Source organism: Cinclus cinclus, chromosome 1, assembly GCF_963662255.1.
Source record: "Cinclus cinclus chromosome 1, bCinCin1.1, whole genome shotgun sequence".
Lineage (NCBI taxonomy): Eukaryota > Metazoa > Chordata > Aves > Passeriformes > Cinclidae > Cinclus > Cinclus cinclus.
In genome coordinates, this window is record NC_085046.1 from 60,156,115 (window position 1) to 60,219,535 (window position 63,421).

The 63,421-nt window shown below is 40.1% G+C and overlaps 1 protein-coding gene across 1 annotated transcript; it reads left to right on the forward strand.

Annotated features, from left to right (window-relative positions):
* Nucleotides 1-19,964: 19,964 nt before the first annotated feature.
* Nucleotides 19,965-57,553, forward strand: KIAA0319 (KIAA0319 ortholog). Its single transcript, XM_062498636.1, has 21 exons — nucleotides 19,965-20,013; nucleotides 28,239-29,008; nucleotides 36,286-36,469; nucleotides 37,973-37,978; nucleotides 38,712-38,810; nucleotides 39,470-39,567; nucleotides 39,950-40,037; nucleotides 40,560-40,652; nucleotides 41,261-41,393; nucleotides 43,141-43,369; nucleotides 45,708-45,831; nucleotides 47,208-47,340; nucleotides 48,245-48,393; nucleotides 48,663-48,814; nucleotides 49,866-50,004; nucleotides 51,168-51,327; nucleotides 52,634-52,776; nucleotides 53,721-53,843; nucleotides 54,799-54,889; nucleotides 56,430-56,521; nucleotides 57,375-57,553. The coding sequence occupies exons 1-21, from the start codon at nucleotides 19,965-19,967 to the stop codon at nucleotides 57,551-57,553; spliced, it is 3,234 nt and encodes a 1,077-aa protein (XP_062354620.1).
* Nucleotides 57,554-63,421: the final 5,868 nt, after the last annotated feature.

The following is a 63,421-nucleotide window of genomic DNA, read 5'->3' on the forward strand; positions in this document are numbered from 1 at the left end:
TCCCCCCATGAAAGAGAAAGGTTTAATTTTGTAATGGATGTTAACTACCTCCTGTAAGTTCTAGAAATCCTGAGAATTAAGTGTTGAAATAAAAGCTTGAATTATTTTTCTTGTCTTGATATTTTTGGGGATCTGTTCTTCTAAGTGGACATCTCTTTATTTCCTTGTCTAAGACACTATATTTAAATTATAAATACTTTTTTTTAATCCATACAGGAAATTTGTAGAACTTTCTTTCTAGTGTTAACTATTTTTCACAGTAACTTTTCAAATGTACAAAATGTGGGCAAAAAGTAGAAACGGCTTTCATTTCTGAAACATACACTATCCTTCTAAAGTTGGATAAAGTAATGGACAGTCTTATCATCTGCTTAGTAACATAAGAATAAATTTTAGACACCCAGAATCTGCTGTTTAAAATATTATATTGCAATTTTAGATGATTGACCATTCTTATACTAAGATATTACAGAATTTGTGTCAGGAGTCTGATTAGCCGCAGAAGAAGAAAGGCTGGGAGTTTTTTTAATATCATTAGTAATTCTTTTTGTTCTGGCAAGTTGCCTCCTATCCTCTCTTTTAAACAGATTTTAGCAACTTACATCAAATTTTGAGTTTTGAGTTTGCTAGCTGATTAAGAACACTAGTAGTTAGCTGAGTAAACACCTCCATGAAGAGATGTGCAAATTCAAAATTGTGCCTAATTTAGGACCAAATTAAATAACATTAACTGTACTTGAGGAATGACTTCTTAAGTTACCAGTGTTACAAACCAAAGGCATTAAAATTACATGCAGAATTCACTAGGATGCTGAAAGCTTTATGGGAAACCTGCTCCTCAAAACACTGCTAATCAAGCAGAAAACATTCTAGTAACACTGTCAAAAGTGTTGATGCAAAGTATGGAGCTAAATCTTTAGGCTTGACCTGAACACCAAAATGAAATTGGGATGTTTAGCTCAAACATTAGCAAGCTTTTGAGTCCATTATCTTCATGTGACTTTTGAGAACTGGCCAAAACCACCTTTCTAGGGGAGTTGCACTCTTATCCATGGAACATGTTTCTGTGCGCTGGAAAATAGATGCATGGAAACAGAAAAAAAAAAAATGTGCAAAGCAGTCATGTGATGCACAGTGCCTCTCTAGGGCAGGTTCAGGATATCAGACTTTTCTGATGCCTGTTCTAAGTCATTTGTTTGAGAATTCAACCTCCCTATGCTTTGAGTTTATTTGAGGATACCAAGCTGTAGGTATTTGAAGCCTTAGAGCTCCGTAACCTCTTACCACCAGATGGTATGTCAACTAAGAGCTAACAACACAGGGTCAGAGGGAACTTGGATGCTCATGGACTAGAAATACACAGGAATACCACGAGCACCGAAACAAAAACCAGCTGGATTCTGGACAAATATAAAAGCTACCAGGTATATTTTTCCCTAGCTGCCCGATTTTGGTGAAAAGATAGGATGGGGTACTGTGCCAAATGAAAATTTGGCTTGACTGTGCTTATGTAAGAAATCCTTGACATGTAATTTTAACAATCAGCTCTCCAACATAAAAGAGAGTAAGTATGTGTGTTACATGAAATTCTGCTCAAGAAAAAACTGCACTGTGAGATACAAAAATGCTTGAAGCTCGGCGTGGATAATTGGAAGTAGCCTGGATTTTCTGTTCTGAGCCCTACACATCTCCCTGTAACTATAAACAGTACAGTGATGTGGTTATAAAAATGGACCATGATGACACCATTTCTTTTTTTCAAAAGCCTTTATCTGCTTTTATTTCCCTGTTCCAGTCAGCTATTTCTTTTAGGAAGCCTGGTATTGCAGTACAATTTCCAGTTGAGTACCTTTGTCGCTGTGGGCCAAAAAGGCAGCAGGGCCAGTAATTTTATTCTAATTTGATGTGTGTAAACAATGCCAGTGTGTTTAGTTCCTCTGTTTTCTACACCTGACTTGTTTATAAGGACTGATTAATGCTATTGCAAGCAACAGTAATAAACTTTCAAAACACGAGGGGAAGACAGCTGCAGAGATCAGAGGGGTAAGAGCCCCTGTCACACCTCCTGTTTCCCCACACACCCTTTCCTCTCCTCTCACCACCCTGGGACCTGAAGGCCCTCCCTGGGGGCTGCTCTCTTGCCTTGCTGGGCATTGCACGGTGCCTTATGCTGGGGCAGGGGGCTCATCCTGCTCATGCAAGAGGGTGCTCATGGCCTACAGCCATGGTCATGGGCATGCCTCTCTGCTGCAGGAGGTCCTGGCATGACATGAAATCACTAAGGGCATTCAAATTGAGGAGAGAAATAGACAGTGAGAACTAGCCCTTCCTCTACGATCAGGAGTCACCCCTGAGCTGCCCAGGTGTAAAGAAACGTCACATATAAACACAGCCTTTCATTATTTTTGGCTAAATGAAGGGAAACCGTGATATGACAACTGAAATAAAATTTTAAAGGACCTATTCTTAACATACCCAGAAAGATTCTCAGGAGTAACTTGGCTTAGAAACATCACTGCAAAGTCTTATGACAGCTAAGTCAGAAAACTCAGTATTTGATTTATTCATTTATGTTCCCAAATAACTAAAAGCTTATCAAATCCTCAGGTACAAACTATTTTTTTATGGAACAGCTCTCAAAAAATATCAGCAACAGAGAGTATTTGTGGTTGAGGTTTTTTATGTTTTTGTTTTTGGTCTGTTTCCTTTTAATTTTGAAAAGCTTTGTGTTTGCTTAGACTTTCAAGGAAAATATGATGATAGAGAACGTTGTTTTTGGTTTTCACACATTGCCAAACTGGGTCTTTTATATTTGCCTTTTATACACCTTTAACCTATGTGGGGTTTTTTACAAGCAATGAATCTGATGTTAAATTAAATTACTCCCTCCATCTTAAGTGACTAGGAGCATTTCAGTACTAAGAACCGGGACTGTGATTTAATGATACCAGTGGTATGAAATTTGGAAATCTAATTTTTAGGGTCATATGATGCAGAAAAAGACAGTCTTGTTAAGACTCACAACCTCAGTTCATATTTGTTGGCATTTTTAATGCATTGCTTCTGCACCAGCTGTCCCTCTACATCTGTAACTTGGACAAAGCAAGTGTTCCCTGTTCTCCTACATCTGGTTGTGAGTGACAATGCCAGCACAAGCAAACAGCACTCAAAACTTTTTATTTGCTTTATGTTCTTTTCTTCCTCACTAAGAGGAAAGAAAAACCATGAGATTTGTTTTCATTGCTTGTTTCTCCTATCGCTCCCTGGGAGTTGCAGCCAAAGGATTCATGGGGAAGGTGAAGACAAGAGGTGGGAATTTAAGCTTCCTAAGGATCCCTGAGAAAAGGAAAGCACAATAAATTCATGCTTTGTCCAAGAAGCACCAGTTTACATGCCCTTCTACATGATGGCTACTTTTGCTTCTCTGTGTATCTTCTGGACTATTTTGAAAGAAAGGAAGATGCTATTAATGGCTGACATTGTAGGACAGGTTTTTAATTTGGAGAAAAAATAAAAGAAAAAAGAGGTTTCAGAACTTTGAGTGACTTAGCATCACGCTTATGCTACAGATCCATCTTTAGTGCTGACTAACTGCTCTCTCCTTTGATAAGTAGTGATCACCTTTGAAAGAGTGAGTGAGTGAGCGGGAATGTCATATTTTTATTAGATACAAGCAAAGTCATAACACTTTGCAAGAGACAATTCATTTTTCTAGTAGCAAAGACAGGCAAGAAGAAGACTATATTTGGTGCAATTAAGTGGTTAGTCATTCTTCCAGAATGAGAAAATCTTGCATACAGCCTTTAAAAATCTTTTTGAACTACAATAAAGCAATCATATTTTCTAAAAAAGGCACAAATACTAAATGTTTTACTGACTATTAAATACTAAGCAAGCACTACATCTTTAATTAAATACATTTTAAACCACTTAATAAGCACCAAAATCACTGACAGTCAAGTGACAGAACCTTTATATCAATTTACTTCCTACATTGATGTAAAAGGCAAAATAACTGCTGAGTATGAGTATTTATTAGGCTACAACTTGAAATTTGAATTATTTTCCTGAATCACTGATACAACATTATGGAAACTATCCGTCCCAAAGTATATACACAAACATGGAATATACGAAAATGCAGTGATAATCTCCTATTGATAATCAGTAATAACAATGGACCTTGATAAAATTCCATATGATCAGAAGTATTATTTTATTAATACTTTAATTTAAGTATCAAAAAAGCAACTTCTTCTGAGAATCCAGGCAAAGCTTTAAACATTTCTATGTGAAAATATCTTGAAATTATTAAACCAGAATGGATAAAACAAAATAAGGAAAAGTTAAACAACTGTGAGGTAAATAATAATTAGATGGATTTTTTTTTAAAGGGGGAGAAGCAAAACCACAGTCATAACAGGAAATCATTTTATCATAACATAAAAGTATACATCTAAAGAACATTTATGCTCTTAGCTATTTAAAATAATCTGATCTTAACTATAGAAGATAATCTGAAACCATAAGCAACAAAAATTTGTTTACAAAGAGGCTCTCAGTAAGGCTGAGAAAATGAGAGGCTTAAATGGAAAATGCAGTTGGCAGGAATGTTGTTACATTGCAATTGAAATGAAAGTAATGTTGCGTCTGCAACAACTCATGGTAAGATCATTACTCTGTCATTATTTATGGGTTCAAGCAAACTTGACAAGAAATGGACTTAATAATATACAGTAATGTTGTAAAACTACAGTTTTGATTAAGGAAAAGGGGAAAAGTATAGACTTGCCTCAATGAAATATAACATATTTCAACCACTGAAAGAAGGAAAGGATTACACCACGTCACTTTAATCTTTTGCACTCTTACTAGATTTCCTGATATTGTCACTGCTCGGCCAGAGAAGCCAAAAAAATCCTACTCAGGCACAATTTCTCAAGGCAGGAGCTTTACCTGGGCTGGCAGTAGAAATGACATGTAAGAACAACAGATACAGTAGATAAATGTGGCCAAGGGGAACTCATCTCATTCCAGTTTTCAAAAACTTTTACAATTATTGATTAATCAAAAAAAAAAAAAAGTCTGTCTCAGATGCCTCAAAGGTCGATACTACCCTCTTTTTCTGTGTTGATAGACTCTTCCTTGAACTGAAACAGATGAAGTTATTTTACCTGTTAAAATGGGAGGTGAGAAAAGGTTATTTTCAGAAAAATGCAACGCAATCTAATAAGGGTAAAGTAACGTGACATAAGTGGCATATGTCTCAAACCTCTTTCTTTTGAAACAGATGTCACAGGGATAACTTCAGAGCAGCTGGTTTAGCAAACCAGTTGAAAAGGGGGAAGAGAATAGGGTGCAGAGTGACTGGAAGGGTGGTGGGAGGAACCTTCAGTATGTTACATAATGTTGTGTTATGCCTCAGGTCAGGGCTTCCCTGAGACAGCAAGAAGCTGTTCATAAGGTCCACTTGGCAGTGATGCGTGTCAGAGGCAGACTCCAAAATGAACCTGGCTATCTGGTACTGAGTTAATTGTCCTGGGTAATGACAGCTTCATGAGACTTTTGTTTGATCAAATGAAAGCACTTACTGTGGGAAGGCAGCTGGAGGTAACCAGATCAACATTTACCTAGAAGACTACATTTTGAAGTTTTAATGATTTTCAGATAGCATTATAGCATGCTAAGACTATTATTTCAGGAGGATTAAGCCTATTAATTTATTGATTATATGAAACACAAGAACTGTCTCAGCAAGAAAATACCTTCTTAGCCTCAACCATCTGCAGCAGACCTGCCCTCATGATCTGTTTTGCCATTTCACAGCATTTTTGGAGTTTGCAGACTGGCAGCAGAACAAGCACCAGGTGCTGCTGCTGGCTTTCTCAAATGGGAGCTCTTTGCTCCAATTCCTTTGCGTTTGTATAGGAGTAGCTGCATCTTGATCATTCAGTGGAGACGACAATCTGGAAAGTCAAGGGCACTGGACCAGCTACCCCTGTGCAGGGAAAGCAAACAGGGACAGTTACTGCTTTCATCCTTTTCACCCTGTTTTAATTAAGATAATTGGAAGAACCTCAAGACAGGACATGCAGAAGACTTGTGTCCCTAAGCTTGTGCTGTGCTAAGGAGCCTTTTGCATACCTGCACAGATCCTTCAAAAAGCGCTAACATTGAATGAATAATCCTATCTTCAGAGAAAATAATAATAAAAAAAATTGTGCCACAGTAGCTGGTAGTAGTCAATAAAATTAGGATCACACAACCATATGAAGTATTGGAGGACAATTTTCTTCTCCCAGTGGGTAAATGTCCCAGTGCTGCCAGGAAGGCATCAAGGCATGAGGAACGGGGCTGCCACAAAGGAAAGATACCCAGGCTTCCTGTCTCTGCACACACATCCTCTTCCAAGTCAAGTAGACTTGGTCAATTAGTCTTTTCTTCCTTTTGTGTTGTTGTTAGAACATTTTTCAGGAATTCACATGATACCTTTTTACTTCAAATAAGTAGACTCGGTCTCCCTAAGATGGCCAAAACAGCCAACATGCAAAAATCATAGAAATCGTGGAATTGAAAAAAAAACCAAAAAAACGCAGCAGATAGCTCCTTTAGGCTCCTTCATATATATTCAAAACCAATCCATTATTATAGTTCCAAGGAATCATTCCTTACTTTAGAGAGCAAGCACATGAGTCACGACCTTCCCATACTGAGGAAGATGCAAGTAGCTTCAGGAAATATCATAACAGACCATTGCTGAAAACAATTGGTAGGGTGGGAATCAGATGAGGAGGTAAAAGCTGTTGTTCACTCAAGAGATGACATTTTTACATCTTTAAAACACTTTATTTTTTTCACTATCCCATAGTACCTGCAAAACACTATTTACTCCAAGTCAAGAACTGGCAATTCATTAAAGACTAAGAACTTGGCAATACAGTAGTGTTAGTACAGTAGTACTAACAGGTGGAACAGAGGATCTGGGACCTTGATAGGCTGGTGCAAAACAGCATGAAACCTTTGCAATTTTGAAATTCAGCGCTCATTTCGTTTTATTTCACTTAAAAGTGAAATTGCTTGTTCTACAATGTTGCTGAGGTGGATATACTTAAATCGCTTCTCTAGGCCACAGGGACTTTGGTGTTGAGTAGAAAAATGCCTCTTTTCAAATCAAATTGGTCTATTATTTTGGAGTGGAGCTGTAAAAATCAAAGAAGCAATCAAACCATTTCTGCACATTCTGACTGCAAACAGAAAATGGGAATGCAGCAAGAATAGAGCAAAATCAAAGACAGAGTAATGCTGAATATTTTGTTGAAAAGCTATGGGTTCTCTCGCAGAGGCTTCCGGCAGAAATACTTGTCATTGGGATGTGGGACTTAGCCAGATGAGCAGCATTGGCTTCCCAGTTTATCAGAGAACTGGAAAGGTAAGGATCGGAGGGAAGGTAGAATGAGGATGTGCGAGCTGGGGAGCATGGCTCAGCACAGCAGCTCATGCCCGACAGGTGCTGGCCTCTTGCTGCAGGCAGTCACCGTGGGACACCCCTACCAGCAGTCAGTGTCCCCAAAACACCGCACGTGGAAACAGCGGCGAAAAGCTGTGCAGGGGGCAAAAGTAGGGAGAACTGTACGCAGGGATCGGGTGCGGGATGGCACCTTCGAGGCCCCCTGGCAGACAAAGAGCAATGCCGTGCTCGCCTTTCGGACGCTGGTACCCACAAAGCGCCGTGAGGCAGAGGGCTCGGCTGCCCTCCCGCCACAGCGCCTTGGCTCAACACCTTCAGATCTTTGCTGAAGGTCCTCGGAGATTGGAGTCCTCTCGCTGCTCTATCTCCATGGAACAGTAAAAGCCCCGTCGGTGCAATCCCGTGGAAGGTGCCACGGCTCCATCACGGTCCCGCCGGGAGGGGAGTACAGCACCGGGAGGGGAGTACAGCACCGGGAGCGGGACGCTGCGCCTCACTCTCGCACCCTCCTCAAGATGGAGACATGGCACCTCCTGGGATGGAGCCGGACCGACCCCACCTCCCCGCCCGGGGGCGGCCCCCCACCCCTGCCCTGCCCTGCCCTGCCTTCCCCTCCCCTCCGCTTCCCCTCCCCTGCCGAGCCCAGGGCGGCCGTGGCTGCCCACAGGTGCGGCCCTTTCCCGCGGCGGGGGGTGCGTGCCCGGCGGGGTCTGTGGGCAGCGATCCTGCGCGGAACGCGGCTGCCGCCCCTCGGGAGCGGCGTGGAGGGACGGCGCCTGCTCCTGAGTCAGCAGCTGCGAGGAGGAGGAGGAGGAGGAGGCGGTGGCACCTCCCGCCCTGCCCAGCCCGGCTCGGCCCCGGCCCCACGCCCGTTCCGGGCGCCCGCGGCAGGGAGCGAGGGAGCGGCGGCGGGGCCGCGCCGGCTCCTGCTCTCCGCTAGGTAGGATGGCCCGGCGGTGGGATCGCCGCCGCGGCCTGGGCGAGGGTGGGGAAGGGGCAAGGGGTGAGGCGCTCCCCGGGCTGAGCGCTGGGCAGCTCGGGCTCCGCAGCTCCGGCGCGGCTGGGAACGCCGGGCTGGAAGGCTGCGGGACAGCGGCAGTGATGAGCCAGCCGGTCTTCCAGGGAGTTCTTCACTCCTTGACTCCCCCGTCTGCCTGTAGCAAAGTGTGTGTTCCGTGCGACCAGTTAGGCCGGGAGCGTGGGGAGAGATAACAGTGGGCTGCTGTGGGAAAACGTGTGTGTGTGTTGGTGTTTAGTTGGCAGATAGATGTATTTATTCATGTATGTGTAGAAAGACAAGTATTTATGTATGTAGGATCAGTTTTGATAGGATATTTCCTAGTTGTTCATGTGCATTTAGCTATGTCTGAGTCGAGATCAGAAATCACAGCTTCATGTTTTTCTCTGTGTGTGTATATTGATATTTATATATCCAAGGAAGGTAGGAATATTACTCTTGCCAAGCTGCCCTCCAGTCTTCTGTCAAAGTGTGTTTTGTTACAGCCCAGACATGTATTTATGTGTCTGCTTAGAATGATGCCAATGTGAAATGCTTTGTTAGATTGCATTTTGAACAGTAGAACAGAGCTTAAATGAGAGAAAGTGCTATATGTGATTTTTATATCACTGCAGCTTTGGGTGTTATCTGCATCAACATTGCTATACAGAAATATTTCCATCCTTCTGACTCCCTTCTTGTGCCTACTGCAGAATAGTCAGATAGTTGAGGGAACAAAATGAAATGCAAACTGCTTTGCCCTCTCTTCCTCCCTTATCTGTTTATGCTCTAGGAACACTTCATGTTCCTCACGCTGCATGACAAGATAGTGGAGATGATATATTAAACTCTTTGGGGTAGGTTCTCTATCTCTTTTTAGCTTTGCGATATCTTCTAGTTGGAGATTCATCCTCAGCGACACAATTTTGAGAGATGTTTGTTTCATGTAAGTATCCTTGTGTTTGACAAGATTTGACTGTTGTGGTTGATGTCACAGTTGCGCATTGCATTGAGCCGGATTTGAATCTCTAAAAACCTGGCATAATACAGAGTTAATAGGTGATATTGTCTGTACTCAATTTGGTAGCTTAGATGATGGGAGGTGAGCTGCTCAGCATGTTCTGGGTCTGAGTGGTGCAGGTAAAGGTGAGAGTGGTGTGTACAAGCTTCTTGGGCTGATGCTTTTCCCCTAAGCACAAGGCAGTGGAGAATGCAATATAGCCTGGATTTGACATTATTTAAGGTAAGGGGTATCATGGTCATGGTGGTCTGTGGAGGATGCTGTGCTCAGGGGTTGCTTGCCCAGTTTAGTCTTTTCCCCACCACTTCCTTTGGAGAATATTGTCACGGAGGGCTAGAGGAGTGCTTCTGTAACACCTCTGAAAACTTCAGGTTCCACAGAGAACATGCAGAACTATTAATCTGCTTCATCTTCACTAGCTGTGCATCAGTGAGCTGTAATTCTGCTGAGTTTAATGAACTGCATGGAGTGATGAAGTTGTGGTGACCTGGAGATGCTGTACTTTGGTTCAGCTTTGCACAGAGTTGACCTCTCACCACTCTGGTTTTGCATGCTCTTCTGAGCAGGCTGCTAATTCCAGTGGCATGGAGAGGTTACCTTGGATAGTTTTCTGAACCTGCTAGTGAAATCTCCATTAGGAATGCTTTAAAAACAGTTTTTCTCTCTCCTAACCATATGCAAAGACATGAGATCTGTTTCAGGTGGGGTATTTTTGACCCTTTTGAGCTGTACCTTCTGTAAAATTGGAGCAGGCTTTCTATGGGTTTCCACACATACCAGTGGTACAGACTTTGCTTATAGATCTTTCCTTTAAGAAAGTGTGTGGGAAAGGTTATGTTTGCTAGCTTTCATATGTTAGTATGCTGGGTACTATATGTATATCCTTAATGGAAAACTGGTGATTAAAGGTAGAGCTGTGAACAAGTGCTACATATCCAGCAGTCTCAAATTTCAAGATTGTGGAGAAAGCAAAAACCATTGTAATGGGTATTGTACCCATGGGGAGAAATCCTTCCTACTGTCAGGCAGTTAGTTTTCAATTTCTGTCACAAGGTGTCTTTCTGTACAAATTTATAATCTAATTTAACAGCAGATGTAGTTGCTTTTCCATTTAAGCATCTAATCTCTTCCTGAATGATGACAGGGTATTACCACTGTGTATTTTTCAGGATGATGTGACTTTGTACTGAGCAGATCGAAACTGAGTCAGTCCAGTTGGAGATGATACAAATTTTGCTAGTCTAATGCCAGTTTTCAGCTAGTTAATCTCGATGAAGAGGCAGTTCAAAGGCTGTTTCCTGTCCTGATGCATTTTCTTTGATAAATCCATCCTCTGTACAGTTTGTTAACTGTTTTGCATCTTGCAAGGATTTCCCCTAGTAAAATACAGATGGATTTTAGAGAAATAAAATGTGCTCAGTTATCTGTGATTGGGCTCCAGAAGTTTGCATTTTAGAGGAGTGTGTGTGCACACATGTGCTTTAGCTGTTTATTACAAGCAAGTGATTTTCTGTACAGCAGAGTTAATGAAAATTTCTGTAAAGGTGTATCTTGAAGTGAAAAACAGATTTTTTCATTGTCTTTCCCTGTACTTCTGCATTTTTTGCCATGTAGCTTCCTCTTTCCAGAGATTGGACTGATTTCATGACACCTGGGCTAGCATTTTCAATTAGGAAACTGGGTGGCATATTTTATGAGGTTTGAGCCTAAAGATGTTCAAATTGCAATTTTGCCTTCTCTGGCCTGGCTTATTTTACAAAAGTTATGAGAACTTAATTACTTTCTAGTAGTCCGTTCTTCTCTGGTTTAAATCTATGAATGTCTTAAAGAGTACATAAATGAAAAAAATCAGGCAAGATCAGGAGCACAGACTAACAATGGACATAAAAACTTGACATGGTCATGTGGGTCAAAAAACTTCTGCATGTCTAGAAATGGATTTGCAGCATCCAACTGACTAAAGCTCGTTTCTTGATGATGATAAAATAGCAATAAAAACTGAGGGAGTGTTTATGTACTTCATCTGGGAGATTTGGTCTTTTATCTGCTGTTGTACCTATGGCCCTTATGCAGGCTTTTTTTTCCTGCAGTTTGTCTTACTGTATCTCAGGCAGTCCCTGGGTGTTCAATACTCTAATCTCAGAAATGGTCAATTAACTTTGTTGACATTAATACTTACATTGCTTGATCCAGTCTTTGCCAGTCAATCTGTGAACAGCTTTGAAAGCTTTCATAAATTAGATGCACTTCTAAGTGTGATTTTATCAGACTGTAGCATGATACAAAAAACATTACCTGAAATCCTTGTGCATCCATTGGGCTTCAAGTGTCAGACTGTTATTTCTTCTACTGTATAGAAGATATACCATATACTGTATATACTTTGTTCATTAATGATGGTAGCAGTTATAACCTGAAGGCCATAAATTTGCATCTCATGTAAGGGGAGTGGGTTCAGAGAACTTCTACAGTAAAATTTTAATGTAGTAGTTTTGCATTGTCTTCCTCCACAGTATTTGCATTGTGAGTGCTGTTAGAGCTAGAGTGTCAAGTAGAACATAGTCATTAATTTAAGTGCAGCAAATTGCACTGGACAATAACATAGAAGTTTTTGCAATTCTTTCTGTAGCTAATGTTGCTTTTTCTGAGGTTATGAAGTTGGTTTGTTTGAGACAACCTCATGTTTTATGTGACAGCTATCTTCTACATTTCAAAGATAGAAAATGTCTGCAATTTCCTTTAAAGTGTGATCATCCCTGTGTTCAGCACTTCTGAGATCAGTGTCCATGGCTCCTGCATAGTATGTTTGCAAACTTGGCCTCCAGCCTGCAAGTACTAGCTTTGATGCTTAGGTAGAGATTGTATTACAAGAAGAGTCATCTTTAATTTATTTTTTTAAGTATTAGGTACTAAATAGCACTAATAACAATTGCAACAGTTCAAGTTATCATAAAAGAGATCTTCTAAATCCTAGCACTGACTTAAATGTGGTCATGACTTTGTCCCATTAAGTTGTGGGGTTTAAAAAAAAAAAAATAATGGGCAGTATTTAAAGTCTTGACCAGTCTATGAAAACTATGAATCTTGTGGGTTTAAATTGTGCATTTTTCTCTTCAGTAGAGAGAGATTTATTTCCTACTGAAGATTGATACTTTTTCAATCATTTCTGTAATTCAGGAAATGGCACTTTAAGAAAATTCGTCAAAATCCTAAGAACTGCAATTCAACAATGGTGTTTTGAATCAATTTTTTTTCCTTTGAATTGGAGGATGTAGAATATAAGTGGAAAAACATTGCTCTTAGTTTTAGCTCAATGCTATAGCAAAGCTTTTTGTAGCTTTAGTATAGTCATTTTTGACCTTGGGCAAGTACAAAATAAATATATTCTTGTGTTCTGTGCAATTACGTGATCCAGATTAAACTATCCATGTGAGAATCTTTCTTCAACCTCTCTTTGTAATTTCCTCAAGTTTCTCCAGAAGCATCAATCTGCACTTGCAGATTGTCCCTCTGCTGCACAGGGATGCCTCAGTACCAAGCTGTAGCATGCTGTGCAGTGCGGCTTGCTGTGTGTATTTGCTTTCTGCCAGAATGGCACTTGAAGGAACTAGGCAGTCGACTGACATCACATAACTTTGTCACACAGGCCTTCAGTGAGCAGTTGGGCAGTAGCAAATTTGGATTCTGCAAACTGAAGAAGGTTTCTACCACCTCTGTGGTGCAGTTTGCTAAATCTCTTTTTGCTTTTTCCATCCAAAGCTCAAAACTGATGTTATGTACACCCATTGGTTAGTTTTCTTCTGTGACCTGTTTTCCTGTTGGAAGAAATGTAGTTAAATACTAGAACATAGATAGATTGATTGATTTTTGGACTACCTTTTATGGCAATGTAATGACAGGCTAGATGAAAATCCAGAGGATGATGCAAGGTTGCTTTGTCTTGCCTCTGTGCTGTGGAAGGCACAAGATACCATCTTGTTCCTTCAAGCTCTCCCTTTGTGGGTCTCACTAATTTTCATTGTGGAGTATGTATTTGAAGTATGCCTCGCTTATCAGTTCTCTCTCTCCTCTATATCCTTGTGAAGATGGAAAACAAATGGAGACTGAGTCTAATGGTTTAGAGGAGTTGTCTAACAGTTTGACTGCCCTCTGAAGGTAGATACTTTGATGTGTCTGTCCTGTTGTGGAGAGAGAAAGTCTCTCAGGTGTCTAGTGATCTCACTCTCTGCTGCTAAATTTCCTAAGGGTTAGTTTTTGATTATCCTTCCCTCCTTGCTGGGCTGTCTGACCTCAGGGCTGTGCAAATGTCTTTATTAAAAATTAAGTAGCAACAGTCCTGGAACATGTCACTCCTGACGCTAATTATAGTGTTTTTATATCTCAGCAGAGCAGTTCCACCATTCATTGGTGGTTTTGAAATATTTCCTTCCTTGTCAATAGCTCTTGACCCCATATACCCCTGCTAACTTGCTCACCTCTAAGATTTCCACTATTGTTTGTGTACTGCACAGCAGTTGTAATGAAGGCTGCTGAAGTCTTGTAGAATAAAATAGCTTTTTCTATGTAGTGCTGCTCTTTTCTCTTTATCTGGCTGTTTGGTGTCACTTAGCAGTTCACAGAGGTGTGGTTACCAATGGAGCTAGTGGAGCACATATCCAATCCAACTTAACATGTCAGATTATTTTCAGCTATTCAGTTTGTTGTTTTATCACCATTAACTTGCTGTTTGTGCCCTGGACCTGACTGAGGAAATTGGTACAGAGCTGGGATGTAATACCAGTCTAATGTCAGCCTTCACTAAGACCTGCGGGAGACCCTCTTAATAAAGCAGAGAGACATTTGCAATTATAGCTATGTCCTGCAGCTGCAATAACATTCCATCAGAAGTCGTGGTTTTGTTTTCAAGCATAGATACCTATTGTTAGAAATTGTGTGAGAGGAAGGTGACTTTGACAGGTAATAAGCATTGATGACTCTGCAATATCTTCCACATCTGCTAAAAGGCTTGAAAATTATCCCCTTTATTTAGATGCCAAACTTATGACTGTTTTGATGATGTGTGTTGGTGTAGCATGTGTTATTGTTATAAGTCCTAGTGTCTGCACATGCCCTGAGTTTTTCTCTCCCTTACTAGAGAGAAAATGGCACAAGGTTTAATTTTCTTTCCTTCTGCAGTATTTATACAATGTTAATGCTGAGCTATTAAGTAACTGTTTCATGTATTAATGCAGGTACCATAACTGATAAAATAACTAATTTGAATTCTTCATGAGATGTGGATTTCGTGAAGGATTGTCTTGTATTACATTTAATAGAAATGCTGACAAATGCGTGTGTGTGTGTGTGTTCATTTACTCAGCCAGCCTGCTTTGTATTTTTTTAATATAAAAAAAGCCTTTTATTTTCCTTTTTTTCCTGTAATGTTCCCTAGCTGTGCTAATAACCAAAAGGGCAAAGGAGGCAAGTAGCTCCTACCTGCTTTTGCCACAAATGCCAGTGTGGCTGGGCCCAGGGCCCTCATTCTCCTGGAGGTTTCTGCTGTCTGGCAATGCTCTCAGACTGCCTTCATGACACCATTTGTCCCCTTCTCTGATTTTGTTGGCATGCAGGGATTCTGCTACAGCTTTTGTGGAGCACCATACTCCCTTATGCTCTGTTTGCGGTTTTGCAGCTGAAGGATTTGAACATATTCCCAGACACAGGTAATTCAGTCTGTACACGTTCTTACTGCTAATGAACCTGGCCTAATTATGTGTAGGAAGTGGCAATATAGTTCTGCTTGGCTGACCCCTTCTCTCTCTATGGGAGAAAATTACTTGAGTCTGCATTAAAATTAAGATGAACCAAAATCCAGAGTGAGAGTTGGGATGGAGGAGAGGAGGAATATAAATGTAATTCCTTTCCTTGGAAATCTATTGTACTTCATGTGTTATCTATGAAGAGATTTAGTGGTCCTGATCAGCAACTGCATATGTTTAAAAGGTCGTGAAGTCAAAGTGTTTGTTTAGAGGGATCAGTTCAGAATTCCTCCTTATCCTGTTGGTTAGGGCACTAACAAAAGCTGCCAGCTGGAACAGAAAAATATAGTTTTCAGAGTAAGGCAATATATGTATAATACATCCCTGTTTTCACCATACCTGCTGCTCAAGGCAGCACCCTCTTCTAGCTAAGAGTGCAAGTCAGACTTGAACTCTTAAGAGCGAAGAAATACCAAAGTAATTACCGGCAATGGTGTCTGCTTGTGTTGTTATAAGAATAAAAAACTTTGTGTTATATGTGAAGGATAGAGATTCAGCTAGCAAATTAATCTCATGGCCTTAGTTGTTTTTAACTGCTGGGATCTCAGGGCTGACCACCTTAAATTTTAATGTGTCTGGTGTTTGTGTGGTGAAACTTGCACTTGTGTGGAACAGAAGAGTATCATGAGGAAGATAGAGGAGTATTACATGCACACACTGCAGCACAGTTTACTATTTTAACAGTTTAAGAAGGCGTGCAGTGTCTGGTAGCTTTGTTTTCCTCTGTGGGTCAGAAGCTGTGCACTGAATTGTGACTGGGTGTGCTTTGTGTCTGAGTTTGATTCTAGCATCAGGAAGCACAAGCTAGTGTTGCAGTGAATGTGAGCTCTTTTATTATGTGGAAATTAAACATCAATAGATGTGGAGCCACAAAGGAGCATGGAGGAACACAGGGCTGCTTTTGTGCATTCACTGTATCCTCACATGGTGTGTCCCATCAGGATTCAATTGAAGAAGATTGCACATGTGGTCCAAAGTCTGGCATTTTGCAGCTCTGTTAAGTCATGTTTTCTTAATATAAGTTTATAAAACAAACAAAACAAAAACAACAAAGAAAAACCAAGAAAGAGCAAACAAACAAAAACCAAGAAACAGCAAACAAACAAAAACCAAACAAAAGACAAATCCATGACTGTCTGCTTCAAGAGCTTTTGTTTCTGAACCCAGGACAAGTAATGTTGAAAAACCTGGATCATTTGCACCATCTCTCAGTGGTTTTCTTAGTGTTGCTAAAAGTAATCATTTGGACTCCTCAGGGAGCTGTTCTGTAGGAAAGAGAAGCTGCTACTTGTCTCCTTTTAGTGACAGTGAGATTGTAAAGTTGGCCTTGAAGAGGAAAGGGCCTATAAAATAAATTATTTTTCTGCCTGTGGTTGTGGTTAATTTTGACCTCGTGATGTTCTGATACCAAGCCTGATGCATTTTTCCTTAGGCTAAAGAACTAAAAGTCTCTCTTAGGTGAATGGTCCATTTGACTGTTTCTGGGAATGGGTGCAAGTGCAACAATATCTCAGAAACCTGTAGTAAGTTCTTCTACAAATCATGGGGTTTTTTTGTGGCTAACAACTTTTCCAAGTCTAGAAGGATTTCCATAGAAACAAGAAAAAGGCAGTATGTGAAACTGTGGTCTTGCCATAATTATATCTCTTCTATCCCTCAAGGATGATGTATTTGGGGGTTTGTGCTAATAAGTTGGAAATATTTAGTAGGAACATATGGTCCTTCTGCTCCTCTGTTTTTTTCACAAAAGCCACAGGAACATTTCAAAAACCATTGAAAGGTGAAGTCTATAAAAACTGTATTCTCTATACATCTCTCTGGTTTAGTTTGAATGTTCTGAAATAAAACACCAGATAAAAATAATCATTTTGAGTATTGTGTTAGAATAAATATGCATGGGCAAGTGCATGCTGCTGAATTCAGCTTAGATCCCTGTCTGCATAACTGAGATCTGGATTAATAGACTTTCTCATGGTGAGGGTGACCATATACTGGCAGATTATCCAGGAAGGTTGTGGAGTTTCCATCCTTGGGTCTGTCTGGACATGGTCCTTGGTAGGCAGCTCCAGGCTGCCCCACTTGAGCTGCAGGGTAGACAAGCTGACTTCCAGAAGTCCCTTCTAACCTCAACCATTCTGTGTGTTAATCTCCATAGTTCAATTCAGTGTAAAATTAAACAATTCAGCTTGTTTCACCTTTACAGTGAAATCAGAAGACAAGGTCCTGTTGGACCTTCAGGACTGAATCTTTCCCTCTTGCACAAAAGTGCTAATTTCTCTTCAGTTGCCAATGGTCCTTTACCCTGAAACTGCTCAGTGGCTCTTTCAGTGGCTGCATAAGTAGAACATTTAGAATTACTTGGCTTTTGGTCTTTTTTGATCTGCTACAAAACTGATTGAGTTTATAGGTGATGGAAGGACAGAAGCGCAATTAGGTAATGCAAGACAACAAAAAATGGCCCTGTTGCTGAAAATTTTGTATCATAGAAGTAGTATCTGGAAGCATCCAGAAAACCTTTTGCTCTCTCTCTCAGGTCAAGCCTTACTAAATTTGCTACAGAGGAGCACAGCTATGTGTATAATGTCAGGAATTGCTTCCTGAGAGAACATTTAATTACAGATATTAAAATAGCATACTCTTAGAAGCAGTATAGTAAAATAGCATAATCTTAGACACAGTATAATGTTGTGTGTTTGATTTTTTTAATTTGTTTTTTGTGACCAGAGATAATTTTTCTAATTGTGCAGCATAGGAATAAATTGGGAGACCAGCTTACTCTTCACTAAGGCAGCTGTCTTAGGAAGGGGATTTTGTTTTATGTTGGACAGAACAAAGGTCACAGAAGTCAAGTATCAGGCTTTTGGAAAGTTAGTAATAGTCTCTCTGAGTTTTATGGGGACCTTGACCAAAGCCTTATCTTTTTGTACTTGGGACAGTCCTTGCTCTAGTCACATTCTGTTGTCATTTTATTTGTGTTTTGAGCAAAGTTAATACTTGTACTGGAGGAGAAATTGTCAGTATTCTTTGACCAGGCTCATTTATATATTCCATGTGTAGAGCATGCAATGTCTAATACCAGATTTAATCATTTGGAGATACTTACTGTGACATGGAATTTCTCATTTAGTGAAGCAGTACAAAATATACTAAAATCACTGTGCATATATCCATTCTACTTGGCAAATTGTAGCAGTGGCAATATACAATTGTCTCAATACCAATATGATTCCCATCACTGGTTTCTATAATCCCACCATCACAACACAGGGCATCTTCTGTCACTGGGGTGGAACATGAGGATTGAAGCTAGCTCAGGCCCATTGCTATCTTTGAAATTTGTTAGTTGTTTCATTTTTTGTACTCTGTATCTGCTTAAGCCACCTGTTCACTCGGCTCATTCTGGTCTGGCTTCTTCAGGGAGGCAGCCACACACTTTAATGAGCTAACTGAGAGAAATATTTACTCCATCAGTTGATCTACTCAGCTGTTGATAGAACTGCAAACATCTAAAAACAAACATCTGGTCCCCTTTGTCTTAAGATAAACATGTCTTGCTTTGGAAAAGCTGTGGTCAGTCACAGAAGTGCAAGCTGCAGATCAGGGTCCAGTTGTTCATGTGTTTTAGAGACATGCCACCAATAAAGGATCCCTTCTTGGAGAGCAAAAGTCCAACTGCTCAGCTGCTAGGTTTTCTACTCTAGCTCAGTCAGCCCTAGCTTGTGTAAGTAACTTACTTTTCCTTTTGCAAAGGAAAAGTCTTAGACAGTCTTTCAACATATAAAATTATGTGTGGCAAGGAACCTGCCAAGAGTAGCCAGTTAGCAGCATTTCTATCATATGTAGATATAGGCAGCTGAAATATGAAACTCATGTAATGAATGTTTGATACTCAGCCTTGAGAAGGGCTATCCATTGAAAAAAACACTGCCTGTGTTTTCATTTACAGAAGTGTTTCTTAGTCAAGCATCCATTTAGGATCCTTTGTGTGGGGGGAGTTTGGCTAAACTAGTTTTTTCCTTGCATGAGTCTTGCATGAGTAATGTTGCTTTGAACTATTCATTCCTTACATCTATTTGTTGCTTAGGATACCTTACTTGGAGAATTTAGTGTCCTGACAAAGAATATCTCCCTAAAAGTTTGGGAGTAGCATGTGCATGCATTGCCTTGATAGCTGGGAAAGAATAGCTTGAGCACTGCCTCAAAAGCTGGCTTAACACTACATGAATTTTAGCATGGCAAATGCTGTCTGTCAGTCCTCAGTTAAAAGTACCTGCTGGTTCAAAATAACAGCTAAACCAGGATCTGAATAACTGCAGACAGAGTATTTGTAGGGTTTGAGGTCCTGGAGCCCAAGACTGCAAATATTTCTGGGGTGTTTCTGTATCTCTAGAGAAAGAGATTTCCAGGTGGGTAGTTGGTTGTGTATCTTCAGTGTGCCTGATCTACTATGTCATCTATCAAGAAGTCTAGAAGTAATGATAAAGCCTGCATGTCACCTGTCTATTGTCTTTTACTATGACATTCTAATTAATGCTCACATCTGACCTATTTTTTCCTGTGCTGTCTGTTTCAGTGCTTGATGGCCACAGCAGGGCACTAAACAATATTAGAAAAAAAACCAGCATTAAGATCTATGACAACTGGCCGGAAAAGCAGCTGTCACTGCCTTCCTGGTGCAGCATGGCATTTAGACCTGGTGTTCTCTGCTTGTTCCTATGGACAATAACAGGTAGGAGTTTACTTCTACTGTGTCTGAGTCATCCAGACAGAACAAGTGAATTAAATGCTCCCGGAGTCTGTATACAGCTGTGAAATAAATATGAATGAGGCAAAAGCTAGGAAGTCTTGTGACTCCTCAGTGCAAAGTGCTTTGGTAAGTTGCAGCTTTGTAAGTTGCAATGGAGGAAGGCATTTGAGAGTATATGTTTGAAGGCATTTTCAGCAGGCTGTTTTAGGGGAGATGCATGGGGCAAGAGTGGGTGGTGGGAAGGTTCAGTTTTCCCTTTTTTTCTCTTGCAGAAGAGCAATTGAATAATGTGTTGCTGGCATTCTGAGCTACATTTTTGTTCTGAATTACCATGAGGTGTGGTTAATATATGAGTAGCATAAGTGCACTGTTCACATCTCTCACCTCATCATACTCTCTACTTATCTATCTTATCTATCCTTTCAAAACACACAGGAAAGTCCTGTAAGTTCTGCTTCAGCCACAGGAATAGGTAATTTATTTCCATAACCAGACAGATGAGGAATGATAGTTAATACTGCCTCTGTCAGAGAGAGACTTAATATGGAGCAGGTAGTTTTGATATGGTAACTGAAGAAAAATATATGAAGAAGTGAGTTTTATTTCCTTAATATGGTTGAATTCTCTCTGTGGTGAAATTGAGAAAATAATGCACCATTATCTGACTTTAATCTCTTTTAGTATAAACAGAATGGGCTGTTTCATGAGGGAGAGACTTGCTTAATGTGCTAAGGCTTAAACTGACTGCTGAATTTGGAAAAGTTTGATGAAAGGGGATGCATATTAGCCTACAGCTGAGAGTGATAGACATAAACTAGGTCTGAACTCAGAGATGGTCTGAGGTAGTCATCAAGATCACCATGAGGATCTCATAGCACCAAGCTTTTTGAAGAGAGCTTAGAGTCAAGTTTTTTGTTGGTGTGGTGAACAAGTATGCCTTTTGTCAATAAAATACTCTCCTGTGAAATACTGAGTACCTGCTGTAGGGTCTATGCTACTATCTTTAGAAAAATAAAACACAGCAACCTAAACAGAAGACAATAATGTGCAGTAAATACTGAAATTTGCCTGTAGAGAATGTCACAGTTTCATGCTTTTGATAGTACTGTTAATTGTTAGCAGATTAGAACATCTTCCACATGTATACAGATACCTGCTTTTAGTTGCAAATTTGCTATGCTCTCTTGGCTTGTCTGAGAACAAGACCTTTGCTCTCAAAATTCTGGATGTATTTCAAGCCTCTACCTGTATCTCAACTACCAGCTCACAGTGTTTAGAGGATAATATAATCGGATAGCTCATATTATTTTAGTAAAAATGTTAGTATTTATTTCCATCTCAATATTTTGCAATATTTTAATACAATTAATGTTTAATTAAACTGGGGGGTTCCTGCTAATTTCCAGGATATGTTTGCTACCAAGGTATCAGCAAATGCTCATCTTCTCTAAGTCAAAAGGACTTCTTTTTAGTACAAGCTTTAAGGTGAATTGGCTGAGAGTCAAGAATTTGCTAGATGATCATTCTGAAGTTTTTTTTCAGCACAAGAGCTTGTACTTTTAAAGGCTACCTTTTCTTAAAAAAAAAAAAAGTTATCTCAATACATGTTTTAATTTAAGATAATGAGAAGACTGATTTAATATAGGCAAGAAAGGCTTGACATTCCATCATTAAGAGAAGAGAGAAACAGCCTCATGGATTAATAATGTTGGAAGGATATTGAAGAATATGCTCTGGTTCATGAAAAGAGAATGAGGTGGGCTACTTTGTCCTGTCTAGGTGATGTTTATTTAGTTTTATTTTGTGCATGATGGTTTTTGACTAATAGTGTTTTACTGCTTTTAATTAATGTGTGGGTTGACCTTTGCTGGCTGCCAGGCACACAACAAGTCACTCTATCACTTCCCTTTCTCAACAATATGGGAGAGAAAAATAAGATTAAAAGCTCCATAGACCGAGATCGAGACAGGGAGGTCATGTCAGTTACCAGTTTCATACCCGTTACAGTCAAGAGCAGAGGAGACTTGACTTAGTGAAATTTATTTAATTTATTGCTGATTAAGGAGAGCAGGTTAATGAGAAGTAAGAACTACTATAAAAACACCTGCCTTCACTTCTCCCATCTTTCTATATCCAACTTTACTCCCGGTTCTTCTTTCTTCTTCCCCTGAGCAGCTCAGAGAGTCAGGGAATGAAGGTTGCAATTAGTTCATAATGCTTCCTCTCTGTTGCTTCTTTCTTCTCACACTCTTTCTCTACTACAGCATGGCTACTCCCTACTTCCCTACTCCCATGGGCTCAAATTCTTCAAGCACTACACCACTATGTGTCCTTTTCACATAAAAGTCCTTCAGGAACAGGCTGTTCCAATGTGGATCCCTTGTGGGGTCACAGGTCCTGCTAAGAGATGTGTTTCCATGTGGACTCCTCTTCATGGGGTTGCAGTTCAGATTAGGAGCCTGCTGCAGTCTGGGTTTTTCAAGTGTTCTCAACTTCTTCAGAGCTTACCCACCTGCTTTGAGGTGGAATCCTCCATGGGCTGCAGGGCTAGGTATGTGCTTCACTGTGGATCTCCATGGATGGCAGCAGGACAATGTGCTTTCACCATGATTTTCACCACAACTGCAGGGGAGTCCCTGCACTGGCACTGGAGCACTTCCTACCCCTTCTTCACTGACCTTGCTGTATACAGGATGGCTTTTCTCATATTTTCTTACTCCATTCTCCTGCCTGCTGTTGTTGTGTCAGACTCTTTGCCACCATCCCTGGCTGGCTTTGTTGTGAGTCAGTCTTGTAACAGGTTCTGTCCTGACATGGGGCATTTTCTGGTGTCTTCTCACAAAGACATTCCAGCAGTCTGTTTTCCTCAGCCCCAACTACCTAGATTTGCCACATCAACCTTATTGATACAGATATCCATCACTGACTAATGTTCATGCCTCTCAGGAGGTTTGAGAGGAGTGTACCGATAGCTATGAGTGTGTACCATGCCTCCATCACTCAACATCTCATGCATTTTGGGTGATTGATTTCCAAAATGTGGATGCAGCTCCTAATTTATCCATATAGATATTCCTTAGCATGCTTGTAATCTCATTTCACTTTTTTAAATCCATTCATTGATGAAAGCAGGCTATATTGAAATGCATTTCAATTATTCTGGCCATTAATTAGTGTTTTTCTGCTAATCTATCAATTTTTCTTTCCCTGTGAGAGAGAGGACATACTGTTTTCCAGCACAGAAAGATGAGTTTACTTTGCAACTGGGAGTCCAGTATCTTGGCAGCAATTAAGTCTAGCTCTCATCTTGAGCCCGCTTATTCTAATTTGGCATTCAAAGCAGACTTTGCAAATACTGCTGTTAAAATGCATTTCTGCAAATATTATGAATAGTGTTCTCATGGCTGACTCTCAGTTTTGTCATATTGTGTGTGTGTGTTGTGTGCTTTCATTTGAGATTAGCCACCCCAACAAAAATATAAACAGCGATTACCAGGTAATTGCAGTCATAGGTGTTGTGCTATCTAGTGTCCTGTTTTCAAGTCCACATAGCCTAGATGTAGATTATATGACCTCCCAGATTCTGTGACAGCCTTCACAAATGTCCTTTTCCTTACTCTAGCAGAAGGTGTTTCTAAATGCATTGCAAGCCCCCCATTTTCAACACATTTTACTACTACTGATCTTGGGCTTTGAAAAAGATTTTTTTTCCCACATGTCTAACATGAAGCCAAGGCCAGGAATGTCAAGGGACATTTTAAGATGTAGGAGTGCCTTTGAAATTACAGTGGAACCACTGCCCTGGGGTTGTGGTGCATTCTTTGTTACTTATACTACCATGCCTAGATGTTCTAGTGTCCTGGTTCACACAGGTCTTTCCAGGGATACAAGATGGTGTAGTGCTTGATTACAATCTCTGAGATTATAGTGAGTTATGCTGTGTGCCAGGTTAGTTCACATTGCCCATACCTCTGTCGGAATGGTCACAATTTCCTTGTAGAGGGACACAATAGTTGCAGCCGTGCATCTACCCTTCTTAGTTCTTTTTCTGTTGTTTTTTTTCCCCTTCTTTTTAAATAGCACTTAGTTGATTTATCAGCGACAAGTGGGGATGATGACAATTCAGGGAGTGAAAACAGTACTTGGAAAGGATCATCAGACCCACTGAAGTAATTATGATGTCTTGACAGATCCTGGACAAAAGAAGTGTAAAGACTGTTGTAATGGCCGTAAAGGCTTTGCAGATCGTTGTTTGCAAATGTAACTGAATTACGGTTGATAGCTTGTGTTGTGGATTTGCTTTTATGTAACTGAGAATTTGTTAAATCTGTTTGTTCTTCAGTGGCAACTTTACCAACACTAAAAAGGGTACTTTGTTATCACATAGGTATCTGTGTTTAAAGATCTGTGAGACCTCAGGGTCCAAACACCCTCAGGGCAGCCTGAAGTAAAATAATGAAAATGCTTTCATGTGTGCAGAGATGTTAGCTGCTGCTAGAGGAACCAATGCAGTGACATTTCAGATGATGAAATGTTCAGATGTCAGTGATACTGCTTTTTTTGGTTTCCAAGACAGTACCTTCTGTAGGGCATTACCAAAGCTGATGGAGTATAAGCCTTTTTCATAATTTATGATATGGAGTGTGCTTTGCAGGTTTATAGCTCTGCTGTGGAAATTCTCTCTGGCTTGAAATTTGGGATTTTAATTTCCCCTCTTAGGTGACTGTCACTGAAAGTAAAGCCTTATTTTAATTTTGCTTCCAGAACCTTATCAAAATTGTTTCAGTATGTTATTATGGTAGTAGAAAAAAAACAAAACTTATTTTTTACTGATACAATGTCTTTCATCTCAAAATTCACCAATGAGGTAAAAGTTACTTTGATGGATTAAAAAAAAAAACAAAAAAACCCACTAAGCCTAAAGCCAGAATAGAACTTGTTTGCTGCTAAAAGAGAGCAAATGGAGCATATGGCAAGAAAACGGGGCCAATCCTACTCTTCCTGTAGCAAAGTGCTATAGGATCCTCCATGCTCAGGTAGTTCAGAGGCTTTTAGGCTGTGAGAAGAATGTGCTGTAGGAGCTCTCAATGCTGTGCTGCCAGCAAAAAGGTAATGGGATTCTAGTCAAATGTGACTTTTCATTTGAATTTTCTAGTCAAATGTGACTTGATGCAAGGTCTGAGCTTTTCTCTATTACTGTACATTTCCTCTTGCCCCTTCTTTCTGCTGCTTCTTACAGTGCTTGCTGCTAGGGAAAGCAAACACATTGGATAGTTCTGCCCTTGCAGGGCTTCCTGCTGGGGTGATTAGCTGTGATGTCCTCCGTGTTAGTACAGCATCACAATTTGCTACTGACTGACTGAAGAATACTTGCTGCCAAGTCATTCAAGTGTTCATGGCTGTGTGAGCATGATGGAGAGCAGCTCTTAGTTTTCCATGTCCACTTGAGGAAAGATCTCCAGCCAACTGCAACAGGGGGACTGTTCCTGATGGGCTCTTGACATCAATGGACTCATGCTCCAGGATGTGAAGGAGCAGAAGTGTGAAGCTCAAAGACAGGTGTGGATTTTCCCTCATTAAAGGAGGAAATATCTTTAAAATGAAACTGTTTTCTACACTGACTCTGCTAGGATTTTGGTGGGGTATAGGTTGGGATTTTTTTTACAGTAACCAACTCTCCTGATTGTGTCTCTGGATATGTCAGTGTTGTCCTGCTGTAGATATAACAGGGTACAGCTAAGAGGAAGGGAAACACTTAGCTTGCAGAAGTTTTAGGCTATTGACTCATGTTCCAGAGGGCTTTCCCTTTTAATAAAGGGAATCGGTCTTCTCTCTGTGGCTGAAGATGCACCTGAATGTTGAGGGATGTTGACTCTGCAGTATGATAACTGATGTGTCAAACTGAAAGTGGTGGAGTGAGATTTGAAGCTGATTGAGGACTTGTAGTCTGGCCTCAGGTTAGAGCTGTGGAGTGTCCCAGCTGTATAGGCCTGTCTCTAAAACAGGAACTGTTTGTCATTCTGTTGTGAACAAATAAATAGTGAAACCTTCAGGGTGTTTTTTTTGGGGGGTGTTTTTGTGGGTTTTTTGGGGTTTTTTTTGGTGTTGTTTTTTCGTTTGTTTGTTTTGTTTTATTTATTTTTTTTTAACACACTCTTCACTATCTATTTCAGGAATAAGTTAAAGAAGGGGTGTGATGAAAACAGCCATTAAAGGAGCTTTTTGGCCCACATTGATAGTGCTGTTGCTAAAGTATTCATTGTAATGAGTTGTTGCTGATCTAATATTACACATTTGTACAAAGTCATGTTTCTGTTTTCCCTTTTTAATGGCCTCTACTGATTTATAGGATTAACTAAATGCATGAGTTGCAAAAAGACAGAATGGTTGAATGGGATACCTGACTCCTCTACTTCATTTAAAACCAGAGTTTTCCTGGCTCCCCTGTTCTAAGTTGTGCAGACAACTTAAAGGAAAGACTTGTGATGACAATTCCAAGTCTCTGCCAGGGTCTTGTGTTCTTGCAGGCAAAAGGGAATGTAGAGGAAATGTTTATATGCATTGTAGCAGAAAAAAAAAGTGGAGATCTTGAGCATCTTCTGGGTGTACATAAGGGTGCTTCATGTCTGGGCTGTGTAAGAACAGAATAGATTGTTTTAATTGCATGTTTCCCTGGATAGATTTTTTTTTTCACTGAAAATGTAAAGTGGAACAGTTGGCAGCATCCTAGCTCTGTTTGAAGGAGTAGCTGCAGTCAGGAAAATGATACTTGAAGATCTTTATTCTTTTTGTCAGCTTTCTACTCAGCTATACCTATTTGCAAGTCATCAATCTTCTTTAAAATTTGCTTTTGTTTCATGTTTTTCCTTACCCAACACAGCCAGCTCTGCAAAACCATCCTACCATCTTGTCCACTCTATCTCTCAGTATGTATGTGGTGCAATTTTTTTGTTTGTTTGATTTGGGTTTTTTTGCATTGAACTAACCTACCTTGCAAGCTTTACATTCTTCCCAGGCAATTTGATTCCCCACATGTATTTTGATAGCTGTATTCAGACCATGTATTGTAAAGGAGTGAGCTGCAGTTCAGCCCAGATGAGGTAGTGGGAACTGTAATGTGGTGTTGGTCACATTGCATGTGTTGGGGAATCTCTGCATCTCATATTCAGACCTAACCCCTATTGCCAGCCTATTCCTGCTCTTTGATTTCATTTTTCCTGACCTATACAATTGTGAATAATGAGGTGCAAAGCAAGCAAAGTCAGCTTTGTCTTCCATTCCTGTGTTAGCTCCACAGTGGGGGCATGTATGTTTTCATTCATTGAATTAGCAAGTCCAGTTAAAAACCAAAGAGAATAATTTTCTGGTTTTACTCAACTTTCTTGAAACATAATCAGATTTCAGGGAGAGGAATTGTGAAGAGCAGTTATAACCATGGAAAAAACACCTAGAAAAGATGTTAAAACCTGACTGAAATATATATGTTGATTCATGCTTTTTTTGGACCATTTCACACTTAGTCTGTAATGTGCCATGAAAATATTTCTGATGTCACATTAGAAGATTGCAGCTTTACTGCAAATGAAGGAAAGAGCTCCGTACTGGAGGAAGCTCTTGGTTTTCACATGAACTTGTGGGTAAAGCAGCAAAAGTTTGAGAAATTGGTCCAAGTTTTATATTAAGACCAGTAAGTATGTTGTACTGAGGAACTCTTCATGACATTTGGATGAGATGACAAATCTTTCTCCTGTTTAGAGTTTTGCTCCCTTTTCCCTCAACTGAAGCAATTACATGCTACAGCATCTTATTTGAGTTTTGTTTTAAAACATGTTCTTAAAGATCTGAGTAGGATCATTACTTCTGTGGAAGCAATGGAGGTACCCCTTTTTTTATTATTATTCTCTGCTCTGTTCTTGTTTTTAAGTATTGGCAACCTGCTTTCATCTCTATGTATTTGCATTTGTAGCACGGGAGTAAAATGTACTTCTGCAAAATATGTCAAGGTCCTACACTGAAAAATCCTCCAAAGTACAATTATTACTGCTAAGGGACATGCTTAAAAAAGGTAGTGGTGATGTTAGTGAAAGAAATTCATCTTTTTAAACGGTGTACCACCTGTTTCTATCTTGTAAGCCATTTATGGTCCCAGTAAGCTATATGATGGCTTGGTTGTAGTGCTGTGCCTTATGTTGGTGATGTTGTTACAGGTTCCAGTTGTGAACAGTGCAGAGAAGGAGCCACGTACTCAGGTGCAGTAATATCTCCCAACTTAGAAACCACTAAAATCATGCGGGTTCCTCACGCTTTGTCAGTGTCCGACTGCATCGCAGCGTGTTGTGACCTCTCTGGTTGTGACTTGTCCTGGATGTTTGAGCGACGCTGTTACATTGTGAACTGCCAACACAAGGACAATTGTGAGCCTAAAAAAATTGAAACTGTTAAGTCCTACCTTACCTTTGTGCTGAGGCCTTCTCAGAGGTCAGCTTCACTGCTAGGGTATGGACAAGTGATTCCAAGCATGGTCCACTCTGTGGGACTCCAGAATGACCCGTCAGAGGAACTGAGTAGCCTGAAGAAGCTGTCTCTAATTGGAAAAGATCCCAGCCTTGAGGAGATACCTGAATACATTGATGATTATAAAGAGTTGGAGCAGGATCCCTTTCAGGTGGCCATCAAACACCCACAGAAGGACAGTATGGATTATGCTGACTGGGGCTTGATGGTGGCAGGTGAAAATGGCCTCAACACTTCCATGGGTGATGATGGAGATAACCAGGAAGATTTTGCTGAAAAGAAAGGGGAAGCTGGGAAGGTGGAAAGCCATCTGAATAAAAACAGTTCTGAACTGACTTCGGTCAGTGAATACTCCACAGAGAGGTCATCCCTTCTGGAGATTACACCGCTCCCTGGGAAGACATTTGAAAGGGAAGCAGCTGTTCCACTTCTTGCACAAGCTGAAGATGCCCTGCAAAAAGAGGTATGTTTGCCCTTCACGAAGTAGACAGAGTGTGTGAGGCTACTTGGCAATCATTTTAGTTTTCAAATTTGAAAATCTTAGGTTATTGCTTTATAATATTACAACTCTCATATGACTTACAGTTGTGTTACCATGTAGAAGAGGCTGAAGTGAATAGGATTGTCTTAAGAGGCAGGTGAATCACTAAAGGACGTTTTTTTTTTTTATCAGTTGATAAGGAGTAAAGTTCCTTTTAGGGCACTGTGAGGTTTCCTTAAAAGTGTACAAATGAGTGAACCTGGACCTGGTGTAATAGTGTTACAGTAATAGTGTTACAGTTCACCTCTGACCTTTGGTGACTCACTGGAAGAAGTTAGCAGAGCAGTACCAGTAGATCTTCTGGTATCCAAAGGCCATAAGCTTTAAGCAGGGAACATAAGCTCCTCCATCAATAAAATTAAACCTGCTTCATGGGTTTCATGCTACTAATGCACAGCAGTATTACAGATGTAAGTGCTGAGTTAATTTTTATAATGGTTTTAAAACATGAGAGGGGCGTGGAATTTAAGGAGGGATGGTAGTGGTTTTAGACCATGATGTACAGCAGGATAAAGTGGATAAAGTGTTCTGTTCTGAGAATCCTTGAGTCTGATAATTAGAAAAAAAAGTTAATTACTTAAAATTGAATATATAAGTCAGTATAGGTAAGATGCACCTGTTCTCTATTTGTGCCAACTAGTTTGATCAGCTGAGACTAAAGGGGCCTTGGTTTCTTAAGAGCAGAGTGGGTACAGTTGGAAAGTTTAAACAGGCTATAAATTCAGCATTCCATGGGTTTGACTTCCCTTGCAGGAGGAAAGAGGAAATTGATCAATGTTAGTCAACTTGCTCTGGATTCCAGAAGATTTTGTAGCCAGCAAGTATCTCTTGCTGTAAAAATGGTAATTTATTGCTGTTGCTGTAGGGAAGAAAAATGCAAGCAGATAAGAAAGTTGTGTGAAATCTCTGCCAACTGCAGTTTTGGAAGGGGATGACTGATGTGTGGAGAGCAGCAAGTCATAAGAAACAGATAAAGAGTTCAGGTAACTGGAAGGAGCCTCCTATTAACAACCCTGGTCCTCATGGTGGATTTCAGACACCCCAATACCTACTGGGAGGGCAAGAGAGCAGGGCAAAAGCTGTGCAGCAAGTTTCTAAAGGTTTCTGAAAACTCCAATGAGGTTATTGCTTTGAGTTGCTTCCAGGAGGCTGAGAAGGAGAGAGACTCTGCTGGATCTCACCCTTGCAGGAAACAAGGGATTAGTTAGGGACGCAGGCATGAGGTAGAAGCTCCTAAGAAGGGCAAGAGTAAGTGAGGAAGCAGGGTCACAACCATGGGCTGCAGTAGAGCAGTCTTTCGCCTCTTGTGGGATCTGTTTGGAAGAATTGCAAGGAGGTTGCCCTGGAATTAAGTGGGGGCCATGACAGCAGGTTGCTTTTTGAGACCACCTCCTGCAGAGTTGAGGGAGCCTGTGACTTTTATGACTGCCTAGGTTTGTCTGGAGTATATTGGCACAAGTGAGAAGAGATTAGAACTTGTCTTCATGTGTAGGGAAGAACACTTGACAACAGAACAAGTGCTGTGGCAAGCTGAAAATTAGGTACTGCTTCTGCAAGCAAAGTTGATGATGGGAGACTTGTTTTTAAAAGTTCCTACCACGCACACCTCGAAATGAGCTTGATTAGCATGGGGGTTTAGGTGAGAGGAGTAGATAGATACTGGTTGTTTATTCCTTAGTATGCAAAAAGCATATATATATGTACATACGGAGAGTGTGATACCCAAGTAGGCTGTCCCTGCTAATAAACTTTAGAGTTACATTCTGTCATGCAGGGGTGCTGCAGTAAGTTCTAACACAGGGCAATAGCTGAGCTGTTCTTACAAAATTAAAATTAAGGACACCTAACCACTGCTATACTAAATTCATCTCCCATATTTCCTTCCATCTGCTGGGGGAAACTTGCAAGCATCTTTTAGTTACTGCCTGTGTAGTGTGATGGAAGTCATGCCGCACCAAGAACCTGCAGTAGTTCCGTGCTCCACCATATTTGTGCACTTTAGGTGTGCAGTAAGAGGTGAAACTTGTTCTCATTGAGTTTTGCTGTCTAATGGAAGACCTGTTAGTGTGGTGCTAATCTTTAGCCAATTGTCAGGATCCCTGCTGATTTAACTGCTTATGCCTTGTGCCTTAGAGGACTCATAAAACTGAGTTCACCTAAACTACATGTCAGGTCTAAGCAAGTTTGTTCCCTGTCTCTAAAGGATCATGTGAATACCATTTTATGAAAGTGGAGATTTCACATCCTGCAGCAGTGACAAATATATATGGCCAAGCCTACTTTGTAGATCTCTACTTTGATTTTTCCACCCCAGCCAGAATATAAAGATTTTGCTTTCTCTTTGTACACTGTCTGTAGATGGGATTTTATTGCAAAGTGAAATGGAGAGAAACCTATTTCTCACAACGACACAGAGGAGTCATTCTTTTGTCCTCTTTATATTATGCTAACATTATGCTAGCACAGCCAACTGAAATTCCAATAGAAAGGCTGAGGAGTGCGCTTGCTGCTTTCAGCGCAGAAGGGATGAAACTCCAAAGCTGGGTCAGTCTTTAGCCACAGCTAATAATGATGCTGAAGAACTGATAAGACAAGTGTAATTAGAAGGAGGTTGGAATGTGCTCTGTGAGCAGAGCTGTAGAATGCATGTTAATGGGATAACATCAAAAGCTGTTCGTGACAGGTATTGAGAAATGGCTCTAAAGTCTCTCTGTTAATGTAAAGAAAGAATCTGGGGAAGCAGAAGGCTTTCAGAAACTGCCAAAGCCTAAGCAACCTTTGTTTCCTAGGTGGGATTCCTTTGAATTTAGATGTGTGTGGAGAAATGGAGATGAGGAGCAGTTTTAGCAAATAGTTTTCCCTAGCCTTCTCTTCTCTAGGATCAGCTTCAGTCCTGACACATCTCCTCTCCCTTCCTAGTCTCCACTTCCTTTCACTGCAGATTACACTCAGTCACTTTGGTGGGGAAACAGGGTCACAGGAGGTTGGGGTCAGTGCATGCCAGTCTCCTTCTTGCCACTTGTCACTTCTCTTTTCTGCCACTGTTCCTTCGTTTTTGTTCCATCTGCACTGGTGTGGGCTTCTCTGTGGGCCTCTTTTCCCTGGGAGGTGGCATGGAGTGCATGTTTCCACGAGGGTGTCTCCAGCCCTGTGCACAATGTTTGCTTCCAGATGTTTCCTCCCATGTGTCCTGTTGTGCATCCCTCTACATCCTCCTGTGTCCCCTGCCCACAGTGGCTATTGCCCTTTTTTAACTAGGTTTGAGAGGTTAGTGTTGGTGCATGGTGGCTTGATTCCACCCACTGCCAAACTGACTGGGACCACCAGGGTGGCCCCTGCAGCCAGTCCTCTACTACTGAAGCCCTGGCACATATGCCTAACACAAATTTTCAGCTTGGTTTCAAGTTTTTCTGGTTTGGGAACTTTACTTGTGACCCTAGTGAAATAGAAGCTGTCTGTGATATATTCTGGGGATAGGATTTCCTTCTTTTCTTTCTCCAGCAAGTAGACATTTTCATCAAATCTCTTATGGATTGTTTAGCACATATTTGTGTTTCTTTCTAAAAAAAAAATGTTGGTTTTTGAAACCCAAATTTTATTATGAAGGAAATCTTAAATTGTTACACTGGATTAAAAATGCTGAGAGATCTCCAAATAGTTTTTTCATTGGTGTATATCCAAACAGCCTCTCAAACTGTAGTGTTTTTGTATAGGTTATAAAAATATGAAGGTCTTAAAATCATACTTGCTCCTAAGTTTAATGAATTGCCCTGTTTATTGCACATTATACAATGTTTTCCTATCATCCTCTCAATTCTGCCACAGCAGTTTTATATCTCTGTTCCTGGATCTGTGCTGACACACTCCCATCTGCACCTTCCAGACAAAGCTGTTTTGACAAGCCAGACTGAGCAAGGTGGCAAAAATGTGATTCCCTGCTTCTCTCCCTTCACAGGAGTCAGCAGGATGTGGTGTCCTCAGGTGCTGTGTTCTTTGAGCAAGGACCTGCACAGAGATTTTAAATTGAGAAACCAACCAAACACAGACCTCTGGAGTCTGTGCCCTTGGACCATCCTTGTCATAAATGCAGTCAGATGCAGGGAGTTTTCTGTATGTGATTTGGGAGAGAGAATATGAGGTTTGTCACTTAAGTGAGTCACCTGACTGTTGGGTTTACATCAGAGTTCAGAGGGATCTTATGGGCTGTCACTCTCTGTCAGCTCAGTAACATGGGTACATTCAGAAATCTGTACAGAGTGTATGCTGTCCAGCTGCCCAGAACAGAAATCTGCAGTGCTGCCCATCCTTGAAGTGAGATATCGGCAAAGAATTAATTTTCTGTTTAAAATATCCTGTTAACTGCTGATCTGCTAAGCCAGGAAAGGTTTTTCAGGTCTTAGTCAGAGTTCAGCTACTGCTAATGTTGATGCTGCAATATTCCAAACATATACTCAATAGCTAAGGCCTGACTTAATTCTTGTGCTTCTTGTATTTGCAGGGATAATTGTGCAGTCAAAATGCATAAATCTCTACCTAAGAAACCTTTAGATGGCAGACATTCTCTATGTGATGTTGAGCCTTTTAGTGTCTGATTGGCTTGCCTTCAGAATTCATATTTAGACACAGAACACAGTTGAATATCATAGATGTTCATCTCTTGGGTTTGAGTCTTGCAGAAGCTGAACAGTTCTGTTTGGTTAAAAATACATTGACTTGCTCTATAGAGGATTAATAAAACCCCTGAAAAATGTTTTGATATTTAGATTTACCTTTCTTTCTATTTTGAAGTCTGTAGCTCATGTTATATGATTGCTTTTATTTTCTGTTGGAATTCTCAAGATATTTGCACTCAAGTCAAACCCAGAGAACTGGAGGATGTGGGTTCTCATCATTGGTGTGTTTGTATCAAGCAATGGTGTCTGTAAAAAGGGTAAAAGCAAACAACCCACAAGGCCCCTACCAGCAGAATTGCCTATCGGACTCACTCCCAGAAATAATTCTTTTCTTTTCTTTAATTTTCACTTCCCAAGCTGGAATTTAGGTTAATTTTGCCCTCCACATCTGTTCCAGAAAATCTCTCAGTAATAGTTTCTATCTGAGAACTTAATTTCTGATACTATTCCTGCTCCAGTTGTCTGGTGTCTACTAACATTTCTAGTTTGTCTTTTTGGCTGTGACACTGCTTCAGATGTGACAGTGCCACAGGGCACCTTTTTTGGCTGCAGTGTCTTGCCTAGGCTTGCTGACTGAAGTGATGTTTGATGCCACTGCAGAAGAGGCACCCTGGAAAGGTACGTTTGAGGTGACTTTGTTCTCCATCTGTCCTACAAAGCCATAATAGCTGCTTTTCAGCTGCTGGATTGGCAAAGGATGAGAAGAGAGAAGCCAGAAGAAGCTCAGGAAGGTAGACCTCCCTCAAATTCAGAAAGCAAAGGAACGCCGTGGCTCTCCTAAGTGTGGGAAGAAAATCCTTTATGAAGATGAGAGGTGGAGTGAGTATGTAAAGGAAACGTATCTGGAGGAAAGACGTTATGTCAGGATACAAAGCAGGATGGGCTTGAGGCTCTCCCTGTACATAATGCTGTCAAGAATGAGATTGCTGAAGGCACTTTAGGGGAGCTGCAGTCCCTGATCCTGCTATCAGTGTCCAGCTGCTCAGAGAGCAGAGCATATGGAACAGAGCTGGAGGTGTGACTGCAAAGGTGTTTGTGTTGTCTGTGTTATGGACTCACCCAAAAGTGCAGCTCGGTGTTGTCCTCGACATCCTCAGGGGTGGGCAGCTGCACAGGGATCTTTCCTCTGTGTCCATTGTTGAAGGTTGAGATGGAGTTGCAGATGACTTCTGTGCTCTCTGTTTCCTTGCAGGCTGGGAAGGAATAATTCCTGGCATTGCTTTCACGTTCCCAGCTGCACAGGGAGCTTTTTCTCCTGTCCTGAAGGCAGGGCTGCTCTTATTTCCTAGGGACGCAAACTGCAAAGGGGAAGTAGAACACCTAAAATGCAAAGAATAGAGAATTGGGATTGTTCAGCCTTGAGCAGAAAAGTTCAGGGGATTTTACAGACGTGTATAAATAACTCTGATGGGTGTGAAGAAGATGGAGCCAGGCGCTTCTCAGTGCTGTTCAGTGGCAGAACAAGATACAATGGACACAAAATTAAATACAGGGAATTTTATTTAAACACTAAACCCCATCTTTTTTTCCTGTGAGGATGGCCAAACACTGGAGGTTTTCCAGAGAAGTGGATTCTCTGTCCTTGGAGATACTCATAACCTGACTGAACTTTGTTCTGAGCAGTCTGTTATAGCTGACCCTGCTTTGGGGGTGGGGGCTGAACTGAGCTATCTATAGTGGTCCCTTTCCACCTCAGCCATTTGTGATATAAGTGTACACTTTGCCAACCTTCATAATCCTATTTTTCAGTTAATAGATGATGTACAAATAATAGTATTTTGCTGTACCTTCACATGCCAAACACAGTATCCATAATTGGAAAAATGCTTTTCCCATAAATCAGAATTAAATCATTAAATCAGAAATAAATCTTAGGAATATTAAGGAAAACCTGCTGGCCCATTGAGGCTAATGTGTTTTTGAAAGGCAAGATTAACCCAGTGCTGAGTTATTCCTGCCACATTTGCCATGTGCTTAGGTGCAGTTCTGATTTACTTATAAGGTGAGGCAGTTTTGCTTGATGCCTGAAGTGGAGACATGTAGGGTGTTTTATTACTGTTGAGGAGATAAGAAGGCATGGGCATCTTGTGTACTGAGCAGAGGTGAGCAGAGGCAGTAAGAAGCAAGGACTCCCTTATGTTTGTGTGTGGCACAAAGACAGTAATACCACACAGATTTTCTGACATTGGCTTTTAAAGGTTTGTGACTGTATTTAGACCTCTCGTACTGATTTTTTTAATATTTTGATAACTGGTAGCCTTACTTGTATTCCAGGTTATCTCGTGACTGTTCTACATCTGAAACTTGGAAAATGATTAGCATTTGTTACAAAGCCTGTCTGGAAAAAAAAAACAAAAAAAAAAAACCAGTCCTTGTTCCAGGGGTATTCTATGCATGAATAAAATCTCCTAGTAACACAAATCACTAGAGTCATCCTACATGCTATTAAAAAAACAGCATGCTTCTAAATCTAGAAATATGAAAAATGTCTCACAGCAACTCTTTTCCTATAATTCCTTTTTTCAGGCTGCTACACCTTCCTCTTCTTCAGATAAACCAGGTTTCTCCCCAGGCGTGTCAGAGAAAACCCAGACTCCCACAGTGGCCCCAGAGAATGCCACTGAAGGTGGGATCATGCTACTTCCCACTAATACTGCACCGTCTGAGCCCATGCAGCAGTTCACATCACCTGCTACTGCTGCTAAAGCAGGTAATGTTTCAACATAGCTGGCAAGCTGAGTGGTACCTGCAGGTTGGACAGACTGGGGTTGGCTTTTCTACTGTCAGGTTTCCAACGTGTTGTTATAAGAGCTCATTGTTTATCTAAATGTTACATATAATCTCACTTTAAACCTGTAGACCTATAGTAGTACTGCAAACCCCAGACCCTGTAGTCACTTAATTCTGAGGCAAAACTGACTAAGTCCACCATTAGTGGGAAATAACAACTCGAGGAAATACAGCCATGTAAAAAGCAGAGATTAAGACCTGTTTTAAGTGATTTAGTTTTTTTTGTTTTGGTTTGGTTTTGGTTGTGGTTTTGTTTTGGTTGGGTTTTTTTTTGTTTTTTTTTTTGTTTTTTTGGTGTTTTTTTTGTTTTTTCTTTTTTGTTTGTTTTTTTTTTGCTTGGTAAGCAATACCTGAGGCTTTCAGCTTTCTGGGGTTTCAGAATAGTCTCTTCTAGCCATATTGTTATTTTTGGTGTGACTCCTCAGAACATTGTTCCCTCTCAGAAACTCTGCAGTAGAAGCCTATGTGTAGTTGCCAGATACCATACAGCAACGTAGGTGGGACCTGAGGAACCTCAGCCCTTAACAGTGGAGAACATGGCCTCCAAATCCTGAGAAAACAAAGATTTGCTCTAATTTCAAAACTTGGTGGAAGCTTATCACACTTGCAGCTGCAGAACAAATGGTTTTATTTTGAAAAGGACTTTTAAACACCATGTCCTCTGTAGTTGTGTTGAATTCTGTGTGTATGTTCGTGTATCTCCTGTCTTCTGCTGAGTTTCCTACCTCCCTGGGCACACTGACAAACGGTTATAAGGGCCACAAGAAGCAGAGAAGCACAGATATGTGTTCTTCTGTACTCCTGATGTATTGAGGGATGTGGAGAGCTAAGCTTCGTGGTAGAGAAAGTCTGGTTTGGGACATTCTTGACAGCTTCTACCAAAACGCAACCTGCCATCCAGGATAGAAATAGAAGGTAACAGGAAGAGAGAACCTACAAGACATTCCTCTCCAAGACAATGAATCAGAATTACCATTGAATGATGACAAGGCAGCTCTTTCTCCTCCTCCTCCTGTGAAGGGGAAGGTTGAAGAGGGCCCAAAAAGGAGTTTGAAAGAAGCCGAAGAGAAGGTTGTGATGAATCTCACTGTAGGTACTGCTTTATACAGGGATTGCCTAAAGTTTGTGTGTTCTCAGCCAGACTGTCTAGAAAGCCTCAATGACAGTCCCTCTTTCTCTCATTTGGCCATCACCCTCTTCTAGCCATTTTATCATCTCATGTGAAGGTCAAAGTGCAAACCTTCGCTGCACAGGTGTTTAGGGCAACTTCTGTGATCAGTTGTGAAGCCTTGGGTGAATTTAAGTAGCAGTGCCAGAAAGTGTGCTCTCAGTGTCTTCATTTCATCCATTTTTAGACCCATCAGCTGCCACTGCTGAGTAGCTTCTTTAGCATCTCTTCTGAGTTTGTAAGTTGGACATTTAGACACTAGTGAACGCTGCCTTTGGAGAACTTTTGTTCTGTGGTTTCCCATTATTAAAAGTAAGGTATTTAAAACATTTGAGATACAGGACTAAGCAAAGTTTCTCTAAGTTGTACTTTGGTATATTTCCGCTGGGGGCTGTTTTTCTGTATTTTGGCATTTTTTGAAAGAGAAAAGTTTTCACAGACAAGGACTGGATAGATAGCAAGTGGACTGAATGGGCAGTTCAGATAAGAAATAACCATTTGCCCTGCTGTGCAAGTGTATTTTTTAAAAGGAACATGGACATTGGAACCTGCTTTACAAGTGGCCCATGAACATAGAAGTAGTACTTCTTGGTGAAAGAAAGTGTGATATTAAAGTTCTACTATGATTTTTTTTGTCTTCTGTAACTGTATTTTTTTAATTCCTGCACTTCCAATTACAGAGAAAAATACATTACTCTTTATGCAGAGCATTATTACCTCCAATATAAATGAGAATGCTTTCCTCTGGAACAGAAGTAGGGAAAATGACACTTCATAGCTGGAGAAGGAAGGAAACTATAGTTTGGTAAAAACTGAGGGAATCATAGTCATGATTAAATAGATCATTATTTTATAGTGCATTAAGGATTTTTCTTTTTTAATTATCTCTGCCTGTTCTTTTTAGAGTGCTTGTCAAATTGTACTTAATCCATTGCAAAATTTATATCAGTTCCATCTGTTATGACATAGTATACTCATCCTGTCTTATATGCAGTTAAAGAACTTACTGTGTCTGCTGGAGATAACATACAAATAATGTTACCCAAAAATGAGGTTGAACTGAATGCCTTTGCTGTGCCACCACCATCTACAGGTGAGTTGAATACTTTGGTACACAAGGAGATGCACTCACTACCAACTTGTAAATGCAGACAAATTCTGAGTTATGTGAACATCCACCCTGGGATAAAACAATTTTTCTCATTTCTAATACTGCCTCTTTTGTGGCTCTAACTGCAGAGAGGATTTCCTCTGTTGGATTTTTAAGAGTAATCTTTTTCAGTGGCTTTTTACTTGAACTCACTAGCCAGATGGTTCAATAGAAAGCCTATAATCTCTACCAAAAGGTGATGTGGCCTAGTTTTTAGCATCTCACTGTAAAGCTCAGGGGAGGCAGGAAAGTAGGTTTTTAATGCAACATTTGGCTTAAAACTGCTGCCTTCTGAATTGCAGGAGTAAATAAAAGATGTTTCATAAGTAGCTATGTAAAATATGTTGGCTTCACATGAAGCTGTTTTTTTGTAAAGAAGTCGATTATTTGTGAAGTCCATTACATCCTTGCTGCTGTACCAAGTTACAGCACACTGCGGGTTTAACTTGTGGTCATACTGCTTCATTTTACAGGCTTAAGCAGTAGCAGTCATGATTTCATACTGCAGCATTTTATCTGATGAGTGGTGAACTTGATTTCTTTGTTTTCTGGGCTTATCTTGAACACAAAACTGATGGTTCTTATGCTGTTATTGCTCTCAGAAACAGCCTACACCTATGAGTGGAGCTTAATCAGTCACCCTGCTGACTACAGTGGGGAAATGGAGCACAGGCACAGCCAGACTTTGAAGCTCTCTCATGTAAGTGAGCTGTAAGCTCAGGCTCATTATGTTTGTGTGGTCCTTTGACAAAATTGTAACCTGTGGGGTACGGCACCTTTATTCAAGGAGTTCAAATGGCTTCAAGCCATCCTGAGTCTCTTCACTTGTTTGTGTCACCAAGTTTATGCCAGTATCTTAGAGTGCTCTAAAAAGACAGAATAAGACAAAGTAAAAATGCCTCAGTGTTTGCTTCATATTCTCCACTTCCAGGCAGTGACTAGTGGCCTTTTATGTCTGCGTTTATAGAAGTAGTTTGAGGATTCAGACATCCAGATTTATTCTTTTGTTATATGATTGTCATATTTAAGCATACTTTTGTGCAAATCAGTATGTAACCCTATTTGTTCTGTATTTGTCTCAGTTATCAGTGGGACTTTATGCCTTCAAAGTGACAGTTTCTGGTGGAAATGCCTTTGGTGAAGGTTTTGTAAATGTCACGGTCAAACCAGGTAAATCAGTTGACTGATATAATTAACGTCTTTGACACAAGTACAGCATAATTATCAAACATACCAAACATTGCTGTTAGTCAAGGACATCTTGCGGTCCAGTCATGCTGATGTGTTTCATACCTTGGTGTCTGTAAGGGTTTTTAAGGAAGTAGAACTAAGGGTCTTGCTCACTGTGTTTAAGTTCTCTCTAGTCTTTCCCTCTCCTCAGGCAAAGCCTGAGATATCGTCATGCCACCTTTCCTGCATTTCCTTTCCTTTCATGCACCTTAAAGTGCGTGGCTCTGATCTGAATTATAACATGTAGGAGCACTGCAGTGGAACACTGCTGTGTCAGCACGCTGCTCATCAGTAACCTCTTCTTTTCCTTGTCCAAAAAGGAGAGCAGATGCTGCAAGCTGTGATTCTTAGATTTAACCACTGGGGACTATTGATCTGTAGACTTAGCATTAGTTTTCTCTGGGCTTTCACTAATATTCTTTTTTCTTCCCCTTGTTTTCTTGCCCCCTATCTTTCTTACAGCAGTCAGAATTAACCAGCCACCTGTTGCTGTTGCTTCACCCAAAGTGCAAGAAGTTTCTTTGCCTACAACTTCTACCTTCATCGATGGCAGTCGTATGTACTGGTCCATTCTTTGCTTATATCCTATATTTTTAATATACAGTTACAACACTACTGTTTGTCACTTACAAGTGAAATTTCTTCTCAGTCTTTTCAGAAGTTCCCTAAATAATGATTTGTTTTGGGAATATGTGTCCAGTTATAAATTATTTTTAAAATTATGAAATACAACCTTGCACCTGGTGCTTGAGATGCAGTGTGTCAGAGACTGTTGCATCCAGACAGCAGCTACTATTACAGCTTCTTCCTGTCCTGCCCAGACAGCCTCTATGCCAGTACAGCTGGGGTCATAGTAGAGAGCTGTCAGATAGGGTGTGATGAGATGTTGTAATTATATTTATAATTACTGAGTGCAGACAAGTTAGAATGTGCAGAATCTGAGACTGATATAAATTTTTTTTTTAATTCATGTATGTGAAGAATTGTTCAGATAAATTATACCAAAGGCAACTTGGTATGACTCTGTGGTTCCTGAAGCTTATTCAGCTATACTTGTAGAGACAATTGCAGAAAATGAGTTAGGGATGACCTTATGAACAACTCAAGTATTTATTCCAGCAATTACTACAAGAAACTGATGTGTTTTTCTTTAATGACTGTAGAAAGCATAGATGATGTGAAGATAGTGAGTTACCACTGGGAGGAAATTAAAGGTCCCCTGCGAGAGCAGAAGGCATCTGCTGACACACCTGTCTTGCATTTGTCTAACCTTGTTCCTGGAAACTACACCTTCAGGTACCTGCATGATGATATTCTTGGGAGCTTATCTGTGATATCAGCTAAATGTTTGGTTTTTTCCTGTGCTCACGTAAATCTCCTCGAACAAAAAGCCTAATTTTTCTTCTGCATACTGCTACTCTTCATTTTGCACAGTGGAGAAACATACAGAGCAGTGTTATTAAAAAATGCTTGCAGTGATCCTTTATAAGACAAAATTACAGAAAAGAAAGTGTCGTAAATTAAATATGTCCCCACTTCCAGCGATAACTGTGACAGACTATTTTTTTTTTTCCTCAGCTTAGAAGTTGGCTAGTGCCCTGAATGAAACTATGAGTCAAGCTGTGAAAGTCATCCTCTGTAGGGTGGTGGCAGACAGAATAATATTGCCAGACTGATCCTCACAAGACATAGTTATGCACTTCTTTTACTAAGAATCATTCTGTACTTTGTAAAAGCATTTGCCTTGCTACTGGTCTCCTCCATTTATGCATTGCTGAAGCTGGGGGTTGCCCAGACAGTGGAAGCAATGTTTGTGGTTCAAGGTGCTTTTGTAAAAATCAGTTCTTTTTCTGAACTGCTTAACTTAAAGCCCAGTCTATACAAAGGCAGACTTCCCACTGAGCCAGCTTGGGTTCTTTGGTTGGTAGTGGGCTGCCTATTAGTCAGTATATTATATATCAGTGTAGCAGCAGCAGATTGTTGAAGCCAGCATACGTATGCATTAGCTTGGTGCTTCACCTAAGTTCCACCAAAAGTTTTACAGCTTGTACTTTAATTCTGTATTTTTATTGGAATTGTTCCATATCAGACAGTAGCAGAAATAAGTGTTAGTTTATTTCCATGTTAAAAAGGTCAGAGTGTTGCTTACAAGCAATGCTTCTGTGTTCCGAACCCTAGGGAATTAAGGAGTCAGTTGTTACGTCTCTGCACTTTCAGGGAGGCTGACTTACTGAACAGTAGAGCAGTGTGCTGAAGATTACAAGAAATTAGCTAGTCAAAAAAATCCAGTGCCCTTGATACACATGGATGTGCACTCATTGCAAAATGTACATGTTCCCTACTATCTGAGATAATGAGCACTAATTTTGTTCTTGCTCAGGTTCCCTTCCCTGTGGTCAGCTGTATGTGGTTTTCATAGCAGAGGTGGATCACCAGTGTGGTCACCACACTGCAGAGGGTAACTTTCATCCTTTTTGAAGTGCCTGCAGTAGTCTCATTTTAAGATGATTTTGTGCTTCTGGGTTTTTAAAATCCTGTAGATTTTTATTTTTGTAACTTGACATTGATATTAAGCTCCATTAAAATTAGTAATGGTGTGCCACAAATAAGATGTGACGATCTGCTGTTGTTGTATAAGCAGAACCTCTGAACATCCAGAGTAGTTTTAGATGTTTCACTCTACATTTTCCTTATAAGTGAAGAATAAAATCCCTGTTTTTTACTGAATAAATTTCTAAAAGAGTTTGTAGTGAATGGTGAAATTGCCATTGTCAGCAGGTAAAGGGTTTGATCTAGGATTCAGAATAACAAATTTTTTTTGTTTGTTTGTTTTTTGTTAAAGGTTGAAAATTGTGTTTGTAAAGTTTTCTGAATTTATTTCCTGCCTTAGTTGAGGGATATGTGTGTCTGAAGCAGAAGTTCATATCATATAACCAGTGGCTTTTTTTAGGTGGTGTTTGAAAAAGTGCCAGAAAAAAAATAGTATTTCAATTTAGAAGTTGGCAGAAGTTCATCTAAACAGATACTGTTTTTCCTGTTGTAGACTCACAGTCATTGATTCAGATGGAGCAGCCAACTCCACCATTGCATCTCTGACTGTCAACAAGCCAGTGGATTACCCACCTATTGCTAATGCAGGACCAAATCAGGCAGTCACTTTGCCTCAAAATTTCATCACATTGAATGGAAACCAAAGCAGTGATGACCATGAAATCATCAGCTATGAGTGGTCGCTTAGTCCCAAAAGTAAAGGCAAGGTTGTAGCAATGCAGGTATGTGTATTTCTCCTTGAACAGGATTGAAAAGCTCTTTTATCTTTACCTCTAACATGAGCAAACACATACCTAAGTAACTGCTCAGAAGTACTGAAATACCTAGAGTGATATTACTCTTTTTTTGTTTTTCTCTCAAATATATTCAGCTTTTATTTTAGATACTACTTTTAATTTCTTTTTTTTTTTTTTTTAATTCTTTGGGGCCAAACAAACTTGCTTGCTCCCTGGTGATTTGAAAAGACTTAAAGTTCACATTTTCTGTGCTTGAATACTAGAGGCTGTTTCACAGACTCCCATCTTCTGAGGTTCTGGGCAGGCTGAAAACTGGTTATAGGAGAATGTGGGGATAGTCAGAGTTTTCTTGAAACACTTCTGCCTGGAGAGAATAGAACTCAAATAGAAACTTAGTTTTCTGAGTGAAAGATGACAAGACTTTTGGGCAGTGTTTATGTAGCCATGCTCTATGGTGGATTTTTGTGCTCACTAAAACATGGGTTTCCAGTGAGGGCCTACTGATTTATTCTCTTATTTTCATGATTGTTTTTTTTGTTCTTGTTTTGGAGTTTTTTTAAATCTGAGAAGTTAATAAATATTTTCACTTGACTTGCATTCGGTAAGTTGGAGATTCTTACAGCTCTGTAGGTGGTTGTGATAATTAATGTAATGAATCCAGCTGAAACTAAGGAGCCATTTTTTTATGACTTGATTTCTGGCATGCTGTCAAATGCTTTAGACCTTCAGATCTGAAAAGAGATCACTGTAGATCTATTTATGAAAGAAGTAATATTATTAATGCAAGACTACACTGTAGAGGAAATCTAAAATTATGGAAGGTCTTATAGCCTAATGATTTTTTCAGATTGTTCACCAAGACAAAAACTTTTCAGAAGCACCCAAGCCAACTGAACTTGTAGTTTTTGAGAGCTGTTCTTAAGGCAACCTTTTTGAAGGAAGGGAATGACTGCTCGAGATGACCAATGGATTCACTGGGTATTTAATGTGGAAATGCAAGTGCATGTTGCAGTTTCTTTTCAACAGACTAGTTATCTTTATCTCTTTCGTGTGCCTGAAGCTGAGGATCATAGAATGGTTTGGGTTGGAAGGGACATTGAAGATCATCTTGTTCCAACACCTTGCCGTGGAATGTCACTGACTAGACCAGATTGTTCAGGGACCCATCCAATTTGGCCTTAAACAGTTCAGTGATGGAGTATCCACAGCTTTTCTGGGCAACCTGTGCCAGTGCTTCATCACCTTCTGAGTAAATAATTTCTTCTAATATGTAATGTAACCTTGCCCTCTTTCACTTTGAAACTAGTCTCTCTTGTCTTGTCACTGTCTGCCCGTATAAAAAGTCCCTCTCTCTCCTTTTAAGCCTCCTTTTATAAGCCCCCCTTTAGGTACTGGAAGACTGCAGTGAAGTCTCCCAGAGCGTTCTCTTCTCCAGGCTGAACAACCCCAGTTTTCTCAGCCTTTTTTTGGAGAGGTGCTCCAGCCCTCTGACCCATCTTCATGGCCCTTCTCTGGACCACTCTGGAGGATGCTGGTCTGTGGTATATTATATGATTTCCATTGTTAGAATGTAATGTAACAAGTACCTCTGCTGGTTATTTAATTGTTTATCAAGTCTCTTTGTTCTTATTGTCATCTTTATACAAAAGAAAAAAAAAGAGAGAGCCAAACCTGTTTGCATATGATTTGGTATTCCTCATATGAGAGGTGTCAAAAATGTTCATTTTATTAGAAAAAGGACCTATAGCTAGCTGGGCCTTGTCATTTTATGAGCTTCTAAGGTATTAGCAAATGCTGCTGGAAGAGTAAATTCAGGACAGAGTTACTTTCTTTAGTGTGGGTTTTTTTTTTTCCATAACCTTATTTGTCTGGGTTCAGGTCAAGCTTGGTTTTGCATTTAACAGTTTTTAGAAGTACAAAAGGATGTCACGATGTTTGGTTTTTAAAATACCACTAAGGAAATGGAATAAGCTGGAGGAATTGTCATCAGTGTTTCATTTCCTAATTGAGAACAGTAGTGTTTCATGTGTTTCATAATTATTGTTGTGGAGAAATAATGCCATGTTTATACCAACAAGAGAAATTAGGATTTATTGCCTATAGATATTTCTCTGGGTTGATGGGAACAATTGCAATAGTGAACACCTCTGTGCGCCAAATCTTAAGCCTCCTCTTTATCTGCAAGGTGCACAAACTCCTTGCTCAAACACTGTGTTTATGGCTTTAAGCGTTTCTTTTTCCTTACGTTTGCTCTGTAAGACCTTTCATTACCCTCAACTATTTCTGTTTCATCTGGCGCTCTGTCCTTCCCGACGCTGCGAAGGGAGTGCGGACGCCGTACCTGCAGCTCTCCGCAATGCAGGAAGGAGATTACACGTTCCAGCTGACTGTGACAGACTCGGCGCGGCAGCGCTCCACAGCCGAGGTCACACTCATCGTGCAGCCCGGTAAGTCAGTGCAGGCACGTCTGGGGTGTCCCTCAGGGCTGGCCCAGCCTGGTGCCTTGGCGCCGTTCTCCAACACCTCCTCTCCCTGCACTGCACCACTAATATGGCAGCCGCAGTGCCTGGTACTCCTGGATCAAGGACTCGTTTGTTTTCTGTCAAAGAGGCAGTTAAGTGTAGAATTGCATAAAATCCAGGTGCTGATCCTGAGGGTTCACACTAGCCTGGTTATGTAGGGCAACAGAGGTCTGCTTGAATGCGCTTCTAAAACCCAAATTGTAGCTCTTGAGTTTCATGTCCTACAGAGTCTATTTTGAAAGCTGCTCAGAGTTCTTCGCTCAGTTTTCTTATTGTTTTGCCATTCTCCTGCAAGAGTCCTTGTGTGATTTGAATTAATTCAAACGAATTGCTTTGTGTTTCCTAGGAAAAATTATCAACCAAGGACTTTTCAAAAGCTACATCTTTCAGATGTTTATTTAGGTTTGGGAGCCAAATCATGAATAAGCCCAAATTATTTGGACGTCATATGATTTTTAAATGCCTTTTTTTTTTTTTTGCACAGTATGTTTGCCTTTGCATCCACAGTGGCCTTTTCTGCCCATGTGCAGGTCACAAATTCCACCATGGGGAAATATTTTATCTTCCTGTTGCCACTTAATATGTATCATTTGTAGATGATCCCTTCTGGGGCAACTTTACTTCAGTCATTCACTGCAGAAATCAAGAACATGAATTGGGAGTGTGGTGTGTGGTGGTGCCTTTTACACTTGTTAGAGTGTGGAGTTAGGCAGATGCTATTGCTGAAGTCAGGCCCAAGGGTAAATAAATACCCAGGAAAATGGTAGTGTTGCCAGTTCTACCATTTCACAAAAGCAGAGGCTGAAAACAGAGTAATAGGTTATGTTTCTGCACTAAATTCCCAAAGGCTCTGATTTGGCATTGACTTAGTGGCCTTGAGCAGCAGACAGAATGGGTCAGTATCTTCTCTGAGAGCAAAAAATCATATTTGTGTGGGAGGTTTTGAAAGGAATGGACTGGTGGGACCAGGAGAATACCCCACCACTCATGTTTTGTGACATTTCATATAATGCATTGAGCACGCAGCAAGATTTTTGGGAGTGTGACTGTGCCTTCAGGTAGGACTATTAAAAAGGGAGTTCTTGCTGTGGGATTTGGTATCCCACTTGCTGTGGGATTTAGTTTGCTGCAGAGCTGACCTCTCCCACCCACTGGCTTGTGCATGTCATACTTGTGGTTTGTATTGTACCTTTTGAGCCAATCTATCACAAATTTCTTAAAATACCCTGTGTAAAATCTGATTGGCGAGCCTTGCCAGTGACTACCTAGAAAATGTCATACACTAAATAATAATTTTGCAGAAAATAACAGTCCTCCAGTAGCAGTGGCTGGCCCGGACAAGGAATTGACCTTCCCAGTAGAAAGTACTACACTGGATGGAAGCAAAAGCCAAGACGACCAAGGCATTGTCTTCTATCACTGGGAAAATATCAGGTAGCTAAAGATTTTACTAATCCTCAGTGAAATAGAGAAAAGTGAAAGTGATTTGATCTGGAGCCTCTTATCCAAACACATTGAATGATGAATTGTGAATTATGTTTGAGAATTGCTTTCAGGACAATCTCCCTTGGGTAGTAATAGCCTGAGAAATAGCAGTTTTAAGTTGAATTTGAAAAGCTCAGGCAGTCTCTGCCTGTGTTTTGCAATGTTTCATTTTGAGGCCTACTTTTATAAAATTAAGAGGAAATAGCAGGAACTTCTGTGTCTCCTGTTAAAAAGCAAGTAGCAGGCTTGGGTTGCATCCTGTAATATACAAGGTTTTTCCATCTGTGCTTAGAACTAGGGTTTCTCAGTCACTTGTTTATTGAACAGTAAAATGTCAGTCTCTTTGTCCTGAACTTCCAGTAATGGGGGACTAAATCAGTCTTGAATGATGATTGAAAATGTTTTACAAAAGCTTATAATTGTATGTTCATGTGCAAACCTAACTGATCCTTAATAGGTCAAGGTATTTTAGCTCATGCATACGTCATACCTGGTACAGGAAGAGGTCTTCTGGTGGCCTGTACAGGTTGTGATGGCTCTTAGAGCAATATCATTTACATGAAATAGCTAGTTGTTATAGTTTTATTTTCATGCTGTCATGAGGTTGAACTTCTGGGGGTAATTTCTACTCTTCTAATAGGTGGGGATGTGTGCTTGGGTGCTTTGAATGTCTTGAAAAAAGGCATTAATGAATTATTTAAACTAAACTCATGTCTGAAATAGTTCTTTAGCCGTCAGTGCTTATAGCAGTAGTAGAACTACACCACATAAAATCAAAAGACCTGAGCAATCTTGCTCAACTCACAGTTTGGCTGCCTGGGTGTGATTATTTTTGTGAGATGTTTTGTTTCAGTGGGCCGAGCTCTGTACAGATGGAAAATGATGACAAGGCAATAGCAACTGTGACTGGTCTCCAGGTTGGTACCTATCACTTCAGGCTGACTGTGAAAGACCAACAGGGCTTGAGCAGTGCATCTGTGCTCTCCATTACTGTGAAGGAAGGTAAGCCTGGCTTCTGCTTTTTGGGGCATGGTGGGCAGCTGGATAGTTCATTCAGTCACTGGTGAAATGTGAAAAACGTCTTTCTGCTCAATTGCAATATGCTCAGAGCCAGATTTTGTATGCCCACTCATCCTTTCCCTGTAGCTTTGACATGAGGTTGTGTTGTTACTGTCTGTAATCATCAGGTAAAAAATTGCAGTGTGGGTGTATTGGCAATGGCATATCACATATTTTGAAAGCAAATCCTTCTTCACTATTTTTATGGCTAGAAAACAACAGTCCACCCCGGGCACATGCTGGTGGGAAGCATGTTCTAGTGCTTCCAAACAACTCTATTACCTTGGATGGCTCGGGATCTGCTGATGACCAGGGGATTGTGTCATATTTGTGGATTCGGGATGGTCAAAGCCCAGCAGCTGGGGTAAGTTTCTTGAAGGTTGTAATGAAATTTGGCTTTTGTTACACACAAAACTGCAGCAGGAAGAGCAAGTATGACCCACAAGATGCTGTCAGGTGTGGTGCCTTCTTCTGCTTTGTCTCCCCTGCCTTCTGTAATGCTATGGTCAACAGGCTGGGGATATTTTCAGTACAGCTAGAGAATATAGCAACTAAGGACTGCAGCAATGCAGAGTAGTTGATGATAGTATGAAGCTAATGTGTTTGAGAGAAAAGAAAAACCAGAAATCCAGATATTCCAAAGGAGGAAGGGTCTGAGAAAGCAAGTACCAATAAAGATTAAGGAATCCTGCCTGGTGACTTAGGAGGTAAAACTTAAGGTAAAAATGATGTTTGGCATTACATGTGTAGGCACCTTCCCTGGCAGGCAGTGGTGATTAGCCTGGGGCATTAGGGCAGGGGATTCTGCTCTCTGAGTGGGACAGACAGCAGAAATACCTGAGGGTACACTTCAGTTATGTGTCAGCTAATAAAACTGGGATTTTTTTTTTTCCTTATTTTCAAAAAAGTGTTGTGGACAGCTCTTTGTTCTCAGGAAGATAGTGGTACATCAGCAAGTACCAGGAGAGGAGAAAAAGCACAGTCATAAAAAAACTTCTAGAAGCAATTCACATGAGGGTGTAAGGAAGAGGTTTAGCTTAAATATAGCTGGCAGAGTTGATAGTTGAAAATGCATGAACTCCAAGGAGAAGAGATTAGGAGTTAAGAAAACAGAACTAAGGATACTGGAATAAAATTAAGAAATAATAATGTAACTGGCTTGAATTTTCAAAAAGATGAATACTTCAGATTGTCAGCTGTTCTGTTTGGGTATTTTTAATGAAAATATCCATAATGTGCAGACATCCTCATTAAATTCTCTTCCAAATTTCATTTTTCTGCTATAAACGGTGGATAGGTCGCATTTGTCCCAAAAGTCAAAGCAACAACACATAGCATCATACCAGATAGCTGACTTGATAATGAAACCTGCATCTTTCTCTGAGGGTGTAACTGTTCTGGACCTGGTTTTGCAGGATGTGATCCATGGCTCAGACCACGAGGCATTACTGCAGCTAACTAATCTTGTGGAAGGAACCTATATTTTCCATTTGAAAGTGACGGATGCTAAGGGAGACTCAGATGTTGATTCAGCAACTGTTGAAGTTCGGCCTGGTATGACAATTGAAAGGTCATCGACATGTTGTGAATACCACATCTTTGTTCTCCTTTTCGCTTACTTATTCAGATGTTGATGAGAATCTTTCCAGTTAAAACACAGAGCAAACAAGTCTCTCTCTTTCTACCTTCTTACTGTTCTGTGCCTAGGCCCAAGTGTGTTAAAAGGTGACATCAGGAATCTGAACTACTGCAGTCACCATAGTTAGGACCATAAATAAAAATTATACTTACTAGTTAGTGTTTTCATTAGGCTTTTGTTGTTTCTTGTTCATTGTAGTTATTTTGTTTCTTCTCCTGGTTGTTAATAAGTTTGGCCAATACAACAAGAAGGGAGCTGACCATTAAATTTAAGTACAGATGCTGCTGTTTGATGGCTGAAAGTGTAGCTTTGTTTTTCTTCTTTCATCCTGAAAGACAAAGAATTTCAGGGGGTTGTAAGTGCAGGTGAAATAGCTAAACAATGGAAGTTGAAGCCTTGGAAAAATGTCTGAGATCTTGGGTCTGCCAGAGATACCTTGTTTATCTGGCTCCTGAGCAATGATTATATTTCTGTTCCTCAGTTTACTGTTGAATGTGATCATAGCAATTGGATTATGATTCTTATGGGAAGTTTACTTTGTTTGTGAGGCACTCTAGAATTCAAGCACCATATAAAAGAAACTTCAGTTTGTAAGGGTAGGCAGGATGAACACACCTGATATTTCTCAAATTTACGATGCTCATTTAGACTTGCTCACTGTCTTGCATGCTACAATACGATTCCATTTTGGCTCCCTTTTCCTGGGTGGTAGTCAGTAGCAGATAACTAGAAGGGAACTTCGTTATTGGACTCATCGAGTGCTTACCTCTGACTTTAAGATGGCAGCATTTAGGAGAGCAGAAGTTGCTCTTCTGCATGAAAATGTGTAAATGCTGAGAGTGCACCCTGAAGTACTTAATTTCTGTTGATAAGATGGGTTACTATCTTAGGACCCACTATGTTTCATAGAGAATTTGACAAAATAAGCTGAGTACTTGTCTAAGAAAACAAGAGTTGGCTTACCAGTGGTATGGGTTGTGCAGAAAACTACAGTATTAATAAATACTTTCAAGTACTGCATGCTGGTACTGAAATACTTGCCTGACTCTGAAGGAATAGCATGTTCTTCTTCTGTCAGATCCCAAAAGGAGTGGTCTGGTGGAGCTGATCCTGCAGGTTGGAGTGGGACAGCTAAGTGAGCAGCAGAAGGACACTCTGGTGAGACAATTGGCTGTACTGCTGAATGTTTTGGATTCAGATATCAAAGTTCAGAAGATACAAGCCTACTCAGATATAAGGTACAAAGATGCCCTGCTGTCCCAGGAAGAGTTGTGATTTTCTTTGCCTCTCTCACAGCTCATAATTAGTTGCAAAATAATCTTTCCTAAGATGACAAAAAATGCTATACTTCTCAACAGAATAAACTTTAAAGGGTGAATTTCTGCTGTGGTAGAAAATTGATGAAGTAAACTCTGTGGAGGCTCAGAACTGCAGTGTTTAGTTTTAAGAAATTCCACTTTTGAATATAAATTTTTAGTTTTTTTCCTTTAAAGAAAATGCATGCATATAAATTTCAGTGCTTTGTACCAAATGCTAGATGGAGTGAGATAAACAGCCTGTCTCACAGTGAAGCATGCATTGTATTTCAAAATACACTTCCAGCTCTATTTAATCAAACCTATTTTATTTCCCCTTTTTTTCCTACTTCGCCATGGTTTTTATATTCTTAATATTTTACAAACATTTTCCCAGGTAACTGTGATGAAAATCCATTTTTTGCACAGAAAACTTCACAGTGGATTCTCTTAAATGTAGTATTTTACTGTGAAGAAGAAATACTCCTCTTGTATTGCTTGGTATAGAGCACTAGAGATGGCTGTGTGTACCCAGAGAAACTTCTCAGCACGATTGGTAGAACCTGTTTACATGAGTTATCTTTAAATTACTTCTTGTCAACTACTAGGTAATTCAAAACCCATTTTGGTGTTTATTTAGCTCTCCGGGAACCTCTTAAACTTTAAAAACACAGTGTGGAAAGTCTACTATTTGTAACTATGATATTTTTAATAACAACTTTTCAAATTAAAGTGTTCTGATTAAAATGTTTCAAATTAAAAGTGTCTGATAGAGGGTGAGATGAACAACACCAAAACTTTTGGATGACAGGGCAGGAGGGCTTCCACATGAAGTTCTCTGCATCCCTTGCTTCTGAGCTTTTTCTCCTGTTAAATTCAGTTTCCTTAAGTTAGTGACATTTCTTCAGTGTTTTGTGACAGGCTCTATGTGAGAGTGGAGAAAGCATACTTCTTAAAGCAAAAGTCAGGAAGACGAGGAGGGAATTACATTTGCTGTTATCCTCCTCTGTCTTCTGTGAAATTGAGAATCCTGAAAACAGCTGGTGCTCCCAGCTCGGAATGAAGATCAGTTGACTGCTCCATGGACAGAGTTCCCTAATCTTTATCAGTGGTGACACTGGCTTTCCAGAAGCAAAATTTGTACTTTATAGCTGAATATATATTTTATATTTGAATCTATACTTTATAGCTGAATGCCGACAAAAATGATCTGTGACAGCAGTCCTGACCTTAGTTGTTGTTTCTGCAGCACCGCAGTTGTGTTCTACGTGCAGAATGGGCATCCTTCCACGGTGATCAAGGCATCAGATGTCTCACGGACTCTGCACATGCAGCTTTTGAAACAGAAGGCTGACTTCTTGCTTTTTAAAGTCCTGAGAGTTGACACGGCTGGTATGTTTTGGATTGTGCTTGCTCATCTCAGAACTTGTCAGACATTTGGCTAACACAGCACCTGGAAACACTGCATGAAGTCTTGCTGTCTGCCATCTGGTGTCTGGACTTGGTGGGTGTAGCTTTACAAAAGATAATGTTGAGGACAATACTTAAAATGCTACATGATTTGTGGTAGGTAGTCTGATGCCAGTCACTCTTAAAAGACATCACCTGTATCAGCAGGCAAAAAGCACATCTTAATCTGGTCTGCAATCAGGAAGGCCTGTGGAATGAGGGTAAAGATATCTTACATACTACTTTTTCTTAGAAGATGAGCAAAACTTAATGCAGCCATACAGTAAATATGTTTCATGTCTCTGCCTTCTTCAGGGATTTTAGAGTTTAGTAAATAGGCTTGTAATCTAACTTGTTCTCATCTGCCTGTATCAGGCAAAATGAGTGATAGCTGTGTTAGCACCTAGTCTTCTAATCTTTGTAATGTACACAGGCCACTGGGGTTTCCTATAATGAACTCTTGCCCAAAAAGATGCTTGAACTTCTAAGCTTATTTTAAGCTTCACTAGTAATGTCGACCTTTTATGATCCTTTGGTGTTTCAGACATGACTTCTCCATTATTTAAAATCGGGACACAACAATTCAAGTACAAACAAAGCAAGTTCTGTGATAAAATAGTCACTGATTGTGTAGTAAATTCTGTCTTTATTTATTGATTGAAAATACTGTACTAAAATATTATGAATATACTCTGATTACATTCTTTCTCCTCACAACCAGCAGACTGTAGATCTATTTGACACATAACCCCAGAGGAAATGGAGTTTCAAAATATACCACACTGTTACGAGCCACATGCTTTGCCATCAATCTAGTCTAACATTAAGAGGATGTCTGACAAGTTTTCCATTTACACAACTGATCCTGTGTTGGGTTCTGTTCTTAGCCTGTCTTTTGAAATGCTCTGGACATGGGCACTGTGACCCCATAACAAAGCGCTGCATTTGCTACCAGCTGTGGATGGAAAACCTGATTCATCGTTACCTAAATGACGGAGAGAGTAATTGTGGTGAGTTTGGGTGTTGAGGGGGGTCTTTCAAGAGTAGCTTGTTGTCACGTGAAACTGTTGATTATTTGTTCTCAGAATGGGGAATAAAGAAGTAGATGCTGAGGGAAGGCTAAAACAGTCTGTTTTCCAGCCCAATCACACCTTTCAGTAGAAAGATATTGGAATAATTTATTGAAATTATGTCTTGACAGTGGTAACCTAAGTTTTAAAGAGAATCACTATTTGATGAAAAAAAAAATGTGAAAACTTGGTCATGGGAGGGAGATGGTGCGACAGTTTGGGACCAGTTCAAGGGGTTGTTAAATACCATGGGCATTGCGAAGCTTTTGAGTAGGACTATTGCAAAGCTGGAAAAGAGGCAGCAATTTCAATTTCTCTGGGTGGATGGTTGATGCTTCTGTGCTAGAAGTATTTATGATCTGATCTAAGCAAAGAAAACATCAGTGTTCCAGACTGACCAATACTGACTTTTAGAACCTGGTAACACTGACAACTGTGAAAATACACATGTTGGAGTTCAAATTATCTCTCTGTATCCTTTCCTGTTTTCTTGGATTTACAAATATAAATGTGCAGGTAGAAGGGTGTACCTCTAATCAGCTCCTCTTTTGAAGTACTAAAGTGCTAGACCCAGGGTACCTCTGTTTATGTCAGTTTGGGGATGATAACTGAGGTGGTAACCATGACCCTTTGCAGGACTGTCAGTTCCCTCATAGACTTCAGATATCTTGGGATGGTAAAAGGTATTTGAGAGGGAGAAAATTTTCTAATGTGCATTTCTAATCTTAAAGCTTAAAGATTTTTAGGAATTCATCTAAGAATATGTTGGTGCTGAGTTTTCCTACACTCCTGTTGCCCCTCCCCATTCCTCAGGACTGGTTATTTTAATAGCATTGTATTAGAAATTATTCTATTCATATGACCTTACAAAGCACTGTTGTGTTTCTTTTTTCAGAGTGGAGCATACTCTATGTGACTGTATCTGTTTTTATTCTGATTGTGGTCATGGTAGGGCTTGCCTGGTTCTGCATCTGCTGCTGTAAAAGGTACATGATTTGTAGGGGCTTTTTTGATGGGATGTATGCAAAAATTGCACACAACTGCCATGTTTCAGTCCAGTCCATAGCACTAAACCACTGAGATCATTTTGGACATGTGAGTAGCTTCCTGTAGCTATTCCTGTAGACACACACTTCTTTTGAAAAAAAAGGAGTATCCATTTGTGCGACTGTGCTCTTCTGCATTATGAAAACCAAAAAGTTAATGTTGCAGTATCCTTCATGTTAAATGATAATTAATGTTAAAATGCTGAGAATATGCTGCAGATCTTCAGTCTCCCACTGAGTCCTGCAGGTACTCTATACTAAGAGAAAAACAGAGGCACCCTGAAGGTCACTGGTGTAGGAATGTTCTAGGCCATGGGAAAGGATCTTGTCACAATCTGGTTTCTCCCTTGGACAGGAAGGGTTCTTGACTGGGCTGCATGTGGCTTACAGGCAAGGAGTACTCTAGTGATCTCAGCCATGCTGACTTCTTGCTTTCTCTTTCCTTAAACAGGAGCATTCATACATACTACTGAATGTCATTTCCCTCCCTGCCTCCCCTCCAGTCTTTTCTAGTGAGCTGATAAGAAATTCTCTTACAAGTGACAAGCCTCTGCAAATTCTGTCACTAGAGCAATCTTTTTTTTGCTGCAGCTCAAACAGCTCAGCAAATAGATAGCTTGTTCGGGTGTTAGCAAAAATAAAATGTCATCAAAATCTTACTGTATTTTCATCTTTTTCTAGGGTGTCTTTGCAGTATGTAAAAATGTGTAGGAGTCAATACCAATTTTATTTTTATGGTTGAAGGAACAGCTGTTAGTAGAAAACTCTAAATAGTAAAGTGTGTCCCATTCCACTCCCACAGTGTGGGGTGGAGCTGCCCAGGCTTGTGTGTATTGGGTGATTATTTAAGGGATTTTTTATGAGTTCAGCTGCTTCTTTCCTTTGTCCTCATATGGCTTGTGCCTGAGACTGAGGGCTGGTTAATACAGATCCATGTGAAAAAGGTGGGAATTACAGCACGGGTCAGAATGTCAAGAGATTCCCTTTGCCTTGTGCAAACTACATGAAAAAAGCAGTGTAGACTCAAGATTTGGCTGGAGATTTGGAGTTTTTAAAAAGTTTGAGTTGCCAGATGAATTCTACAGAAGATCAGGGAGGGGAGGCCAAGGCTGGCTTTTTCTGTAATGCTGGTTGAGCAGTAAGATATCTTCTCTATTGTGAACTGTGGGGGCACGTGTATTAGCAATTGTAGTTACTGCATTGAAATTGAACAAACTGTGGCTTAGGAGAGCAAATCAATCTGCTTTGTTTTCTTCATCTTTCTGTATCAGTGAAAATTAACTATGCTATCTTGCCCATACTGTACAACTGCCTTATTCAGGTATAAACTGGAAATATTTTTAAGTGGGAGTGGAAAACTACAATGACATTCTGTGTATTTGGGGATGTATATGAAAAGGAAGGGGGGGCAGATTTATGTGTGTACATGAAAATGAAATTCAGTAAAAATTAAATGTATTTTTGGTTGCTATCTTTTTAGCCGGAAGAGGACAAAGATAAGAAAGAAAACAAAATATACCATCCTAGATAACATAGACGAACAGGAGAGAATGGAGCTACGGCCCAAATATGGTATGTGCTATATGGCAGCCTGGGAACTCACCCAGCAAGCTTGCAGCTAACGTCTGAATTGATACCTGTAGACAGGAGAAGCCCAGAAGTAGGCCTACAAGTTTGGCAATGGCAGAGACAAACAGAGAGTGAAGTGGTTGGGGGAGAATCAGTTAATTTCTTTAATAAAGCCTTGGGCTCAGCCTCTGCTCTGAACTTCTGAGTTTATATTAATTTAGGTCATTGAACTGCCCCACAGATTTCCTCCATGTAAGTCTTCCTCCTTTGCTCATGCTTTAATTTGGAGCTGGTTTTTTTGCTGTGCAGTAATTCCCTCCTGACTCATCAGTGCTCTGTTAGACACCAGCAGATTTCAGCTACCGTTTACGTATCTTTTAATTTACCTGATTTTCAGTTTTTAGCAGGGGAAATGTTCAAATCCAAGGAAATAAAATCATTCTGAGAAATTGCTGTCCTAGAAAGACAGAGATAATGTTTCTGTAGAAAACATGACCTTTCATTGCCACTCATGATAGTAAGGTCATTGAGTGGACAGTCTGATTTCCAGATTCAGGATATTAAAAATACTTTGGGTATATACCAAGATAATCTAGTTGTTTAAGTGTATTTAAATTTAAATATATATATTCACATTTCATAGTCATAAACTGCTGGGCCTGCAATGAAGTCATAAGAGTACCTGAAACGGTGTATGATAATTCTTAAGCCAGTTTTTGTATTGGTGTATGCTGTTACATTGCATTGCAGAGAATGTTTTCACTTACCTTTCATATCACAGCAGAGGAGAAGAAGGTTATATGTTACTAAAAACCCGATCCTTTCTAATGAGTTTGTTTTGTTTTTTTATTGTCAGGTATAAAACACAGAAGTACAGAACACAACTCCAGTCTGATGGTCTCTGAATCAGAGTTTGACAGTGATCAGGACACTATCTTCAGCAGAGAAAAGATTGAAAGAGAGAATTCTAGAACACTTATAAATGGGTCTGTCAGAAATGGAGTTTCCTTCAACTATAGCTCCAAAGACAGATAACTGAATGAGGGTAAAAGCACAGAACACACTGGTGTGACGCATTTGAAACATGTTGGCCCACCTCTGTTTTCCCAGAATCAAAATCTTCCTAAAATATCAACTAATTGCAGATTAAAGGGTAAATTTTTAGCACAGGTAGGGAAAGGCAGAAGGAGGGAAAAAGGATTAGATGGTCAGCTAACTCCTCTTGTCACCATTATAGGAACAAGAAAAAGCACATCTTACTTCTTGCATGTTCTGTGCTGAATGCTTGAACTTCAGAAGGCCTCTTTTTTTTATATATTACTGCTACAAAACTAGCCAGAGTTGTTCTGCTACAAACTATGGTAACTAGCAATGGCATACAGATTCATACGTGCTCCTAATGTTTTCTTTGAGAAGTGATGTGATTTACAGCAGCAAAAGCCAACATAGATGAAGTTTCTTACAACTATAGAGAGCAATATGTGGCCACAGGCTCCATCTTAATTTTCAGTTTAGGATGGAAACACAAAGGGCATTTTAGTGCATTGTCTTTATCCAGCTGTACTTTGTGACTTCCTTTTCTAGGGTAGTGTTCATTGGGTGGAAACATTCTTGTTTTTAGAGAAAGTTAACAACTAGAGCAGTTGCACTGGATCAGCTGTAATGTAACTTGATATATATGTGTCCTGTAGGATGCAGCATTCCCTGTATTCGCATAGGAGGTGTGATGTCTGCAGGGAAAGTCAGTCTTAGGTTGCTTCTGTAATGATCAAGTTGCTTTGGCTCCACCATGTCCATCCAGGAAACTGTAACAGGAAGGACTTGGTGCAATATGCCTTGAGAAGCATTTTGAGCACCCTAAACAACCTTTTTAGATCACTTTGAGGAGCTCTGGACCTTTTAAGACTGAATGCTCAGCAGAGGTGAGTTTTCAACTGTCAGCATCAAGTGCTCAATTAAAGAACGTCCTGGGCACTTGTACAGTGAAATGTTTGTGGCAAATACCTTGTGTGGAGCAGGAGGTTCATTATACTTGCATTGTTGTGGTAATCAGTACTGAGCAATGTTTTAGCTTGAACATGAGATTGATTGATTGACTTTTCCCTCCCTGTCCATGAGTGACTGGATGTGTTGGCCTGAAGAGATCCTTTTAGGTCTTTGGCAAGGGAAGGTGTATCACAATACTGACATTCTTGTTCACGACTTGGGTAATTTCTTCGCAGTCTGCTTGTTAGGCTTTGAAATCATGGCCCCAATACTGCTTTTGGAATCCCTAACTGAAGACCTGGCTCCTATACAGAGACCTCACTTGTGAGGGCATTTGTATCAGTGGTACTGTTTGGCCATGACATCAGCTTTTCCTGGGGGTCTTCTACTGATATACTGAAGTCTAGGGCTGAGATGGAGGAATTGTGTGCTTTGATGGAGAAAGCATTCATCTGGGAGCATTTTTGAAGAGTTTTTTTTAAAATGTTGGGATTTTGTTTTGCTGGTTTTTTTGTTTGCTTCTTTCTTTTTTTAATCCAGTGGTAGAGAACCTGTATCAGAGGATGGAGCAGTATAAAGATCTAGGGGAGCAGTTCAGAAGGGTTGGGGAGGGGATGTAGCCCATTTACATCATGAAGACTAATGTAGAGAATTTTGGGGTTTTCTCTATCCTTTCTTAGAAGTCTAACACAAAAGAGTAGCTGGGTTGAACACTGTGATTTCTGTGCTTGTTTTGTTAATGGACTTGGGCAACAGTCAGAACTGTCTAGGCTGGAAGAAATCAGTGGTCAAATGTTGCAGCAACGTATCATGCTTGTAACTTATTTTGTGTTTTTGATGCTCAAGTGCAGTCAGCAACAGTCCCTAAGGCTGCTAATTCATCACTGATGAGTATTGACCCTGTGTCCAGCCCTGCACTATTCTGGAGATCTTTGTGTAGCTGCAGGAGTCACTGTGGTGGGAGAGGCTGTGAAGAGCTAAAAAGGGCTAATACAGGTGTTGTCTATGTTTTTCCCATACACACCAGCAAAGTGCAGTATGTATGGTATGATTTGCTTTCTTCAGAAACCAAGTTTCAACTCTGTGTATGGGGGGTTTAGGCTATTTCTTGAAACAAATCTACTTTATCACACTCTCCCTCTTCTTGAGAGTGTGAATGTGTATATGTATATATTTTTAATTAACTTGGTCAACAAAAGCAAGGTCAGCTTCTGATGTCTTTCAGTTCCTGTTCCAGGAACTTATTTATTATGTGTTAACATAATAAAAGTAGTATTCACTTTAAAGCATTCCTGAAAAAAGTTAAAGCCCATTCAAAATAGTCATTTATTTCTTTCCTTTGAAATCCAAATGCTGGGCTTAATCCATTTTGAACAACTACACAACATATGCTAGCAGGAAATATTCTCTTGAAAACATGCATTTTTAAACAAGCCAATAAGTTGCTTAAATAATTTCAAGTTTGTACGTGCTGTGCTGCCATTGAGGCTTCTGCTAAATACTGTCTCCAGTGTGCCTTTATCTATAAGCTTACCTTCTAGGATATGTCAGTGCAGTCAGCAGCATTTGTGAAATTAGTGACATGTCTTTTGGGTTTATTCTATGTTTTTAAAGCCAGTGCTGAAACCTAGGATGTTCTTCTTTGAAGGTATTGAAATATCTTTAAAAAAAAAAAAAAAAACCAAAATAAAAAAACACCAAAATGAAAAACTGTTTCTCTAGTAAAACAACTCCAGGAGTCATAAACCTGCATTCCTTAATGCTACAGAATTTCCAGGACTTCTCCCCTGCCCATGGATGCACACTGGTGGGCCCAGATCTTTGGATCTCTGGTAAGTTCATGGGTCATGAGAATGGATGATTTGGCTGTTTCTCACTCTAACAAATAAGAAATAATAGACTAATTTCTAATTGTATAAGGCCCTAGCAAGTGGAAGTTGCTTGGTAAATTCTGTTTTCTAGATAGTACTTTGACATCTTTGTTGCTAACTATTTTAGCTATGTTTTCAAAGTTGAATATAGTTTAAATTTTTCACCTGCTTCTGATTCTACCAGTTTGATTATTCCACCTGCTTGGAAAAAGAAGTTATTCCTCTTTCCAAAAGAGCTTGCTTTTAATATGTGGTACTTGCACAGAAGCTGAAAGCAATAATTGCTGGCTCTGTGAATTTGTGGTATCACGTTTGTGTCACTTGGCCAAGCATGTCTGTGTCAGAAACTCAGGAGAGACTATAGCAAGCCTTGTATCTTGATTCAGTATGATTGTTACTTCTAGAACTACTGCTTTCTTGCAGAATGTCAGTTCATACCATGACTGAAAGGGTCAGAAAACTGGCACTGGTAATGGTGAAAACACAATGGCAGAATTTAGATTCTAAACCTTTAGTTTGGGTTATTATAGGTTCCAAACAGGTTCCCAGTCCTCACATTTACTTCTGCACACTGTTTTCCTTCACATACAGAAAGAGTACTGGCAACTGATTTGTAAAATAGGGATGGGGCTATTCCCAAAAGACTCATCTGCACTGAATAGCAGAGGAGACCAGATAGAGCTTGTCCTGTGTTGCTCAGTCTACTGAAAATAAAGAATAATTCAGTTTTCCACTGCTAACATATTGCCTCTTGTTGAAGGCAGACAGTGTGGTGATACTTGCAGTGCCTCATTGCCTTGAAGTGTAAGCACTGGATTTTTATTTGCTTCATGGTTTTACACGCACAAACAGGGATTGCATTTTAAGGAAGGAGTGTATTTTGGAAGAAATCTTCCTAAGAATTAAACAGGTTCAGTACCCAATTGTAGTGTTCAGTGCAGTACATACACGGCATGAAACTGCCATGGCTGCAAACAGGTAATTGTCTTGTGGTTTCTATTTTCGTAACCAAAATCGTACTGCATTATGAAACAAAATTTATCTTGGCAAATCTGTTGAGGTCCACATCCAGATTCTCTGTACTGTGGTTCAACCTGTCATATTAAGTAGAGAAAACAAAGCAAAATGCAAAATGTCTAATTACAAATAATTGTTTACTTGCATAGGGGGGAGAAAAGATTATTCTTGCTTTGTGTGTAAAAATAGATTATCAACTCTGTCCTTTTAGCAAGCGGTCTTACTTCTCCCTCTGTCAGCTGCACTCACTCTATCAGATAAAAGTACTGTTCAAGCATTTGTTTTGTGATGTCAGCTGTTTGCTTATATGATATCAGTTTTCCTTTCCTTGGTCTCCTATGGGCAAACAGAAGTTTGAACACACGTGCAGCGAACTTAACAGTGAGAGAGTGCATGCATGTGTTCTCTGTGCTGATACAAACTTTCCTCAGATAGTCTGATGTTCATTAAATAATTGAGTTCCTAGGCAAATGTTCTATTGCTGCTTTTAAACTCAAGTGAAACTAATTTTGTCCCCCAGCACACCAGTAACAGGCAGTAGTCAGGTGGAGCTTGAGGACAGTAATAATAAAATAACAGTACGTGTAGTCTTCTGACATTTGGGTGAGGTTTGAGAAGGAAAATGTTCCTCCAGGAGAAGGAAAATGGGAGAGAGGGGAGTTAGTTGCTTAATGTCAGTTATTGCTTGTCAGGGATCCCCAATGAATACTAATCCCATACTTCTGCAGCAAAGAAAAACCCATTTTATGTACCTTTTATATTGTTAACTCCCCAAGGCGAAGGAAGGAAATACAAAATCTAGAAATAAAATTTTAAGAAGGAGGCAATGAAGGCAAATGATTTTTGCACAGGCTATGAATCAGGTGCAGATGAGCTGCACATTCGTGTTTTGTCTCTGTATGAAAGTGCTTCTCCCTCTGGGTGATGGGTGAGCAATTACAGAATTTATATTAGGAATCTGTTTCTAGAAAATGTTATTTATTGCAAATGCTATTGTATTGTAACTGGAACCATTTCTGAGCTGAAATTGCTACATTTATGTAACTATTAATAAAGTTTTGTCTTTCCTTTTAGAAACTTGTCAGATACTCTTTTAAGCATGGTATTCTGTATTGGATCCAACACTCAGGCCAGGTTAATAGACATATGTTGTCTTCCTTAGCTTGTCTGTACTCAAACATAAGAGCACTGCAGTAGCTGATTCCTTCCCTGTCTACTGACAGAACCATCTTTTACGAGAGGTGACATAATTCAGTGGATCAGAGAGCAGAAAAAAAAGAATAATTTAATGCACTTTACAGTAAGTTTTCATGTGGTGCTTGCCCTTACTTGGTTTAATTAGCTATGTGGAAGTAATCACATGCTGTCATGCCAAGTGTAGTGGTTTCACAGGTGTTGTGGCTTACTCTCCAACAGATTCCACACTTCACTCAGCTGCTTAGCAGTAATCAGAGTCACAGATGTGTAGTATAACCCAAAATAGGCTGTTAGAGAGGGGTAGGTTATGCTGCTTTTTTCTGGGAAAAAAAAATCCTTTAATTGTGTATTAAGTTTGTGTGGAATAGTGATAATAAAAGGTGCTGTGAGATACAAGTGTCTTTCTGTAAGGAAAAGATCATACACCATGAAAGCAACTTTTTAAGTCTGTTTGGATACATGGTGCCACAGTCAAGGTGCCACCTCAAAGCATTGTCACTGGACTGCAAGGGAATACTGGCAGCGGGATGAGATGTGTCCTTTGTTGAAGGATGGAATCTGCCCCCTTGTTATTGCACTGTACATTTTGGTAATATCAGCAGCCTTCCCCCAACCCTGCCAGTATGTCGTGCAACAGAAGTTAATGGGCATGATTCCAAAACAACTTCAGCCAGTTATGCTAAGCAGCTTTGGCACTCACTGATGAAGTGACTAAACCACCAACTTCTCATCCTTGGAAGGACCTAAGCAGGAAGCCCTTTAAGCAAGCACTAAAATGTAACTTAGGGCTTCTGAAGGCCATATTTAAATCTTTAGCTAAATTGTTAATATC

Coding starts and splice junctions, on each gene's coding strand:
- KIAA0319 (XM_062498636.1), top strand. CDS start 19,965: ATGGCATTTAGACCTGGTGTTCTCTGCTTGTTCCTATGGACAATAACA. Junction 38,811..39,469: donor TGTGCCACCACCATCTACAG/GTGAGTTGAATA, acceptor TATTGCTCTCAG/AAACAGCCTACACCTATGAG. Junction 41,394..43,140: donor CCTGGAAACTACACCTTCAG/GTACCTGCATGA, acceptor TTCCTGTTGTAG/ACTCACAGTCATTGATTCAG.